This window comes from Miscanthus floridulus, chromosome 8 (genome assembly GCF_019320115.1).
Source record: "Miscanthus floridulus cultivar M001 chromosome 8, ASM1932011v1, whole genome shotgun sequence".
In the NCBI taxonomy this organism is placed as follows: Eukaryota; Viridiplantae; Streptophyta; class Magnoliopsida; order Poales; family Poaceae; genus Miscanthus; species Miscanthus floridulus.
The window spans coordinates 117,020,595-117,088,047 of record NC_089587.1 but is presented as its reverse complement, the minus strand read 5'-3'; the positions used below and the strand labels follow the sequence as shown (position 1 = coordinate 117,088,047).

General features: G+C 47.0%; 1 protein-coding gene across 1 annotated transcript; it reads left to right on the top strand.

Annotated features, from left to right (window-relative positions):
* Nucleotides 1–30,530: 30,530 nt before the first annotated feature.
* LOC136473365 (BRCT domain-containing protein At4g02110-like) lies at nucleotides 30,531–34,633 on the top strand. The gene is made up of 7 exons (XM_066471017.1): nucleotides 30,531–30,755; nucleotides 30,865–30,998; nucleotides 31,364–31,556; nucleotides 32,377–32,511; nucleotides 33,038–33,643; nucleotides 34,120–34,296; nucleotides 34,386–34,633. Exons 1-7 carry the CDS (start codon nucleotides 30,618–30,620, stop codon nucleotides 34,557–34,559), a joined length of 1,557 nt encoding a protein of 518 aa, XP_066327114.1. The 5' UTR covers nucleotides 30,531–30,617; the 3' UTR covers nucleotides 34,560–34,633.
* The last annotated feature ends 32,820 nt before the right edge of the window (nucleotides 34,634–67,453 follow it).

Below are 67,453 nucleotides of genomic sequence, written 5' to 3'. Positions count from 1 at the left end.
AAATACACCCTTTCTAAAATAGTTGCTGCTCCCGACACCCTTCCTCATGTTAAACCTAGCAGCAAGGTCTATGGGAATGAACGCTGAGTAAAATTAGTTGAACTATGAGAGACCTATGACTCGATGGCTATGGCATCTTTGCTCACCAGCATGATTAGAGTTTCCATCCTATACCTCGAGCTCTACGAACTTAACAAATGATAGGGTTAGAATGCATTAACCCCTTTTCACACATAAAAGGGAGGGGGGAAATTCGATTAAACAAAACAAAATGATAAGTTTCTTCAGATAGTACAGAGGGGTCAGAGCTTGTCCGCTTGTTACATGAATGATTGCCCAACCTATCTGACTAACTAACCCCTCCGGGGGAGAACTATGCTCTCTTTTCTATCCACCAGGTCCTGCGAAAGGGGAGCCACCATCGTCTCCATCTCCTCTAGCTCATGGGCTTCATAGCCAGGCACAAAGCCATGGCTCATCGCCTCCAGGTTGATGTTGTCCCCATAATGAGAACGAGCAATCATGAAGGATTGGTTCACCCCGATGCAAAGCACATTCCTCTCGAGATCTCGACGGCCCGAGCCATGAGAGAGCTGGTCCCCTCTGATCACACCACCTCAAGGTCATCGTAGACCACGCGCGAGGGTTGCGCTCAGGATACCAAGCTTGTCGCTCTCCGCCTAAAGATTCCTCCTTGCCTCAGCGAGGTCCATGGCAAGACCGATAGAGATGCTCTCGACCTCCAGCTTCTAGGTCATTACATTTCTGAGCTCGGCCTAGAGGGAGCCAATCTTATGCTGCACGTCATCACGCTCTTGGCAGGCCTGGTCACACTCTCAAAAGGCCTAGTCACGCTCCTCGCGAGGCACTCCACACTCTGAGTGGAGCCTCTCCATGGTCTAGAGTAGCTCATCCCGCTCCTTGCATAGCTGGGCGATCGCCTCGGCATCCAGGTTTGCCCTCTTCTCTAGGGCCACGAGCTTCTCCTCGGCCCCCAGCTTTAGCTCCCTTTCCCGCTCAACCTCGGATAGAAGGTCAAGGATCCACTAGCGGGTCTCGACGTCCTTCTAGAGCAGCTCATCCTACTCCTTCCTAACCTTGGTGGCCTCCTCATCATCCTAGCACGATCTCACCAATAGGGCCTCGAACGCCCTCTCGGCCTCATCAGCATGCCGACGGGCCTCGCCCACCTATGACCAAAGACTGTGTCTGCCTCCTCAGCGAGAGGAGTCAGCTTGGCCACCCTCTGCTGGGCGGCAACAAGCTGAGTGGTCACCTCCCCATGTAGCCATGCCTCCTCGATGAGGTGGTCCTAGGTTTCCTTCTGATCACAAAGGAACCAAGACTTTGCCCGGCTACGAGCTATGAGGGACTGCAGGAAGACGATGGTCAAGATACAAAAAAGCACAGAGAGAAAGAAAAGGGCAAGAAGTAGGGTCAAGCGAATACCTGGCTAGAGGGAACAACAATGTTGCACAAGGCACCTCAGGCATGCTCTAGGGCTTCAAGCACAGACATGACCCCCACGTCAAGGCTCTCCCACTCCATGCTCTCTGTGGTGTCGTCGAGAGTGAAGATCATTGATGTTGGATCCTCTGAACTCGCCCACCAAAGTAGGGGCTCACTTCATGTAGGTGAGTCGCTCCTCACTGATGTTAGGGCTAGGGACGGCTCCCCGCCGGCTCCAAGCGCCACCGAGCCCTCTCGCCATGATGTTCCTACTAGGATGGCCCCTCTGGTGATGGAAGGGGTCAGCGGTATGGGTGCCGACCTCTTTCCTAGCACCACAATGTCCAGGGACCCTCGGCTGCATCCCCCTCTATCCGACCCATGCCAGACTCTATCACCTAGGCTGTTGATCGCACGGGTCGCACTGGTACCTTAGGCGCCACCACGATAGCGCCTGGCTGTAACCCACCTGTCACAGCCATTGCCACCTCTACTTGCATTAGCGGGGTCATGACCAGCTATGTCACACCCACCATGGTCGGTGCCATGAGCATGGTCGGCCGCCCCGTCCACCCCATAGTTGGCAGCGGTGTCGCCGCCATCGCCGGCTACTCGGCGACCTCCGAAGGTGCCCCTTGGGCCCCCACATCCACCCATCCCGCTGAGGGCATGGGCAGCACCTGCCTGGTCGAAGGTGTGGTCACACTGGTGCCGCTTCTGCCTGAAATAGGCATGGCACTAGCCGATGGCTACCACCTCACTTGAAGGGCGACGCTCTTCTTTGGCGCCAGCACCAACGGGTTACGCTGCCTCCTGACATTGCAGGAAATGAAAAACATAAGTCATGATGAAATCCACCCAAAATAGAGGAAGCAGGGGAACTGATAACTTACCTCAGTGTCGTTGGGTGGCATATATGTTTGGGGGGCGAACCCCCCAATCTCTGCTCTACCTCATTGGGGCACGACCGCTTCAAGCCTGCCCCCCTACTCCTGAGCAGAGTAGCTCACTCCCCTTGACTCTTGGGAGGCGACAATGGAGCCACCTACCTCTGCTGGCATCTCCAGCATGGTGGCAGAGCCGCCCACCCCTGTTGACTCCTGAGGGAGGCCGACGGTATGTCTCACCTCCATCGGCTCCCCAGACGTACCCTCCCCTCCGTGGAATAGAAAGGGTCCTGACTCCTACAAGGGCGAACCACTACTTGTCAGTGCATCTTCGTTATCCAGGATGCCCCACTCGACATTGTCGACTACCTTGTCGTCATCGCCATCATCATCATCATCGTCGCTATTGGTGTCTTCCCCCCATTCATGCGCTTGCAGCTTCCGCTGCCTTTCCTCCTTTTGTCCTCCTTCGCCTTCCTTAGCCGCTCACCCTCAGTGTGATTTGCTGCCCTCATAGATGAATCCCTCGGCAATGGAGCCAGGTGATCCATGAAGATGAGGTCCCTTGGCTGGTCCCGTGCCCTCAAAGTTAATATCAAGAGGTTAGGAAATCAACTGAAGAAAAGACACAAAACAGGGAAACTTACAAAGATGACGTAACCAGGTTCTGGCCGCATCGGAGGATGCCCTGACACTAGATAAATGAAGTCGAGGGGGGCACCCGCGTTATCCCACGAAGGCTCCATCGCCTCCTTGATGCGTTGTGCAATCTCAGAGTTGGAGAGTGCCACCTCGGCAAGCATCGTTCCATCGAACGATGCCTCGAGTGCCATCGCGTATAGCAGGAGAGTGCGCGTCATCAATGGCGCCACCCTCCTTGCATGGTAGGCCTCGATGATGCCTGACCCCTTTAGGCCGCTCTCCTTCAGGATGCGGATGGCGGCGATGTGATCCTGGATCTTCTTGTTGTCCTTCTCTAGGATGCCCCACTTCCTCCACGACTCTGGGGCTTCCTCGATCAGGCGCCTAGTGAACTCTAGTAGGGCGGCATTGTCGTTCTTGAGGTAGAACCACTACGAGTGCCACCCCTTGTTTAATGTCGACAGCCGCATCGGTGGGTACTCGCTGACCCGATTGTTCCGGAGCTGGATGCCGATGCACCCCATCGGCATGTTGAAAGCTCTAGTTTGGTTTTGGTAAATTGATGAAACCCTAAATGCTAACCTAGTTTATCAAAGTGATTATGAGATAGGTGGCACTACTCCAAGTGATGAAGAAATTGTGAAGATCATAATGATGGTGATGACATGGTGATGATCAAATGCTTGGACTCGAAAAGAAGAAAGAGAAAAACAAAATGCTCAAGGCAAAGGTATAAGTAGTAGGAGCCATTTTGTTTTAGTGATCAAGACACTTAGAGAGTGTGATCACATTTAGGATCGATAGTCGTACTATTAAGAGGGGTGAAACTCATATCGAAATACGGTTATCAAAGTGCCACTAGATGCTGTAACTCATTGCATATGACTTTAGGATCTAGTGGAGTGCTAACACCCTTGAAAATGTTTGTGAAAATATGCTAACACATATGCACAAGGTGATACACTTGGTGGTTGGCACATTTGAGCAAGGGTGAAGAAGATAGAGGTGAAAAGGAGTTAGTCGCGCTGGTCACAGAGTGACCAGACGCGTCCGGTATGGTGACTGGATACATCTAGTATTAATGACAAACTCAGTGACCGGACGCGTTCGGTCGCCACACCAGACGCGTCCGGTGTGAATCAGCAAAGTTGATGTTCAGTGAACAGTGGACTGGACGCTGGGAGCGTCCGGTCCGAAGTGACCGGACGTGTCCGGTCGGACCTGGGTGCTTACTGGACTCGACCAGACGCTATGTCTTCTGTGTCCAGTCCGAAGTCACCGAACGCGTTCGGTCGGCCTCGGGTACTCTCTGGACTCGACCGGACACTATGGCTCAGTGTCCAGTCATTTCTATTTCAGCGTTCGGTCTAAGCGTCCGGTCATCAACAAGTGTGGGCAGCAATGTCTACTTTGGTTTGAACTAGACACGTGGTGGTCTGGGAGCAACCAGCTATGTCCGGTTGACCGACCAGACGTGTCCGGTATTCACGAACGGTGCGTCTGGTGCACTCGAGCAGCGCATCCGGTCGATGCGCAGTCAGCCCAATAATTGAGCCAACGGCTCTATTTCGTGGGGGCTTCTATTTAAGCCCCATGGCTGGCTCTAGCCCACTCTCTTGGCCATTTGCATTGACATAGGAACCTTGTGAGCTTAGCCAAAGCCCTTCCACTCATCTCCATCTTTGATTCAACATCTTTGTAAGATTGGGAGTGAATCCAAGTGCATTACTTGAGTGTTTGCATCTAGAGGCACTTGGTGTTTGTGTTTTGCTGCGAGATTCGCTTGTTACTCTTGGTGGTTGCTGCCACCAAGATGGCTTAGAGCAGTGAGGATTGTCGAGCGGAGGGTGGTGATTGTGAGGGGTTCTTGACCTTTCCTCGGTGGAGAGCCAAAAGGTACTCTAGTGAATTGATCGTGGCTTGTGTGATCCTCATCTTATGTTGGTTGTGCGGCACCCTATTGAGGGTTTGACGAGTGATGCCAATTAGCGCGTGAACCTCCAAGTGAGTGAATTGCCACAACGAGGACTAGCTTGCCGGCAAGCAAGTGAACCTCGGTAAAAAATCATTGTGTCATCATTTGATTCCGAGGTGATTCATCTTCATTGGTTTTCATTCTTGTGATTGATTGGTTCACTCCTCGACATGGTGGTATAACTGTCTTGCTCTCTCTCTTTACAATACCGCAAACTAGTTATCAAGCTCTTTAGTGTAGCTAGTTGTGAGAGCTTGTTAGTTTGGTTAGTGTCGCTCTTTAGTTAGCATTTGAGAGCGCACTAACTTAGTGTAGGGATATAGCTATTGTGTGAATAGAAACCATATAAACTAGAATTGTGGTAGGTGGCTTGCATTTTTAGTAGGCTAGCGCAACACTTGCTTCGCCTCATAATTGTCTAACTGGTTTGCTAAGTGTTGTTGTAGAAATTTTTAATAGGCTATTCACTCCCCCCCCCTCTAGCCATTAGGACCTTTCACATGTGAAGCTCCTGCTTGCTGCTTTTCTCCTTCTTCTTCTAGAGGGTGATGGCGAAGAAGTACCTCCAGAGATCGAAGTGGGGGCTGATCCCTAGGAATCCCTCGCACAGGTTGATGAACACCGCCATGTGCTAGATCCCATTGGGATTGAGGTGCTGCAACTCGATCTTGTAGTAATGCAATAGCCCCTAAAGAAATTTATGGGTGGGGGTAGTGAACCCGCGCTCATGGAAGTGAGCGAATGACACCACGTAGCCATTGGGAGGCGATGACAGATCCTCCTCACCGGGCAGCAACCACTCCGCGGCCGAGGTCCACGCGTGGAGAAGGTCGCGACAGACGAGGCCCTCCATGCACTGGAAGGTGATGTCAGAGTGGCACCACGGATCCATTGGAAGATGGGGGTGGGTGGATGCGAGCTCGACAGTGGCTGGGACAAGGATGTAGGAAGCCTAGGCGATTGGCGGCGATGGTTGTAGATGCGAAGGCAAGAAGGCAAGGTATGAAACTCGGGGGGCAAACCCATTGGTTTTATAGGGGTGATGGGTGCGAGGAAACCAACTGCCCACCTAGATCTCCATGCCTACCACGATTAATGGGAACGGGGATCCCGATCTTCCGTCAGGTGATGGTAACTATCGTTGTGGTGGAGAATGACACACCGATCCGGCTTCAGATCGAAAGATCGAACCCTGCAATCTTAGCACCACAGCTCCTCTGGTTATCAACCAAGTCATAGACCAGGTTGACCTCACCAAGAAGGCTAATCCCTGCCTGCGCAACAAAGAACACAAGCAAGAACAAGAAAGAACGCAACCAAATTGTAGATGAAAGATTAATCTCATGAGTTGGGGTCTCACAAACCGAAGAACGGCGAAACTGTTTCTTGACAGAATAATCTAAGCAAAACCCAAACCCTAATGGAGGGGTGGCGGCTGTTTATGAAGACTCTAGGGTTGTGCAAGACCTCTGGACGCGCCCCTAATGGGCCCAAACTCGATACATGGTCCAACGGACCAAAAGACGGTGTCGCAGCACCCTAGCAGATTCTGGATACTGACTTGTTTCGACGATTCCCGTTGATTTGGAACAGATTTTGATGTGAAACCACTTGGATTGGCTTCCTTATCAAATTAGCTTTCCATCCATATGTGGATCATCGAAAACGGAGTCTGGATGCGTCCTGGGCGACCAGTTTAAGGCAGACTGGTCCTGGAGGCCGAGGCAGACTTGAATTCGTGTTGGACTGGGCCTCTGGCTTGTGTTGGACGTCCTTGCTGGTCATCATCACCTCCTCCACGTCCTCTTAGTCCCTCTTGACCCTCTCCAATGTTCCTAAGCAAGATAACATCATTAGGTAGTAGTCTATTCTCAAAAGTATGAAAAGGATCGCTTAAGAACGAGCTCACCTGTAAATTAAGTTGACGCATTCGAGCCTGGGTCATTGGACCTTGCATGACGGTTGGAGGATCAGATGGTACATCCAAAGGAGTGATGTCCTCATCAACGATCTACCACAACATCATGCCATGGGATATGCGCACGCAATCTCTATCCGTTCCCTCGAAAAACTCGCCAGACATTTCGCCTGTCCGGACGGGTCACGACTCATCGCAAGTGCGAGGAATACGGATCTATAAACACCTCTACGGCCCGTCTGGGCCTAGGAGCTCAAAGGTTGGCCCATCGATGGGTTTGACAACCACTTTGGGCACCTTCAAGGTAAGGAAGTAGAAAGAGGTGGGGCCGCTAGCGACCAGCACCCAGGCGCACAAGCGCTGTGGGCATCCTGGCCCACATTTGAGCCTCGGTCGGATACGATCCATGATTTCTTCCTAAGGAAGGTAGAGAGCCCTCGGGATCGGTCGAATGGACCCAAGAACTATAAGGATTGACTACTGAGAATCTAGAGTCAGTCACCAGCTGGCCCTAGCTGGATCCACACGAACGGGATACCGAGACCCCAATCAAGAAAGTCCTTTTCCAAACCAACAAATCTCATGGCCATACCCGCGAAGGGTCTGGTCTCGATGAAAGGAAACCACTGTTCCAATTTTACGTCATGGGCTACAGAAAAAAGGCCGAAGCCCTCAGGGTCCCCCATTCAGAAAAGCCTCTGAAGGAGTATTCTACTCCTATGAACACTGGCTCCACCTCGCTCGATATCAGAGGGCTGGCTCCACGTCGCTCAATGTCTGAGGGCTGGCTCCACCTCGCCCAATGTCTGAGGGCGGTCTCTGCCTCACCCGATCCCTCGGGCATGGCTCCTAACGGAAGCTCACGCCGCCGCCAACCACTACGGGCCAGAAACTACAACCCAAGGTCAAACTTCTGGCATCGTGTAGGGAGTGGTCACATCTCAACACGACCCATCCCCGCGACATGTCTTTCTAGAGAACTCACATCGCCCACAGTGATAGACATGTGGTCACTATGCTGCCTACTCCCTGTACAGTCGCTGATCAGCACGCTGGTTCGCTGGGCCGCATGCCGGGATGGAGTGGGACATCATGACCCACTGACAACACTAGGGCATGGCATCATCGGCGGATAGGCACCCGGCGTGGAGCTATCCCTGTCACCGCCTGCCGTGTCAGCGGGACCCACACAAAGAAAGGGAAAGGCCTGGTGACTCTGAAGGACTTCCTCTCCCTCTCGTTCTCTCTTTTTTCTCCTATTGTAACCCGTACTTTCCCTTGGCCTTTAAAAGGGAAAGCCGGGCGTCCTATTAAGGGGCATCGCACTGCATCACATCAAAAACCACTAGCATCGAACCTCGAACACATAGCCGAGCAGCGACTAAGCTCGCAGCACCCATTCATTCTTTCCACCAGAGACTTGTGACATGTCTCTCTCTCACTCGTTTGTAACCCCTACTACGAACTTTTCAGTGCTAGCAACATGAGCAACAGCAACTAACTGGACGTAGGGACATTTTGCCCGAACCAGTATAAACCTCATGTCCTCTTAGCACACCATCCGGGTCAGACGCGCAATATTAGAAATTTACTCGTTGGTGTTTACTCGAAACACCGACATATATTATTCAAATTCTTTTGATAGATTTAATAAAAGTAAATTAATGTTGTAAATGTTAGTGTATTTCATATAAGTTTGATCAAAAGTTTTTCTTTTTTTTCTTGACTGTACCACGAGGTACGTATTTGATCAAGAGAAAGTAGAGCTTTTATAAGGTTCAGTGGCAATCCTAGGATTACCACTAGAAAAAACAAAATAGAAATTACATTGAAGGTACCTGAATCCTGACATATCCCAAGGTTTGATCAAAGTAGAGAGTTTAATTGTTTGACTTTTACAAAACTAAAATGACCAAACAAGCATTCTGCATTAGGGAACCTGCAAATGGCTAGCACCAGTAGCAAACACAAGATGTTAAGGATGTTTCCAAGCTCAATCAATTTAGGCATCGTTTGGAGTTCTGATTCTCAGTGCAATCGGAAGAAACAATGCCAAACGTCCTAACCGTGAGATGATTCTACCTCGGAACGTTTCGCACGGTTCCACGCTTTTTGTCTGGACAAGTGAAACAACTTCCGGCTAGTTTCGTTAGATTTTGTTTCTAGCTAGCTAGTCATTTCCATACACTAGCGACCAATACTTATTATTCTTTTAATTCTAACAAGTTAAAATATGTTATATTCAAGTTATTATTCGCCCACAAAATGTTTTAAATTTTTGTATATTTGTCGCTAGCTGTCCTATGTCCAAACTCCTGATTGAACATCCAACACTTTGCAAGGTGAGAAAAATTGCACTCACAGCATGAGGAGAATGTGTGAAAGACAACAATCAACCTATGCTCTAGCTAGATGCAGGAGTGCAGGCAGACAACTAAGGTGTGTATGTGGTTGTCGGCCATCATGCCATTGGTTTGGTGTGTATGTGATTGTCGGCCATCGTGTCGTTGGTTTGTTGTAGGTTTTGGTTACCTCATCGTGTAGGGGAGTTGCTGCCAAAATTTATAATTGACACTATTATGTTCGTTTGTTGCAAGAGAGACTATTGCAAAGATCATTTCCCACCATCCTCGACTCGTCACTTTACAGGACAGCAAGGTGAGACATCATACACCCCTCTTTCCGTATGATGTTCGTATATCACGTAACCTAGCTAGGCGTCTCCCATTCGAAAGAGACATGGTTGGAAATATGCAGATCTTTGCATATCTATAACTGTATCTATTTCGAATTGTCCATGTTTTTGGATAGCCCGAGGATGTGTAGATGGGGTTAGTTTCCATGCTCTACTCTGATCCAAGACAGAGTTTTGGCAGCATTTCCCTGTTGTTCTCCGGATACACAATCTCCTAGCCAGGACGTGAATTTGGAGAACAATGGGGAGGTGCTACCAAAATGCTGTCTCGGATAGGAGTAGAGCATGGAAACTAACCCCATGTACACATCCTCGGGTGGGATTATGACCTATCTTCACCTATTAGACCACCACATAGGAACCTATAGATGCAATTGATTTTTATATTACTTGTTGATATGTTAGAGGATGGATGACCGTGAGTGGATGTACACGGGCCGCTCTAGTCAGGGTTCGTTCACCAATGAATGGATTGAGAAGACTGATGATTTCTTGGAACTAGCATTTGCAAGGGTTAAAGGAGCGTGTGCCACTTGGTGTCCCTACAACATTTGTGCAAACACACATCGACAAACAAAGGTGGTCATGGGTAAATATCTTTGCAAGAATGGATTTACGGCGGACTATACCCGGTGGATCTACCATGGTGAATCCGATCATGTGAGAGACGAGCTCGTGAGACAACGCATCAAGGATTATGATGCCGATACCGGGGTAGGAGACATGTTAAATGACTATCATGAAGCACACTTCGATGAAGGACGTTGGGAGGAGGAGCCAGAGGCAACCGCAAAGGTGTATTACTATATGTTGTCTGCGGCACAACAACCCCTTCACGGGTATATCAAGGTTTCTCAACTGGATGCCATTGCACGCCTAATGGCTGTAAAGTCCTAATTTAGCTTGAGTCAAGAAGCCTTCAATGTTATGCTGATAGTTTTTGGTAGCCTGCTCCCAGATGGTCACATCCTACCAAAGAGCATGTATGAGGCACAGAAACTCCTTCATGCACTTAAGATGCCATATGAGTAGATACATGCTTATCTGAAGGGATGCATCTTATTTAGGAAAGAACATGCAGAAGCAAAGTACTATGTGAAGTGTAAATCCTCTAGGTTCCTAGAGGTAGACTCTGGTGATGGTCAAAAGAGGCAGCTCGCCATCCCCGTGAAGATCCTACGGTATCTTCCATTCATATCGAGGATCCAACAACTTTATATGACTAAGGAATCCACGAAACAGATGACATGGCACAAATATGAATGTCGATACAATCCTGAGAAGCTAGTGCATCCATCCAATGGTGAAGCATGGACAAGGTTTGATATGATTCATCGTGAGAAAGCTCTAGAGGCTCGTAATGTACGTGTTGCGCTAGCAACAGATAGGTTCAATCCTTATGGAATGGCGGCTGCCTCATACACTTGTTGGCCCATGTTCGTTATCCCTCTCAATCTCCCCCCTAGCGTCGTCTTTCAATGACAGAACATATTCTTATCGTTGATAATTCCTGAACACCCAGGGAATAATATGAGTGTGTACATGGAGCCTTTGTTTGATGATTTGGTTCATGGTTGGGAAGAAGGGGTATGGACATACAATCGAGATACAAAGACAAACTTCAAAATATATGTTTGGTACCAATACTCCCTACATGACTTTTTGGCTTATGGGATATTTTGTGGCTGGTGTGTTCACGGGAAGTTCTCATGCCCAGTATGCAAGGCATCTCTGATGTTCATTTGGTTGACGAAGGGTGGCAAGTATTCTTCGTTTGACAAACATCGATAATTCCTCCCTCTTGACCATCCATTCAGATGAGACATCAAGAACTTTACAAAAGATGTAGTAGTTGAAGGCCCTACACCCCCGATGATGATTGGTGCCGTGGTTCGTGTTTAGTTAGATGCTCTCGAGGTCAATGACCAAGGAGATCATTTTCTAGGATATGGTGAGCAACATGCCTGGACTCACAAGTCGTGCTTATGGAACCTCCCCTATTTGATGACCTTCTACTTCCATATAACATTGATGTAATGCACACTGAAAAGAATGTCGCTGTCAGTGTAGAAAATGACCAACAAGTAAATATTTGTAGTTTTACTGTATGTTGTGATCAGAGGTGGCCTAGCACTCAATGACATAGGGTTTATACTGGTTCAGGCAACGTGCCCTATGTCCAGTTTGAGTCGGTCGGTGACTTTATTCCTAAGCCCAGGTGCTCGAAGTTTGCAGTGGGGTTACAAACGAGAAGGAGAAAGATGGGGGGTATAAGAGGTCCGATCGGACTCCTGTCGGAAGGGCCGAGAGTGACAGGAGCCCCTCTATGAGCTAAGTGTTCGAGCGCATGCTCATGGTTTGAACCTGGTGGTTCTGCTGTTGTGTAGTAGTGAACTTGATCGATCTGAATGAATCTGCCTATTGGGAGAGTGTGCATCCCCTTTTATAGATGAAGGGGATGGAAATACAAGTGAGAGGGAGAGAGTACGTATGCTACTAAGCCTTGTTGCCTATGCCGGTGGGTACAGGATGATGGTAGGCACCCATAATACTATTGAATGTCAAATACACATGGGAGGTTGTGTTGTCTTCTTCGAGTATGGCAGACGTCGGTGCCTACCACACTGTTGATACCTGGAGACATGCAAGGGGTTTTACCATATTCACCTAGTATGGTTAATGCAGGTGCCCACAACACTGTTGATGCCTAGAGGCATGTGGGGGAGCCTTACCATATGGGAGTTAATGGCGCCCACAATACTGTAGGGGAAAATGCCGGCGCCTACAACACTGCTTGGGTTCTGTCGTGCTAGGAGGGTCATAGGGTACTACCTAACAGGTGCATAGGGTATGGTCCCTAGTATTGTGGTTTGACTTGTGTGCCCTGCTTTACTTTCTTCGTCCGTTCCCTAGTCCTTACTGAGCAGGCGTCCCCGGTCGGTTAGTCCTAGTTGGCTCTGAATGCGCCAGTTGGAGAAGAGTAGTAAGCAGGGGTTTGGTGCATCCCTAGTCAGAGACGCAGGTCAGAGTTAGAAGTAGTGCTTTGGCTAGGCCTTCTGGTTAGAGAGACCATCCGAAGGTAGGCTAGAGACCGAAGCGAGCGCTCTGGTCAGAGAGGTGGGTCGGAGTCAGAAACGGGCGCGCGTTCCTCCATGGCCAGACCTTTCGACTGGTGTTCAAATCACCCTTCTGGTCTGTCGTTTAGGTAATTGAGCCGGCCCATGAGTTGCATGTTTGTTTGCAATGTTGCCTACTAGGCCGAGCCTTTGTTGGGAAGCCGGTCCATGAGGGACCCTGGGTTTATGAACCCAACAGGAGCCCTTGAGCCCCCGGGCGATTCGGGTAGAATCATCTCGAGGATTTTTATCTTGACGGTGGGTGCACACGAGCGCACCCGTGGGTGTTGCCCCCGAGCCCTTGGGCGATTCAGGCAGAATTGTCTGGGGGTTTTCATGTTGCCAGCGGGGGAAGTTTCGTTTCATCAGCGGGTGCGTGTGAGCGCACCCACGGGTGTAGCCCCCAAGCCCCCAGGTTATTCGGGCAAAATCGTCTAGGGGGTTTTTGTTAGTGAGCGTGCATGTATGTTCTTCAATCAAGATGGAGTCATCAATCAAGGCATCGGTGCGCGCCGTGGGATCGGGCGAGTTTTGGAGTCATGGATCCTAGCGTCGGTGCGCGTCGTGGGATCGAGGCAGTTAGTTTAGGGATCGGGTGAGACGGAGCTCGGGATCCTGGCATCGGTGCACATCGTGGGATCAGGCAAGGCAGATAGTTGAAGGGATCAGGTGAGACGGAGCTCGTGGATCCTAGCGTCGGTGCGTGCTGTGGGATCAAGCAAGGCAGTTAGTTGAAGGGATCAGGTGAGATGGAGCTCACAGATCCTGGCGTCGGTGTGCGCCGTGGGATCGGACAAGGCAGTTAGTTGAAGGGATCGGGTGAGACGGAGCACGTGGATCCAGATGGGGCAAGTTCAGGGTCATAGACCCAGGCATTTTGGCATGTAGTCAAGGCATAGCCGAGGGATGGGGCGAGTTTGGGGTCACAGACCTAGTCATTTGGTGTGCAGGCCAAGCATAGCCGAGGGATAGGGTGAGTTTCGGGTCGTAGACCTAGGTGTTTTGGTGTCTTGAGCCCCCGAGCCCCATTGGGCCTTGGTAGGGGTCGGTTTGAGTTGTGTGCGTTACCACGTCCTTGGTTTCTCACAACCGGAGGGGCTGAGCTTTGTCGCTTGCCTCGATCACTCGAGCTCGAGTGACGCGCTTGGTGAGCTCGCTAATGGGTATGATCGAGTGGAATCTGGGTCTGTCATTTGTGACAGGGTTGGCATAGCCCTCTTATGACATTCCACTGCTCGCTTACCTACAACCTGGTAGATGCCTAGGTCATTCTGGAGACCAACTCGGGTGGCCTGCTGGCCTCCCCTCGATGGAGATTCTATGGGCTTGGTAGAGGTTTAGGATCGAACGAGAAGGTTGAGATGACCCTGTCTACTTTGGGGCAGACTAGGTGAGGGCCGCATAGGGCTCATCTGCATTTTCTCCCCTGGCTCTATTTGACGTGGGGTGGCCTCAAGCCCTTCATGGGCCAGCCTTCGAACTGCGGTCGGTTGTTGCTCATGTTGAATGAGGCAACTGCCGCTTCGTGATGCAACACGGAGCGTTGTGATGCATTTCACCACATGTGCGATGCTTTAGTTCCTAAGCCCCTAGGCAATTCTAGGCCCAAATCATCCGGGGGGCATAGGCGTATGGAATGAATGCATGTATGAATGTATGAATAATTATATAAAGAAATAGCTGGGGTTGGTAGTGTTACCTTGATAACTCGAGTGACAGGGTCTGAAGAGCTCCAATCAGAAATGTTCGACCGGGACCCGTGCTCGTCATTCATGACGGAGTCAGCATGGCCTACATGGGGCATCCCTTTTCTCCTTACCAGTCTCTCGGTGTTTTCCTGAGCCGTTTGATTGACTTAAGAAGCTCGATGGTCTCTCCTGGCGGAGATTCTGTTTTGGGTTTTTCCATGTCCCGCCTAGGGATGCGGAGAGCTACCTATGTGCGGTGGTGCTTTGGTTCTTGTGCCCGGCGTGCGGTAATGGTGGGCCATGCCCGGGCGACGTCCTGTCTGATCAGGTGTTGTTCCGTCTGGCAGGGCATGTCTCATCGGTTAGGGCGCGTCCCATCGTATCCCATCTGCATTAAATGGGAAAGGGAGAGGTTTTTTTGCTCCATCATCTCGACTTTCCTGATCGGCGCGCTTTCCCCAACTACTGCACCCTTTTCCCTAAGTAGAAGGGAGAAGGTTTTCACCCCATTCCTTCGCCTATTCCCCATCTACTATCTCTTCTCATTTTCCTTTTTGCCGAGAGCGTCTTTGAGAGTCACGGTGGTTCCTAGGAAAGAAAAGGGAGAGAGCGAGAGAGGAGAAAACCTAGGGCGAACCCAGAGCGAAATGTTGGACTAGAGGTCATCCACTGTGAGGGAGTCGGTGCTGGAGGCCATCGCCATGAAGGGGTTTCTACCGCTGAAGGAGGTGACACACTGGATGGCTCTTGGGAGGGAGGATGTTCCACAACCTCAGCCCAGTGAGGTGGTTTCCTTCCTCACCTTCCATGAGCATGGGTTAGGATACCCTACGCACTGGTTCCTGCATGGGCTCCTTAATGAGTGGGGTCTGGAGCTGTAGCACCTCAATCCGACAGGGGTGCTGCATATCACCAGCTTTGTCACCGTCTGTGAGGCCTTCCTCAGGATGGAGCCACACGCGTACTTCTTTCGACGGCTATTCTCCAGGAACACTTTGCCAATGGGGAATCCACCCGAGGCCACGCCGGTGGGGATTTTCACCCTGTAGAGAAAACCGAGCGCGAGAGGCTCGTATCCCATGTACATCCCCTACGACTCCAACCGGGGGTGGCATGGGGAGTGGTTCTATATCAGGAACCTGGTGGAGGCACAGTTCCTAGCATTTACCAGCGGAAGGCTGGAGAGGCAGGAAAGTTGGTCGTGGGGCCCTTCCCATCGGGAGAAGAAGAAGGAGGAGATCATTGAGGTGGAGCTCTAGAAGCTCATGCAGTGTGGCCTTGATGGGGTGCGAGTGTTCCACACCCTTTACCGCCGCTGGGTTGCTGCATTGGCAAAGAGGGTGTGACCGATGTGGAGGTACGGTGGCCCATCGGACCCCGATCACGCATCACCAGAGGAGCTACCGGATGATGAGGTCGAGAGTCGCCTTGACCGGGTGCTGTAGCTAAAGCCAAAAGAGAAGGTCGATGGAAAGCCTAGACCTCTCAATGCCTCGGTGGTGTCCAAACTGGTATGCTCCCCTCTCTTTACTCCATGTTCTTTTCCCCTTTGCTTTCCTACTTTTTGATTATGAGTCGCCTATTCTATAGGGACTTGATGCTTACAAGTCTCGACTGCACCTTCTAAAGGGACCGGAGGGCGTAGCTCGGCAGGCCACTCAGAAGGAGGCGGCGGATGCCAAGAAGAAGAAGAAAGCTAAGGTGGCTCGGTGGAAATATGAGAAGGAGATCACCTGGCATGTGAAGGCCGGGGAATATGAGAAGAAGAAGAAGAAAGCTGAGGTGACATCGAGCCAGAGCTCGAGTCGAAGGATCCCATAGAGGTGGATAACATGATTTTCTTCGAGGAGGAGGAAAGCCAGGAGGTCATTGTGACCTTAGTAGAGTGTCGCGACCCTGTGGCGATGTCTGCTGGCGATGAGTAGGAGGTGGAGAGGTGCGCCATGGTTCCAGTGTTGAGGAACTATGCAGCAAGCACGGACGCCACCGGCAAATAGGAGGCGAAGCGGATGCGGTCATCGCGCCCCTTGGTACCATCACTGGTCTCATCCCCACGTGCCGTGGGTGCGGCCGATCAAGCTAGGCAGTCAGAGGAGCGGGCTTGCACCCGTGCATCGCTGGGACCAGTGCCAGCATGTAACTCACAGCAGGAGGATGCCCCGCCTGCTGCTCTGATCGGTGCATCCCGAGCCAAAGGTCGTAGTGACCCACAGGCCGAGTAGGAGCTGGTTGGGATGACTCCACACCCGACTGAAGTGAGGGGGCACGAGTCGTAGCCCGAGAGTAGTCCTCGCCCTACGGGTCCATCGATGCCGGGTCTTGGTTTTAGAGTCATGCCGCTTACCTCCCGGTATGTTTTTCTTTGTTTCTTTTTTATCTTACTGTTAAGTCTTTTTGGAGTATGACTGACCTATACTTTTTGTCAGCGGCCAGACAATGACGGGGTTAAGCATCGCCCCAATTCCTGTGCAGGAGGTTTGGAGGCCCACCTGCAGCGTGCCATGGTGAGCGGTGGGGGAACAGGGTGGTGGTGGTGAGTCCTTCCCTTCCGAGGGTGGTGCTCCCCGGGCTGGTTGCTAGTATGGCAGTAGCAGTGGTGATCCCGGTGGTGATGGAGGGGGCTTCGCCAGAGGGGTCCCTTGTGGCCCCTCCTCCACCGGCTGTGGTGGAAGAGGAGAGGGAGACCAAGCTCCCTGCCTTGCCAGGCGAAGGGCTACACAACTCACCCTTGCGGTTGGAGCTGAAGGCACCGGAGGGAGACATGGCCGAGACGGAGTCAGAACGCCTGTCAGTGGCCCATGAAACCGAGGTGGTGGAGATCCATTCCGACAATGAAGCGGATGATGTGGTGGAGCTACCAGCGCCGTCGTGGGAACTAGCGGTGGTTTGGTCAGAGGCTGGGCCCTCTGGCAGGCTAGAGAAGGGTGACCTAGAGTGGCCCTGCCCTGAGGACCCATCAAAGGTTTGGTTCATCCTTTGGGATTCCCAGGAGTGTCAGCTCTAGGATACCCTTGGGGGAAAGGACTTGCCATGGAGTCCGATCTCGCCAAGCTATTGGTGAAGCTTGAGGACGCCCAGGAGCGGGTTAAGTCCACCCAGCAGTTGGTCAAGGTCGACCTGTAGCTCACCATGGAGGTGAGTTTCCTGTGTTTATCCTTGACCTCTTAGTCTCTTGTTGGTTGCCTCAGCATGCTTGCTTCTTATTTTTGTAGGGTCTATAGGAGATGTCATCCCGCAAGTCTCATTTCCTCTAGATGGAGCATGCCTAGATGGCCGAGCTTAAGCGTCAGCTAGAGTCCGCCTGCCATGAGTCCCAAGATCGGGCGGCCAAGGTGACCGTGGTGTGGGCGGAGGAGCAGCGTGCGGCAGAGCGGGCGACTATCGCCGAGCGGGGGCTTGAGGCAGCGAAGGCCCGTCAGGCGGAGACTAAGGCGGGGCTACGGAAATCCCTAGCGGACACTGAGGCGGCACTCTAAAAATCCATGGAGACCCTTGAGTTAGAGCAGAACGCCCTAGAATCAAAGCGAAACACCCTAGAGTCGACCCAAAAGGCCCTGGAGTCAGAGCAAAAGGCCCGGTCGGAGGCAGACCAGGAAGTGCTTGCGCTTTGGGGTTGGGTGATGGGGACGGAGGAGGCAAACTCTTAGCTACATGAGCAGGTGGCTCGGCAGGCGGAGGGACTCTCCACCCTTGAGAACTTCCGCCTCGGTACGTACCTTCTCTATTTTTCATCATGTTGGTTTCTTCTTTTAGCTTGTTTCTGAGCTTGTCGCCCTTCTTCCAGAGCTGAGTGGAAAGGTGAAGTCATTGGAGCAGGACCTGGAGACAGTCAAGGCAATGTTTGGCTAGAATGCGGAGGCACTAGCCAAGTTCCTTGAGGAGCGACGTGCTCTCGAGGGGGAGCTTGACCAGATCTGCAATGTTGCCCAGCTCATCATCTCATAGTTCTTTAGGTCAGCGCCAAGTACTAGCACGCCCGCCATCCAGCTAGCGGAGGTCCCAGATGCGGTTCAGGCCCTCATCACACACGAGCTATTCTACGGAGCGTCGGGGGTGTTGACTTCAGTGGCGACGTACCACCCGAACCTGGACTTCGCCACTATCTATAGCAGGTATGCCGACAGCTTGAGCACGGAGGACATCCAATCGTGCAGGGAGAGCTTGCTACCACACGTAAGGTTGGTGGCAGAGCAAGCCTCTGTGTAGTGGGTGATGGATGCCCGCCGTGAGGACATGGCTGAAAGCGTGCGTCAGGGGGATGTTGCCTAGCCTACGGATGGCACGGAGCCTAGGTCGGAAGTGGACATCACCCCGCCTTCAACCAAGTCGAATATCATCCCACCGGGGAGTGAGCAGCCCATGCCTTCGCCTGTCGCACTGACAGTAGATGCCGCTGGGCCACCCCAATAGCTTGTAAAGTATAAGTAGTTTAGTAGATGTAAAAAGTTTAAGTTCATGGGGGAGCCCTGTGTAAACGTTCTTGTGTACTCAATGACTACAACCGGTTTCATTTTTTGTGATGGAGTCACTCCGTTCGGGGAAGCTTGTCCCTTTCGTTCCTTAGTTTTACCTTAGCATAATTTTGTTTTTTATTCTTTCTTTTTCACACTTGCCTGTTCATCCCATAGGCTACAACCTTAGGAGCCCTGGTGTGGCCCGCGAGGCTCAGCTGCTCATAACCGTAGGAAGAGGCGGGGTGCGATCGGTCGGAATATTTTAAAGCAAAGCTACATAAGGCAATTTAAAGGAACGAACTAACCTTTTGTTCGGGCAGGAAGGAGTTTCACCATATGATAGTAAATGAAAAGAGAGGTAGTAGTGCACCCTCGTGGAGCCCCCGAGCAACCCAAGCCAAAAGTGTTTGGGTCGGGGCGCTTTTATAGGAGCAAACGTTAAGTAAACAATGGTAAGACTAAATTTTAGGTGAAGAAATGACATAGCTGTTCCAAGCATGGATAACCTCGACCTTCAGTCATCCATATCCTTGCCCGCTACACCCCCTTTCTTGGCCACTTCTTCTTCGCCTTTTTCTTCCTTTGGCCCGTCGGCCTATCACAAAAGGCGCTTGAGGAGCTCGTAGTCCTTGTAGAGGTGTTTGATGGGGTAGGCGTGGTTGGTGCACGGGCTCTCCATGAGCTCATGGAAGTGGCTGGGACTCCGGTTGCTACTATGAGTGTCTCAGTTTGGCCCGAGCCGCTCGTGTATAGGCGGTCAATGTGGAGCAGTCGCTAAGTCAAGACAAGGCGCATATGTGGCCTCCTATGCCACGCTCGGCGGCTGTAGCGGTGAGCAGGTGGAGCAATTCATTTGGGGTGTCCCCACTCCCCTAGTGGGGAGAGAGGCCATGAGTCGGTGTTGTGATGCGGAGCTCTCCGCCTGTTGAATGGCGGCGATCTCCACTAGTGCTCAGAGGTTCCGATGGATCGCCTGTTCCTAGGGGTCGTTCGGCTTAGGAAGGCCACGCAGAAGCATTGCCATAGCGGCAATGTTCTAATTGGCCCGAGTGAACTTTGGGGGATCATTCCCCCTGTCCATGGTGTTGCGCTGGACCCGACGAGAGCGACTCCGGGTGCGCTCGCCGATCTATGAGCATGGGGCGCAGTGTGGTTCATCGAGCGCGTTAGCGCAGTCGGCGGCTGGTTCAGCCACTATTGTCGTAGCTCCTCGCCATGCTCCCATGTGAGGGGGCAGCGACGACATCCTTTGGAGCGCTTGGGTGTACGCGTCCATGGGAGACACAAGGCCATAGGGGAACTGGTCGCATGGCAGTCGCGGTGGGGACAACAGGGTCCCTCTAGGTAATCGGCGAAAGATAGAGAATATCAAGTAAATAACAGCATGCACATTACTCATAGTGGGGTTTGAGCAGAGAGTTTACTCGGGATGAAGCATAGATGCCTCGTCATTGAAGTCATCATGCGTCCCGAAGCCGATGGAGGGTGCCCCTCTGATGGGCGCCAGAACGAGTACCTCCTCATGGAGGTGTAGTACGCCGAGCCAGACGATGACAAAGTCCAGGCTTCCAAAGACGAAGGCCTAGGATGGCTTGGAGATGGGTGAAACTCACATCCCAATAGGTGGAAGTGTGGGAAACTCCAGTGAGCCAAAGCGAGTCGTATCGCCTGAGCCCGCCATGGTGAAGCTAGCAGAAAAGTGGGCCATCTGATGACCAAAAAGTGTTGAATGTACAACGTCTTTCCCACGGACGGCGCCAACTGTCGGTGCAGAAAGTGACCAATAGGTAAATATTTATAGTTTTGCCGTACGTTGTGATCAGAGGTGGCCTAACACTCAATGACATAGGGTTTATACTGGTTTAGGCAACGTGCCCTACGTCTAGTTTGAGTCGGTCGGTAACTTTATTCCTGAGCCTAGGTGCTCGAAGTTTGCAGTGGGGTTACAAACAAGAAGGAGAAAGATGGGGGGTACAAGAGGTCCGATCAAACTCCGGTCGGAAGGGCCGAGAGTGACAGGAGCCCCACTATGAGCTAAGTGTTCAAGCGTGTGCTCGTGGTTTGAACCTGGTGGTTCTGCTGTTGTGTAGTAGTTAACTTGATCGATCTGAATGAATCTGCCTGTTGGGAGAGAGTGCATCCCCTTTTATAGATGAAGGGGATGGCCTTACAAGTGAGAGGGAGAGAGAGTACATATGCTACTAAGCCTTGTTGCCCCAGCGGGTATAGGACGATGGTAGGCGCCCACAATACTATTGAATATCAGATGCACGTAGGAGGTTGTGTTATCTTCTTTGGGTATGGTAGATGTCGACGCCTGCCACACTGTTGATACCTGAAGACATGCAAGTGGTTTTACCATGTTCACCTAGTATGGTTAATGCCAGCGCCCACAACACTATTGATGTCTAGAGGCATGTGGGGGGAGCCATACTGTATGGGAGTTAATGGCACCCACAATATAGTAGGGAACAATGTCGGCGCATACAACACTGCTTGGGTTCTGTCGTGCTAGGAGGGTCGCAGGGTACTGCCTAGCAGGTGCATAGGGTATGGTCCCTGGTATTACGGTTTGACTTGTGCACCCTGCTTTACTTTCTCCGTCCGTTCCCTGGTCCTTACCGAGCGGGCATCCCCGGTCAGTTAGTCCCAGTTGTCTCTAAATGCGCCAGTTGGAGAAGAGCAGTGAGCAAGGGTTTGGTGCATCCCCAGTTGGAGACACGGGTCAGAGTCAGAAGTAGTGCTTTGGCCAGGGCTTTCGGTCAGAGAGGTCGTCCAAAGGTGGGCTAGAGACTGAAGCGAGCGCTCTAGTCGGAGAGGTGGGCCGGAGTCAGAAAAGGGTGCCGTTCCTCCTCGGCCAGACCTTTCGGTCGGTGATTGGATCGCCCTTCTGGCCTATCGTTTAGGTAATTAGGCCGGCCCATGAGTCGCGTGTTTGTTTGCAACATTGCCTACTGGGCCGAGTCTTTGTTGGGAAGCCGGTCCGTGAGGGACCCCGGGTTTATGAACCCGACAGTCGCCGAGGCAATTTTTGGTACAATCATGGACATTCCTGATAAGACAAAGGATAATGTTAAGGCTAGAGTGGATCAAGCGAGGTTATGTAATAGACCAAAGCTAGACATGGCGCCTCCCGGAGGTGGGAAGTCATGGAGAAAGCCTAAGACCGATTTTGTTCTGACGAGGGCCCAAAGGAGGGAAGTACTAGAATGGTTCCAAATGTTAATGTTCCCTGATGGCTATGCAACGAATCTGAAGAGGGGAGTGAACTTAGCTACTTTGTGAATCAACGGGCTCATGAGTCATGACTACCACATATGGCTTGAGCGGCTACTGCCGGTGATGGTTCGAGGCTATGTCCCTGAGCATATCTGGATAGTGCTGGTGGAGTTGAGCAATTTCTTCCACTAGCTTTGTGCTAAGGAGTTATCTCGTACCATGGTTGCAGATATGGAAAGAATGGCGCCTGTGTTGCTCTACAGGTTGGAGAAGATCTTTCCACCTGGCTTCTTCAATCCGATGCATCATTTGATTTTGCACCTCCTGTATGAGGCACGAATGGGGGGCCTGTGTAGGGCCATTGGTGCTATTCAATTAAGAGAGTTCAAAAGGTTCCTCGAACTAAATGTAAAAATAAATGCAAAATTGAAGCATCTATAGTAGAGGCATATATTCTGGAGGAGGTGTCAAACTTTACAATAAAATACTATGCTGACAACCTTCCTAGCATGCATAATCCACCCCTCGTTACAATGCTGGCGAAGATGAGTCGAACCTTAGTATTTTCTGAGGGCAACTAGGAAGTGCAAGTGGTGCGACTAACAAGTCCTTGAATATATGAAGAGTGGCGCACTATTATGCTATATGTGTTGAGCAACCTATCCAAAGTACATGCTGTAAGTTCTCAACAAACTTTTTCTCAAGTAGTCACAATTCTGTGTTCAACTCCCTTGTTTCTCGTTGGTACAGGGAATTTCATGAACAATTATGGCGTGAATCAAGGGAACCTACCTCACAGGAAACTTCGACCCTTCTTAGAGAGGGTGCGAGAAATGGAATGCCCGATTTCATTTCTTGGTTCAAACAGAAGGTACTGTCCAATTTGGCTCGTACTTAGTTTGACATTACAAGTTGCTCGTACGTGTGACTAATATAACGAACTACCTTGCTTGAACTTGTAGGGACAAACTGATGAGTCTATGAGTGCCGAATTGAGATAGGTTGCCGATGGTTGTGCCTATAGGGTCAGGTCATTTACTGGTTATGATGTGAATGGATATCGCTTTCACACAACAAGCCACGAGCAGAGTCGGCCCAATCGAAGAATCACAAATACCGAAGTTTTTACGCAAGGCTTAGATGGGGTTGAGTATTACGAAAGAATTGAAGAAATATACGAACTCATGTTTCATGGTTGCAAACCTCTTAATCCCGTTATATTCAAATGCCATTGGTTTGATCCAGAAGTAGTGAGACGGACCCCTAATCTTTGGCTAGTTGAAATTCGACAATCATCCATCTTACCAGGAGACAATGTCTATATTGTGGCTCCACAAGCCATGCAAGTTTATTATCTCTCATACCCGTGCCAAACCGTTGATCGTCTTAAGGGTTGGGATGTTGTGTATAAGGTATCGCCACATGGTAAACTACATGTCCCAAACAATCAAGATTACAACATAGACCCCAACACATATGACGGAGAGTTCTTTCAAGAAGATGGGCTTGAAGGGAGTTTTGAGATAGACTTAACTGAAGCTCAGGGGATGGAAGTAGACAATGAAAGTGGTGCTGAAGAGGACGCCAGAGATGAGGTTCAGAATGTGAAGGACTTAGAATTACTTCAGCGATTACATCTAAGCAATGTCAGTGATGATGACATTCCTCCTTCGGAGCACAGGGATGATTATATCGACATGCGTGATAGTGATGATGAGACTTATGATCTAGCTAATCCCAATCATGATAATTATTTCTAATACATGTACGATCCGTGCTAATTGATTTATTATTTGTCATACCATGTTATTTTCTAAGTATGTTTTGTTTATTTTGCATCTATTTCGATGTATTATCTATGCTAATTGGTTTACTCTTTTTAATTGTAGGTGATTGAACAATGGTGGGCGGTATGAGGAGGATAACGCCGCTTTACTCAAAAGCGACAGCGATGCATAAAGGGTTCGATGCAGCTACAGGGTTCGATGCAGCTGAGGGGTCCGTGAAGAGACCTCAGGCTACACTTAGGGGTTGAGGGAAGACGAGGCCACCATCGCCTGTACCTTCATCGCCGTCTGAGGTACCTTTCGCTCACTCATTTTCCTCATCCTTTGAGGAGGAGGAGGCAGGGGTGGGGGAGGAGGAGGAGGCAGGGGTGGAGGAGGAGACAGGAGGTACCTCTTCCTCTACTTCGTCACGTGTGTGGTTGCGAGGTCCCTCAACCCTCCCGAGGCTACCGATACCTCCTTTGAGATGCCCGCTGATTCGACCCAATGGAGACAAGTAAGTAACTTTAGATGTTATCACTAATTTTTCGTTTGATATGTTCAAAATTACAATAGAAACTAATAATTTATCTTAATACTTGGGCAGGGGTTGGACGAAGGTCGGTGGGGGTGATCATGCACTCTATGTGAACGGCATCCTTGGTCTTTTGATCAAGGAAAACTTCCCTGGCCTAGTGCAGTTCGGCGGAACTATCGAGCCAGCCTACATGTGGGCCCACTATGCCGCCGTCCCCGATGCCCCTGATCAGGATGGCAGGGTATTTGCCGACAAGGCGCAGTGTGTCAAGGCTGAACTTTGGGTAAGTCTTTCTCACACTACATTGCTCAATACATCGCATTGATTGGACATTCTTGAAATAATGACTGGATACATCACGTCTATATGTAGGATTTCTTTAGATGCGAGGAGGGATACGAGGCCAAGGCAGATGTTGTGGCTGACAAAGCCACCAAGAAACTTGTCAAGGACATGCACTATGAGGCTCGCATCCAGGCCATGATCCAATACCACGCGGAAATCCTTAGAGTGGGGGTCCCTAAAAGTGCGGCAAGAACCATGAGGCTGACCCCGAAACAATACCTGAAGGTAAACATAGAACAGTAATATTTATTTTTTCTGAGATTAATTACGCTTAATTTGATCTTCTTATGTCATATACTTGATGATGTAGGTGCCTCCGTGGTGGTGCGCCTATAATCTGCAGTGCTGGGCCCGGATGGTGGACAGGTGGTGCGACCCTGCATGGGAGGAGAATCACAACACTTGTCGGGAGCGACGTTTGCTGATGCCGGGTGCACCACACCATCAAGGCAACCTCAACCTCTCAGGATACGCGGCTAGATGGGTACGTGAATTTATTTCTTTATTCTAACGCTCAATTCTGCATAATTTCTAATCATATTGTTTTTTTACAGTCGGCGGCACATGGTGGCAAGCCTTGCTCCTAGTACATGGCATATGCTTTAGCCCACAAGGGCAAGGCAAAGGCCGAGGTCGCCTACAACCCGAAGGACCTGCCCTCGGCGTGCAACAACGAGTCTATCCACAGCCGCCTCGATGGATACATATCAATGGCAAGGGCGGTCCATGGCCCAGAGTATGATCCGAGCGCCCATGACCTTGATGGAGAAGTGGTCATGAGGGCGGGAGGAGGCAAGAAGCATGACCGGTTCTGGATTGGCGATGGCACAATCTACACGGCAAGTACTCCCATTCTCTCCCAGATTTGAGCACGGAGCACGAGGTCCAGCCCAGCATATGCCCACGGCCAAACTCTACATGGTTTTAGATGAACGCACTCTAGGTTATTTCTATTTTATTCATCGTTCATTGATTTTTACATACTTTTGCATTGCATTATAACATTGGGATGAAATATTGTAGGCTCAGCTAGAACAAAAAACGAGGCGTCCGGAGGAGCTAGAGGCGAGGATGGAGGCAGACCGACAAAGGATGGAAGCAGAGCGGCAGAGGATGGAGACAGAGCGGCTACAGATGTTTGAATATATGAGGGGTGTTTACACTGCAATCGGTCAACCTCCGCCACCGATGCTTAAACTGCCCCTCCTCCTTAAACTGCTCCAAATACTGTTTCAGGCACTGTGAGTCACTTCACAACCTTATAATCACCATTTCTAGTTTATGTAGAATCAATCTTACAAGGATGCCCAGACACTAGAAACTAGAAATAAACTAAAAACTAGAAATAAATTAGAAACTAGAAACTAGAATGATTTATAGTCTATAAACTAGAAATAAACTAGAAAGGATTTATCTCTTATCCTTTGTGCAGAATCAATCAGCGGCATCGAATGAGCCTCAAGACTCAGCGTGGTCACAGTGGACACCGTGGCCTCCTCAGTGACTACTTGTGATTTTATTTGCATTTGTATTTGTGGATTACTTGTGACTACTAAATGACTACTCAGTGGACACCGTTGCACTCAGTGAATTTTATTTGCATTTATGGTTGTGAATGAACCTACTTGTGATTCTGAAGTTTATTTGCATTTATGTGTTATTGATGTATCTATATGAACTGTCTGTGATGCTTATTGTGAACTATGTGTGATATCTGTAATATTTATTTTAGTGGGGTACGTTATACGTGCCCGAACCAAAAAACTAGAAATATATGGTAGCTTCGTCGAGTGTTAGGCCTTTGCTAAGTGCCAAGATAAAAACACTCGGCAAAAAGGACACGTGGCCAAAATCTATATATTCTAGGGGTCCGTTTGGTTGGGCTTTTGGCCCCAAAAGCCAAAAGCCCAACCAAAGGGGCTGCTTTTCCTAGCGGCTTTTTCAGAAGCAGCTGCTTTTCCGTAGTACAGTTTTGAAAGCTAGTTTGACCCTGCTTTTGGCTTTTGGCTTTCTACTTTTCGAAATTGGTGGAATAAAAAGCTCTTCTATAGTTGTTTCAAGAGAGATAAAGATAGAAGGTATATTTTATACTTATTTAACCAAACAGCTTTCAGCTTTTCTATAGCTCACAGCCCACAGTAGCTTTCTCACAGCTCACAGCCCACAACAGCTTTTTCCCACAGCCACAGCTCAACCAAACACACCCTAGGTCAGTCTTTGCCGAGTGTCTGGAATTTAACACTCGGCAAATCAGCCATGTTTGCCGAGTGTCCGGGATTTGACACTCGGCAAAGCAGCCATATTTGCCGAGTGTCAGTGCCTGGACAATCGGCAAATAATGACACATTTGCCGAGTGTCAGGGCTGGGGCACTCGGCAAACATGGCTGCTTTGCCAGTGTTAAATCACGGACACTCGGCAAACGCGTCGTGATCGTCTCCGCGCCGTCACGTTACTTTTTTTTGCCGAACGTCGGTTTCAGCTCTCGAAAAAGTATTTGCCGAGTGTCCGATAAAAAAACACTCGGCAAAGAGATATTTGCCGACACTGTAGATGTCATGTGCTGTCTGTCGAGTGTTACAAATCCTTTGCCAAGTGTTTTTTTGGACAGTGGCCCACGGTAAAGTTACTGTTTCCGTTTCCGGTAGTCCATCGCAAGGTAAGCCCGTCCCTCCGATTGGAGGGGACGGACTCAGTCCTCCATCTTCTTCGGAGCCATGGCCATGCGACACGAGAAAGGCTCAATGATAGTGAGCTTTAGCCCGGATGTGCCCGCACCTGCGACGCAAGCTCCGGCCCAGCAACGAATGCTCCTGCGATGGCAAGCTCTGGCCTGGCCGCGCCCACACCTGCGACGGTGAGCTTCGGTTCGGCCGCACCCACGAGCTCTGCCCTAGCCACATCCGCGTCACTAATGTCCTTCCGCGGCCTCGCCCCACACCGGCGAGCTCCTCGATCCCACGGCTCCGCGTCCTCACACCGGCAAGCTTTGTCCTGCCCATGCCTATGCCGGTGAGCTCCTTCCCAGCCGCGCCACGACGTCAGCCCCAGGCATGCCCGCGCCGACGAGCTCCATTGGTCGTGCCCTGCGCTGGTGAGCTCAAGGCCGCTGTGCTTTGTCGATCTAGAAAAGAAAGAACCCTGCAGTGTAGGCTGGGGAGGAAGAAAATGATTATTTTGTAGAGGCTTACGGACAGACCTCACCTGGCACATACCTCGTACAACTATTCGATGACTCCAAACCAAATATAGAACAAGGAACGATTCCGTCCCATCAACCAAACATAAGATGAAATCGTCCCATCTTTCAAAACTGAAATAGAATCTTCCCATCACACTGCTTGCGTGTTTAGTTCGCGAATTTTGGTAATTTGGCTGCGGTAGCATTTTCGTTTTTATTTGGCAATTAGTGTTTAATCATGGACTAATTAGGCTCAAAACGTTCGTCTCGCAATTTCCAACTAAACTGTGCAATTAGTTTTTTTTTCGTCTATATTTAATGCTCCATACACATATCGCAAGATTCGATATGATGACTACTGTAGCACTTTTTGGGAATTTTTTTTGAACTAAACAAGCACTGCATCCGCAAACCAAACACACACTTCCTGATTTAGTAGATTTGGTTGAAAAAAGTATATGAATGAGTGTTGTCCATGGTACGGTGACCTTTCACCTTTCATCCTTTAATTTCAGCTCTATTCTAATTGTGTGTAACTTGGACACTTATATGATCGGTGTTCATTTCATAAGCTTGGGGCCTGTTTTGTTTGAGTTGTAGCTTTTTAGCCTTTGGTTTTAAGGCCGCGTTTAGTTGGCCACCGGATTCGGCGCCGGCAGAATTTGCGCTACTGTAGTTACACTGTAGCGTTTTGTTTTTATTTGATAATAATTGTCCAATCGTTGACTAATTAGGCTCAAAATGTTCGTCTCGCAAAGTACAACCAAACTGTGCAATTAGTTTTTTATTTCGTCAACATTTAGTACTCCATGCATGTACCGCAAGTTTGATGTGACGGGAAATTTTCTTTTTGTATAATGCCAAATTCTGGAAAATGGGGAACTAAACATGGCCTAAAACTGGCTTTCTTGTGTTTTTGGTTGTTGACTTTTTGCTATTGACTCTTATAATAAATTTTTAGCTTCTTAGCACACCACAGGCCAGCAAAAGCTTCTTAGAACGTGCTCTTCGGAGCTAAGCTGTCAGCAAAAAGCTAAAACAAACAGACCCTTAGTCTTCAGTGTGAAATCTATGCCCACTATGAGCATGGCGCTATTGTTGACTATTGAGTTCAGCTGTTGTTATTATTTTTGTTGCAATATGCTTTGCTGAATGAGTTGCAGGCTATCATTTTGCAATTGACAAAGCAGGACTAAGAGGTCTTAGGTTGCAGACTAAAAGAGATAAGGAAAATTTGTCTTATAAAACCATGTAAGGCCGGGAAACTATAGGTGTGTAGAGATCATTGAGACAAATTTGTTTCAGTACTGAGATCATTTATCACCAATTTTGTTTAATATTGTCAAAGACATGCTTGCTATACTTATTAATAGAGAAAAAGAAGAGAGCTAGTTTAATGGCATTATACCCAATCTGATGGATGGTGGTCTTCTGATTTTACAGTATGCAGATGATACTGATTTATTCATGGATCATGATCTAGAGAAGGCAAAAATTTGAAACTCTTGCTATGCGCTTTTGAGCAACTATCTGGACTGAAGATTAACTTTCACATGAGTTAATTTTTTACGACCTAATTGTGACTTGTTCATAATCATCATCATCGTTAGCATCATTTACATGTTAAATTCAAATTTGGAAAACTAGTTGTAAGGAAACTGCATATTTCTAGGCACTGCTTGTTCCAGCAGACCATCCGACACACCACACGAACATTCCGCCTCAGCATTTACATAGACTTAGAACTTTTCAGGCTGTTCGTGTTCCCACGGACCATCCCCAGAACAGTTCATGCATAGATTTGAGCTATCACCTTTGGAGCACTTGTGGCCCCACCAATCATTCCACCTGTCCCATTTCGTGGAGGAGGCAACAGTAGCACCAACACATTTTCTCGCACTCCCTCTCCTCACTCTCACTCACACACTCTCTCTAGTTCATCTCTCCACTCTCACACACATAGATCAAGGGTTGGAGATTGCCACTAACTACAAGAAGACATATATGGAGCCATGGAGGTCACCTAGGTGCTGCTATCCACACGGGCTAGGGATAGAAGAGGAAGGCCCTCTCTTCCTAACCATTTGGAGCTAGGATGAGGAGAAACCAAGGAGGAGCAAGGGAGAAATGGAGGTGAACCAGCTTCTTCATCTTGTTGAGAAGCTCAACCAACACCCCTGGTATCCTTTGTAAGCTAGAATCAAGTTTAAGGCTTTGGATGTACGTGTATTCACTTCAATCTACATGTGTTGGAGTGGGATGGAATGTAAATTAGTTTAATTCCACTCTAATCCACTTCAACACATGTAGATTGAGATGAATACATACGCATCCAAGCCAGGCCTAAATCACCATTCTCATGAATCACATGTTCATCACCTAAAAAATGTCCCCCAATGCTTGAAATTGTTCGAGAAACGAAATTTTGTTCTTTTTGAGGCGGAGTACTCCGTATGGACTCGAGGCCCGTTATCGTTACGTCATGCTCCGGAGGTCCGGCCTGCCTGTAAATCCAACAGCGGCCCATCAAATGTTTATTTCAGCAACCGCGGGACCCTGAAATTTTTTGAACAAATGGGAGGGAAACACAAAAGGTAGGGGTTTTCAAATCAAAGCCTCGAAAAACTGCTTGCTTCCCCACTCCTGTAGCGCCGCCGCCGTGATCCGCCATCCGCCTCCGTTCGCCGTCCCCCGCTTCCCCCGGTAGTGGTTGTCGTCCTTCTGGTTCACTCCCCGGCGGATCCCATGCCGATCGATGGGATGGGTTCCGTGGTCGCGACGGTGAGCGGCTACCACGGCGAGGAGCGGCACAGGCTCGTGAACCTCATTGCGGAGACCGGCGCCAGCTACGTAGGATCCATGAGCAGGTCCATCACCCACCTGGTAAGACACTACGCATCGCCTCGCCTGCTGGCTGGGCATCGATTTTTAGTTGGGTGATTTGATTCCACGCGATGAGAAACTGGATCTGGTGCGCGCTACTTGCGGGCAGGTGTGCTGGAGGCTCGAGGGGAAGAAGTACGACATCGCGAGGAAGCTGGGGACTCGCGTCGTGAGCCACCGGTGGTTCACGGAGTGTCTCAGGGAGGGGAGGCGCCTCCCAGAGGACCCCTACTTGATGGTAAGGTAGGGGCAATTTTTCTTCAACTGTTTTGAAATTGTGATATGATTAGACAAGCACTCTGTTGCTGTTTCACTTGTGCGAATCCATATACAAATGTGAAACTGGAAAGAGCAATTATATTTCCACAGATGTGCTGCCTTGATAGAACGAAATTGCTGTGGACAGTTCTAATCCATCTCACGTTTTGTTCTTAGATTTGTGTCAACATGCTGACGGTATTTCTCAGATAAAACCTCATCTTTCCTTTGGATTAATAGTTGCGAAGAAGCAGGGACAGTCCCTTTAAATACAAGTCACAGATACCATCTTATTCTGTAAAATTGTTGGCTACTTACTCAGAAAACCTTCATTTCTGCCTGGTACACAGTGGTGAAGAAGCAGGGCCAGTCCCAGAGCTGCCTGCTCGTTCCCGTACACAAGGCAAGAAAAAGGCCATCATGGAGGACAGGGTTTTCCAAGAGTTACCTGATGATTTCTGGGACACTCCTCCCGCCAGAGCCAGCTATAAAGTTAAGCTTGATGATTCTGATTCTGATTTTGAGTCTGCCCTACTAAAAGAAGTAAGAATCATAACCTTCATTTCATTTTGTTCCTGCATGCAGACCCATGATCATGATGTTGTATTGTCTAATACAATGTGCAATTCATCATGTTTCTTATATCTCCATTCTACTGCTTTGATGCTATGTCAAGCATATGTGTAATATTGCCCAATCATGGTTCAGCTGGAATCTGTTGCGGTAGAAATGATTCTGTGGGTATATGAGGGCGACAGTTGTTGTGTATTAGAATATGACCTTCCATCTATTCATAAAACATGGCTGCTGGTTGGTAGAGCTGATAAGTCTGATTATATCTGATAATTGGTAATTTATTAGCTGATAAGTTCAAATTTATGGATGGAATTTGACTGAAAATGGGGAAAAACATGAGTTTGACCATTTTTTTTTCGATTTAAGTCTGATATATTGGCATGTACTAGTTTATAGGACCTCACTGATAACACCAACACTCAGCAACATATTGCTGAGATGCTGATAGAACTAACGACACACATATCTAAGCTGAATATAAAGATACGTAGCTCTCCAGCGTATCTGATAAAAGTATGTATTTGTTCGATTGAATTGTCAAACTTTTACCTTATATGTACCCCTCCCTACATACCTATGGCCTAAGCATAAAATTAGTTTTCCAAAAATTCTCGAAAGTGCACTGGAACTGTGTTTATTCTTCATTTTAAAATTATGGCATTCATAGTGTCAAGTAGCAGTTGATAATCAAATGTGTGTTTCACCATGAACTTACTTTTTCCAAAAATAACAATGTGTATTGCGCTATATGTTTTCTGATGGAGTTTGGTTGACCTGCTGACTTCAGAATTCTGTTGGTGATGGGAATTCTAAGAAAAATCTTTCATCAGTCGTTAAGAAAAGAAGAAAGCGTATGAAGCATGTCAATACATCAGCGGACAGAGATGTCTTAAACCTGCAGGACGATGTGTCATGTGTCATGGTAATATTTATATGCAAGTTCATATTTATCAATCCCTTCTTTTGTTGTGCTGTAGCCTAGAAAGTTTAGGTGTCCTCTGCTTACTCTCCTGAAATATCTTAATTTGTTTATGAACATCAGTATTCTTATCCTGAATCCTGATCAAGCACCCTTCAAAAGGTTTATATTTTTGGTGCTCGGTTTGTTTAACAATTATATTGGATGAACACACAATCTGGTAGGCGGTAGCTTAGTCACATGAAGAAAAGGGCTCAGTACCTTCTGTACAGTTGCTTAAGGACTCGAGGCACCGCCCCTTTATGGTGATAAGTACTGTTTTCTTTATGGAGGTGACATTGATTATTTTTTTGCATGTTGTCCATGTTGGAGATTACAAAATCAATGTTGCGACCGCCGCATCTCATAGCTTACACCTGTTTGGGTAATATAGGTTTTGATGAATAAATGTGCACAGCTTGCTTTTTAACTTTCACTTGCCATCACATTTTTATTTGCAATCTTATGCACATATCAAATGACAATGCAGGCAAGACAGTGCCTTCATGTGTCAAGTCATACAACGTCCCAGAGCACATCAAAGCAGAAGGGAAACTTGTCACGGTTGCTTCACAATGAAGTTCCTATCAGGATGGGAGAAAGGAACAATCTTACTGAAAACTTTGAAAATGATAGTTTGTCTGACAGCTTCAGTGAACCTCAAACTTCAGATATTCTGTGTATAGAAGCTCAAAGAAAGTTTACCAAGACAAGTGCGCCATCATCATCACTTCGACAAAGTACCCTGGATTCTCTATATGAATTTGGTGAAACTAGTAGGCATGAACCAGCAGGAAGAAAAGAACTAGACAACGTTGAATTAAAGGAGACTTCAAGAAGCTTACTTCCATTTGATTTGTCAGGACAGGAACCAGCTTTCTGTACTCAGGAGCAAGTAGATAAATGTAGCCTTGGCATTCTAGCTGATGATGAAATGGGATATGATAACAAACCCATGGAAAAATCAACTAATTCAGAAACGCAAGCAGAATTATCATGTGTCATATGCTGGACAGATTTTTGTTCAACAAGGGGCATCTTACCATGTGGACATCGATTCTGTTATTCATGCATTCAAGAATGGGTGGATTGTCTGGTATGTATCAGTTTGATTCTTGTTTCTTGACCTTTGCTTATATTAGATTCTTGATGTCCTCAATGTTTTGGAGATGTATCTGTTTCCCTACTAGAACCCACTTGCCTTCTTGAGGGGTTTGGTTCAGACTAACGGGCGAAACAGCCGCTGAAGCTGCGGCTGTGGCTTTTATTGTCTCAGGCAAATACTGTACCAGCAGTGATAGCTTTCAGCAGCAGCTGCTTTTTTACTGATGCAGATTCAAGATAGCTTTATACCATAACTGAAAGCAAATGATACCAACTCATAACATGTAGGAAACATAAGTACAAAATAAAAAAGAAACACAACTAATACATTCCATCCAATTAATGGCAAGTCTTGTGCCAAAGGGATTAGCAATAACCTCACTCTGCTATAGGTTATTTAGTTTTTTCCCATCACCATTAATGTTCAACTAGAAATGGTTATTCTTAGTGCTGCATCCTGCATTTCAGGCTTCTAAGGGTAAAGTCTCAACATGTCCACTTTGCAAAGCCAGTTTCACATGGATCAGTAAGGTGGACGAGGCAGGCACCTCAGATCAGAAGATATACTCGCAGACCATTCCTTGTGAAGCTTCTACTGATGTTTTTGTGTTGGGCAATGAAGGCTATGATTTCTCTCGATCAACGGTGAGATCTTATTATTCCATGTATCCTTACTGCTTAAATCATCTGGATCTGCAATGCTTACCCCTCTGCACATTGAATCTATTGTCTAGGCTGGGCAAGGAGCATGCTACCAGTGCCACTTCCGTGAACCTGAGGAACTTCTTCAAAGCTGCCAGGTCTGCAGATCACAGTGGGTACACTCGTACTGCCTTGATCCTCCGATGAACCGTTGGACATGCATGCACTGCAGAGATCCGCGGATGCTGTTTCACCGGTATCGTTAGCCCCAATTAGGATACTCATGTCAAATTTTGCCAGAGGCCCGATTGAGATTGTTGAAGGAAATTACTGTATATCAGAAGGCATGAACGCCATATCGGCTTGTCTCACTGAATAACCAATAAGTTTGCAATGTAATTGCCAAAGTCCATTTGATGTCTATACTCTAATATTGATTGCTGAGGGTGGATGCGAGCTTATTGAACTCCAAACAGTATCTTCTTTGCATAAAGAAGTGGAACCTAGTGTCAAATGTAGTCTCCCAAACATGATACTGATTACTCCCACAAATATGACCTATCAATTCCTTCTATACAGGTAAACATTCCTATTGATACTCACATTTATATCCATATCTTAATGACGTAATCTATATTTGATATAGGTCACATTTATATTTTAGAAAAATACTTTAACCTAGCTGGCTGGGTTTCCATTTTTGTTCGATAAAAGTGACTTCCGACGCATATTCGTATCCATATTTGGGAAACGAATTTGAATGTATCCATATTGGTATGTACATAAAATATTTGTCAACTGAAAAATATCTCTTAGTACCACCACATATTCGCATTTGAATATGAATATCAAGTTATATGGATATATATGCTATCGATTTTAATTCCACCCCTAGTTTTTTTTTGGAGGGGAAATTCCACCCCTAGCTGGAGTGCTCGTATATGCCACACGGAAAAGAACTAAGCAACAACCTAAGCAACACGCAAATACCGAAATATGGAACTGGTTGATCTAGGCAGGAGCTGCAAAACTAATAATCACGTTGTCAGGCAACAATCCGGCTCGGCTCTGCATTGCGCATTTGGGGTAGCGTGATGCGAGCATGCATGCGCTAGCTAAATTGCATCCATTCCAATCTGTTCGGGACTCTTCGCGCATCTCGATTTTCATCCCGTCAGACAAGGAAAATGGCAAGATGCGTGCTGATTTTATGCCCATTTGTGAGTCTTGCGTGTGAAGGTAGCTTTACAGATTATATGGAAGTTTTCTAGTTGTAATGATCGATAGGGACTTTTGCAAAGCCGTACTGTAACGCCTAAGAGCAGGTACAATGATCGGCGAAACGAACACCATGTCATAACCGTGCATGTGATGGAGGAGATAGAGTGCGTAGCTTGGCGTTGCTTCTGTCGCCGAGCTCGTCACGGAAACCAATACTCTTCTTCCACTCTTGGAGAGTGGAGACTATAGGAATTGATGTATGACACTAGCAAGTGGTCCCAGTATAACCATAAAATACTATTTAGACTAAAAGAAGAGACTAATTATTATATGAATTAGTCTGTAAACTTGTCCGATGATGACTTGTCTTAGTTTATAGCCAAGTTTTATTAGACTTGCTCTAAGGGGAATGGGGGATACGGAGTATAACATTTCCCAAAGTGCCACGTAGAAAACGGCAAGATTTGTGGATATTTATCAAATTCACCGTGCTAGTTTTGAGTGTATAGTTGCAAGTGTTTCTTGCCAAGTTTTATTACACACGAAAATGAGGGTAACCATGATAGGTGAGGATTTACGTATCTAGTTTTGATACATAACGCTTGAATGAAGCCATATTATAAAACCTAGGGGCGGTCTATATCCTAAGGACGTGGAGGCCCTTAGCTATTTGTTGAGGGCTAGGCATGGTATTTTTATGGGAGCTGCTAGCGCTCGGACGTTTGATTAGATATCGATCCGTCGGATGGTTCTGTGGCCGCGCCCATGCGGGGGCCTGTGCCGCCTGACGCATGCGAGGACTGCTCACACCCCTCCGCTTCCCATGTGCATGCACGTGGGACCGTTTGTGCCCACTCAGTGGCACCCTAGCAGCTGCAGTAGGCAGCTTTGTAGGTGGGTCACATTGCAACATGTGCAACACCAAATTTATTTTTGTAACATCTAGATGAAACACTTACAACATACGTCCGAAACAGCTAAACACTTGCAAACACCAGAAAAAACTTGAAAACACGTGTGTAGCCATTGCAAACATATGCAACATAGATGAAACACTTACAACATATATATGAAACATATGAAACACTTGAAACATACGCTTGCAACATGCATGTATATGCAACATCCATATCTACTTTTGCAACAACCACATAAAATACTTGCAACATTTGTCTGAAACAGATGTTTGGAACATACACTTGAAACATACGTGTATAGCCATTGCAACATGTGCAACATCCCGATCTAGTTTTTGCAACATCCCGGTCTACTTTTACGACATCGATATAAAATACTTGCAACATACCTCTGAAACACTTGAAATATACATTTGCAACATGCACTTTCAGCGTAACATCTCGTTGCTGCTTCGGCGAATGGAGGCTCATCGGCACGTGGAGGTCACCAGTGTAGAGCTCGCTAGCAACGGGGAGTTGGGCGACAGAGCATAGAGGGCGGGGTGGGGGCGGCACGGGCGGCAGCGATGAGGGTAGGTGGGCACGACAATGGTGGCACAGAGGACAGGTGTGGACGCGGCGGCAACGTAGAGGGAGGGTGGGGCGACAGCTGCAGTGCAGAGGGTGGGGTGGGCACGGAGCAGGGTGGCAGCGACGACGCAGAGTGTGGGTGGAGGTAGTGGTGACAACCCACAAAGGAGTGGAGCGCATGCACCAATTTTTTATGCGTTCAAGTAAACTCTAATGGACATTTTTGTCTTTTTTTTGGTCCACAAGCTAGAGAAGACTTGTTGATTGCAACATATTGTAATAAAAGGCTTCACTAAAAAAATATAATCAAAGTTAAGTCCGAAAGCCCGATTAATTTGTTCTAATGGACGCTGTATGTAAAGTGTCAACGGATAAGTACACGAGTTAACTACGATAGTTTTGTGCCTATAGTTCTGCCTTTAGTTTCGTGCCTTTAAGGGAGTGTTTGATTCTCGTGACTAAACTTTAGTCTCTGTCATGTCAGATGTTTAGATGCCAATTAGGAGGATTAAATATGAGCTAATTATAAAACTAATAACGAGACGAATCTATTAAACCTAATTAATCCATGATTAGTCCATGTAATGCTACAATAAACATGTGCTAATCATGAGTTAATTTGGCTTATTAGCCATAACTTATGCATTAGTTTTATAATTAGCTCATATTTTAGTCTATTTAGCATCAAATATCTGACGTAACAGGGACTAAAGTTTAGTCCTGAATCCAAATACCTCCTAACCTGCTACTAACTCCAAATTCAGTGTTGTGCCATTAGTCTTATCTGCTACTCCTGCTTACCTACGTCTAAGGCTGGATAACGAGCCGGCTCGGCTCGTTTCGGCTCGACTCGTTCTGGCTCGTTAAGATAACGAGCTAGCTCGGCTCAACTCGTTATCCTAACGAGTCAGAAAGCCAGCTCGGCTCGGCTCGGCTTGGCTCGTTAAAAGCTCGAGCTGGCTCGTTAAGCTTGCGAGCCAGGTATAAAAAATACACAAAAATATAATATTTGCATTTATCTAAAGTTTGAGAATAATAATAATACAAAAGAAATGAATCTAACAACCTTAAATCGAATAAAAAAATTAATATGCGCTAATATATATACAAGTATAATAAAATACTATAGTATTCATGCATCTAACTACCTTAATTGATACTTTTTTTCTCTGAAAGCTTGGCTCGTTTAACTCGCAAGCGGCTCGCGAGCTGGCTCGAGTTGGCTCGTTATAGCTAACGAGCTAAAATCTTGGCTCGGCTCGTTATCTTAACGAGCCGAGCCGAGCCGAGTCGAGCCAGCCACGAGCCGAGCGAGCTAACAAGCTTCGAGTTTTGTGTCCAGCCTTACCTACGTCCCGATTGGGAAGTGGCAAGTGGAACATCTGGTTAGGAGAGTGCGTGTGCATTGAATTCACTGGCTTTAGTTCTCGAACTATTTTTCAGTCATGGAACAATATCTTTCTCTCACAATATTTTAATGTAAAAATCAGCATAAGTCAAATTTCAGCATAAATGAACAGGGTGCTAGACTGCACGCTAGGTCTGACCTTACCTAAGCCTCATTATTCAGCTTTGTGTGTGGTTTGAAGTCTGAACATGGTGCATGCCTGCAGTCATCGCTTCACTAGCTGCCTCAGCTCTGAGATCGAAACCTTCCTTGCTCAGCGCCATCTCCCCTCCACTCCAGCACGCACGTACGGCCACCAAAGGATGGAGCTCCACAGCCACAGGGTCGACCTGCGCGGGCCGGAGCCCAGCACGCCGGGCTAGGAGGACGGGCGCGCTGCACGCGGTGGCGGCATCCATGACGGCACACGGCTGCGTGGTCGCCGTGGCCGGCGGACTGGCGCCCGCTTTACGGGATACACTGTTCGGCCGCGTCCTCTCCGGGACCTCTTCGCATTCCCGCGCGACGTCAAGCTGCGGAACACGCCCGGAGCTCCCCCGCACACCGGGTACTTCGTGCAGGAGTCCGTCCACATCGACAAGGCAGACCATCCCGGCTGTCGGAAATGCCTAGTCACATAATCTTGCGGGAATCTCTCCCTCACTCTACATGTGTTTATCACAAACACTCTTTTAGTTTCTCATGAATGAACACACAGAAATGATAAAAGTAGACAACTTTATTGACGCAAGCCACACAACTCCCGTGTTTTTTTATTCATTTATAGACTTACATACATGCAGAGGATAATAATCGATCAATTCCACTTAGCCGTAACTCACGCCATGCAAGCCTCTAGGATAGACCTTTTCACATGCTATTAATGGCCTAGCAGCACATCTCGTGTATGCATCTATCTATCCACACCTGACCGATTTAGGTCACTTCTTCCTTGCATCACGCATGACCGATTCACTCGGCTTTCTTGACCTTTTTTTGCCTAGCAATTCACATGCAACACCACTTCATATGGCAACACCCGCATCACACGGCACGTCAACATCTTCGTCGTGAGCCACCGACACTTATTTTCTATTTTCTATGTGCAACTAACAACGTAAACATATAATGCTCTAATGACAAGATTAAATACTAACACCGGCGTCATTAGCGCCTTCGCTGACCTCCTCTGGCCCAACGGCGGCAACCCTCTCTTCTGGTAACCAATCCATCGTCCACCGAACATATCAAAGCCGTGGAATGTTCGTAACTTGATCCGTCGTGTCCATGTGATGCATATGCATGGATGCATGTCTTTAATTCGCATTGAGTGTATGCGTGAGCAGTGATGCCGTGTGGGCGCTGGCGAGGGAGATGCACAGGCTGGAAAAGCACGGTGGTGAGCATGATCCTTGAGAGCATGGGCGTGCCGGAGCGCGTGGCGACGTTGCCCCTCGCTGTCACGAACCTCGTCGTCCGGCTGAACCACTACGGCGCGCGGCCGGACCCAGTGCCAGTGGCGAACGGCGGCCAGTCCATGGCGCCCCACTACGATTACTGTCTGGCAACCGTGGTGGTGCAGCACGACGCGGAAGGGCCTGGAAGTGCAGGCCAAGGACGGCCGGTGGCTCGCCGTGGCCCCCGAGAGCGATACCTACGTCGTCATGGCCGACGAGCTCCTCAAGGTACGGTTGTGAAGTGTGAACGATTCATGCCTAGGCTGTATCTGAACTCACTCGCCCACCCGCGCGCGCGCGTGCAGTGCAGGTGATGACGAACGGGAGGGTGCCCGCGTGCATGCACCGGGTGAGGACGCCGAGTGGCCGGGAGTGGTTCTTGGCGCTGGTGAGCCCCTTGCCGGCAGGGACCGGGACCGGCGCCGTGGTGTGCGTGCTGGACGAGCTGGTTGATGCCGACCACTGTCGACTAAATGTGTTTGGCAGTCCATCGAGGGGTATACCCACGATGGTAGATTTGTCGTAGAAGTGAGCGAGATCAGGAGCAAGATGGCGATAAGACAAAGATTTAGACAGGTTCAGACCGTCAGCTAGATATAATACCCTAATCCTGTGTCCCGTCGGTTATATTGGCTATCGTATATGATTGCGTATGTTTTGAGGGGGTCTCATACCTGCCTTATATAGCCCAGGGTAGGGTTATATGCCGATCAGGTCTACAACTACCCAGATAACAAATAAGATATACATAGAATATTACATTCGGCATATCCTAACAAATTCTATGTGATCTTCAGGATCTTGCCGAGGTGCCTTGCGGCGTGCACTGAGCTGTGCTGTGAGCCGCAAGCCATCATCTTGTGGGCTAGACCGTCCCTTGTGGTGCGGCCCATATAGTCCGCCATGGGTACCTGAGGTCAGACCCCCCACAACTAGTCCCGAGCGCCTTATATCCACTTGGTGGCGTCATCTTGATCAAGTCCAAGTAGTTTGCCATGAAGACGATCAGCTCCACTGATGATCCAAACGGCGAAAAAGGAAGCCGACCAGGTTAACTGGTGACTTGGGCAGTGAAAAAGTATGACGACCAGTTTGACCGCCCTGCCGACCAGCTAGGACGGATGCCGACCAGTGCAACCAGCCAACGGACCTTGGACTTAGCCAAGTTAGGCTCACCAATAGGATGTAAGGAGCTTAACAGAAATAATTTGAGAAATTTTGGTCGGTGAAGTGTACACACTTAAGTGCCAATTGCTCAGGATATGACGACGTGGTCATCAGAACAAAGCAGAGGCATTAAGCGATAGACCTGACATAGTCAAAACACCGTGAAGAAGAAATAGTACGTGGACCGCAAGGTGCATTGTACATAATGTAGTCCCCGAGCTTGTTGGAAGATGAGGAATGAATCTTGTAGCAGGGTCAAAGAAAAACATACAGTCCTTAGCGTGGCTAAGAAAGCAACCAGTACCTAGCGTTGCCGAAGAATCCTGTGATCAAAAAATCTGTACATTCACCATAAGGTGAAGTGTACACACTTAGTCTCCGAGCCTGCAGGTATATGAGGAATGAATTTTGTAGCAGGGTCAAAGAAAAACCTTGAAAGCTTGCCAACGTCATCTGTCATGTGCGTATCAAGACCCCGACGTGCCGCCCAAGATCAGCACCCTTATCCGAACAGTATGGAGCAACTTGATAGCACACCGATAAGACGTTGCAAAATCCGACCACCAAGTAGAAGTGAGCGTCGAACAGTCCAACCAACTGGTTGGCGACGAAGTCCATGAACCTTGTAGTCCGACTAGTTGATCGGCGGAGAAGTCTGAGTGCCTGGTGGTGCTTGCGTCCTTCACCGAGGGGATCAACATGCACACCCCTACCTGGCGCGCCAACTGTCGACTAAAGATGCTCAACAGTCCACCGAGGGGGCTACCCGTGATGGTAGATTGATCGATAGAGGTGCACGTGATCAGAAACCGGATGGTAACAAAGACATAAGACACAAGCTTTATACAGGTTTAGGCTATCAAGATGACGTAAAACCCTGCGTCCTATACTCTGTTGGTTTGTATTGATTGTGTATGAGATTGGATCGGCCGACTAGGGGACCCCTACCCCTCCTTATATACTCTGGAGGAGTAGGGTTACAAAAAAAGTATCCTAGTCGGTTATATGGTAGGATTACAATATCTATAAGAGTCCTAATAAATCATATCTTCTAGATGCCTTGCGGTGTATGCCGACCAGAGCCATGCGCTGCAAGTCTCGATGTCATGGGCTGGACCGTCCCTGATGGTGCGGCCCATATCTTGCGCCGTGGGTACCTAGGGTCGTATCCCCACAACCACCCACGGTTGTACCGCCCGATCGACCTCAAGGCGTATGTGTGGTTCAAGTACTTTGACGATGGTCGTGAGCTCGGGAACCGTACTTTGGAGGCGTTCTGCGGCGACAGCGGCGCGAAGCACGGTGGCAACGGCGTGGAACCATGGACAGCCGCCGGTTGATCAAGCAAGGCCACTGTCTTTTGGGAATATTTCAAGAATTCAAGACTAGCTATTACCACACATATATTTAGCATACAAAAGACATACAATAGTACAAGTTTAAGGAAATGTCTTTGATTCAATAATCAATTGGGCGTCCGGACGCCCGCGCCTGCTCCGCCCATCTAATCGGATTCACGTGCCGCCCACGCTAGCTCCGTTTCACGCCACCTGGATCACTCACCCTCGCCTCTTCCACACTGGCGCCATGCCCGCCACTTCTGCACCGTCCGTGCCCATCTCTTCCACGGCGCCCTGAGTGACTCGCCCCGGTCTCTTCCACACCGGCTGCAGTCTATGCTCCTCCCCGCGTCGGTGGCCGCGGCATGGCCCTACCACCCTCGTCGACACCAACGCTGGCGGTACAAACTTGCAACATGAAACACTTGCTGAAACAGATGAAACATTTAGAACATACACTTGCCACATATGTGTGAAACATATGCAACATCTAGATAAACACTTGCAACATACATCTAAAACCGATGAAACATTTGAACAAATGCTTGCAACGTACCTCTAAAACACTTGCAACATATGCAAGATCTCGATCTACTTTGCAACATCCATATGAAACACTTGCAACATATCTCTGAAACACTTGAAACATACATTTGCAACATATAGGAGGGGAGCCGACTACGTATCGTGCTGCCATTTGTCATCTGGAGTGATAGTTTGCGATAGCCGAAGAGATTGCTGCTCTCTTGAGTGCATTGGCACATGGGATCTTGTTCCACTTCCTTCTCATGTTTGTCCCATTACATACAAGTGGGTTTATAAGATCAAGACTCACTGTGATGGCTCTCATGGCTCGTGTTTTCCAGTAGGAGCATGGTCGTGACTATGTTGAGTCTGGCTCACATGATCACGTCCACACACTTCTTGCCATGGCCTCTCTTTGTGAGTGGTCGATTTCCTAACCTGATGTGAAAATTGCCTTCCTTAATGGTAACCCGCAGGTTGTGTATACGCGGCCACCTCCTAGGTATTATGTTTCTGAGGGCATGGTTTTCACCTTCGTCCATCTCTTTATGTCCTAAAGCAAGCCCCTCGTGCTGCTTGGTTCCAACGTTTTGCCTCTATTGTCATTGTTGCTGGTTTCTCTCCTAGTGCTCATGATCTTGCTATGTTTATCCATAGATCATCTCGTGGTCAGACGCGGAAAGGATAGCCAACGAGTAATGGTTATGTGAAGATAACACAAGAGACGAAGGAGATGACTATAGTGGAGCTGACTTTGAGCAGAAACAAATTGACTCAGGATGTGCGCAGCATATGAAATGTCAGGTCAAGTGACGCTTAGATAGACAAGACTCCCTACAATGTGGCAGTATCGTGTTGGATCAGCAAGAGCATCACCATCAGTGGCACTAAGATGAAGATTGAGCTCCATGGGTGTCTCAACAAGCGATGATCAGTGAGAGAAGCACAATCAAGAAGATCATGAATGTACTTTTCTTGACAGGTAAAGACCCTCAAACGTGGAAGAAATTTCGATCCCAAGAAAGTAACAAAGGGGATCCTAATTAGACATGAGAAATTGTTTACTGTGGCATGCCTGCACAAAAGCAATGTATTCAGAATCATCACTGATGATGATTCTCTTTTTAGCTCCAAGTTTACTTCTACTTAGGCTAGTGACTGCTTCGATCGCCGCTCTCTTTCTGCCTACTGTGTTTTTCTTGGTGATGTTTCCTCAATGCATGGAATACTAAGAAGCACACAACAATTTCTCATTCAAGTTCAGAGGCTGAGTATGAGCTATGGCTCTTGTGACAGCATAGGTTACTTGAGGACTTTGGTGTATCTGTTCTTGTGCCAATTCCTTTTTTTGTCTGACAATGAATGCTATCAGCATAGCTCATGATCCATTGAAGGATGAGCTCACATAGCATATTGGCGTTGATGTCTCTTACACCCGGACACAAGTGCAAGATAATGTTATTATTACTGTTTGCTATGTGCCTGCAAAGCTTCAATTGGCAGACTTCTTCACAATGGCACAAACAATAACTCAACATCGATTTTATCTTTCTAAACTTAGTTTCATGATCCACCTTGAGTTTGGAAGGGGATGCTAGGTGCACATATGTTGTATATCCTTCATTGTACGGGCCTCCATGCATATGTGCCCATAATGTATACGTTAGGGCCTCCGGCCGCATCAGCAATTCATTCAGTATTCCAAACAGTAAACACGTGTCCTTAACAAGAGCCAATGTAAGAAACACGGGACGGTAAACTGACCACATACCAGAACAATTCATTACTCCTAACTTACAAGTGACTTTGGCAGACAACGTAGCAAGTCAATGGACCATTAACTTTTTTTTTGAGAGTAATGGTCCATCAAAATTGCTGTGCCCGTTGATTAATGACTAAAGATAATGATACGACAGAGGGAACCAGCGAATCAGGCAACCAATTCCTTGAAGTCCACTTGACCACCTCGTAGTTCTCTAGTACATGTAAACATTGAGCCTGTTCCGATAAAACACTTGTGCAGCTCAGCAAACCACGACAGAAGTTTTTTGAGTACCTGTGTAGAAAATAAAGTAATAAACCCATCAGTCAAATCACTTTGCACTACTGACTGGTGCAAAATAAAAAAAAAAGTTATAGTTACCACTAACAGATTGCCCCTTGCTTAAAAAATGAACATTAGATTCAGACTCTACAAAACTAACCTTCGACATTGAATCATCTCAAGCGTTATCAGATGAAAGCAACCAGATCAACAAAATACCAGCAATACACAAAAAGTCCAATTGTAGTGCCTGTGTCTGATCTCAGTGGCAACTGACAAGTTTACCAATTCAACGCCCTTATCAAACATATTGAGCAATTCAGTTCCTCAAATCATAGTTTCAAATTTGCATCATATAACTCATTTAGAAATGGAAGAAAAAAAAACAGTTATCAAACAAGTTGACATGACAGGTCGCACAAAATAGAAGCACTCTACTTGATCTTACATATAGCATTTGGATATTCTCATAGACAATTTGTATCAATGACACTTTATCCTCTGCAATTGATACTTCCTTTTGTCTAGAAAAAGGTCTTGTTTCCTTTTGTCTACAAAACTTTTGCGTCATATATCAATAATAAATTCAAAATATCATATACTAAACTTACCCAAATTATGATATGGCCGAAAGCATTTTTTTTCCTTTAAGAGAAACCATGTCATTTGGACCACATTAAGCATACCATGGTCAGAATACTCCCAATATTCTTTGTATTAAGCTAACAAATAAATCTCTGTTTCAGCAGCAGGACTCAACCGTAAGAGATGAATCATGTTAACCCTATCAAGTCAGAATTAGATATATATAACCAAACTGATGCAAAGAGCTCTACGATTAGCAAGAATCAACAATAATTTCAAGGGATCCACAACCCAAAGAGGCCCTTGAATATGTTAAGTTCAGTTCCTTGTACTATCAAGCATCAATCAAATGCACAATCTGTTTTATGCATTCATCAAAAGAACCTTTTATTAAATAGTGTAGTGTAGGACATCTTCAAAAACAACTATTGGACTATGTTCACCATATGAGAATACAAGTCGACCAGAAATGAACAGATATATTATAATACTTACCAATTTTTACTCCCAGCGATTTTTGGTTAGTTGTCTTTTAAGCCACATAGTTCGAAGAATTCCATCAAGGGAGAGGAAGATCTCTCGGTTCGCAGCATCTCTGAAGAGATCACAGGACAGCAATTTGCAATTCAAAATTCTTGTGTTGGTTCAGGCTGCAGCTTCCTAACAACAGTACTGTTGTTAATCTTGGCTCCTTGAGTTGGGGGCATGGTAGAGGAACTTGAATTACCTTTTACAGCAAGTATTTCGGATCTTGATATCTCACTGCGTGCTCCTTGCTCTCCCTCCATGCTTGTTGGTACTTCTGACTCAAACATGCGAGGAATGAAGTTTTCAGAAGCATCTCCTTCACTACTAGAGAGAAGACTTTCAGTTCAATACATTAGTCTCAATTAGAATTGGACCCAGGACTAATGTGAGCATTAGTCCCGGGTCCAAGTTTCTTAGGTGTCAGAGGACTTTTAGTCTCGGTTGGTAACACAAACTCGGACTAAAGGGTCTACTTTAATGCCGGTTGATGTTACCAACCCAGACTAAAGAGCCTTGACCCTTTAGTCCCGGTTTATAACATCAACCCGGACTAAAAGTAGACCCTTTAGTCTCAGTTGGTATTATTATCCCAGACTAAAGGTCCTTTTAGTCCCGGTTAGTGTTACCCACCCGGACTAAAAGTCCTCCGATAGATTAGTTCAAAAGGAAAGCATTCATCTAAAGTCACATGTGCTGTGTAGGAAGGGTTGGAAAGGTACGCGCGAGGCAATGCATGAGGTCTTGGGTTCGAATACCATGCGATCGAGCCACAGAGATGAGAGGCATTATTTTTTTATTCACGGAGGACCTTTAGTCCAGGTTCAAGGCAACCGGGACTAAAGACCGGACTGGTAGTCGACCAACTGGGACTTAAGCCTGTCCCCAACCAGGACTAAAGTCCATGTGTCTACTAGTGCTTCAATGTTTAATTGAATCTGTTCTGTACTCTGTTCACCAGAAAGACTTCTATGCCCCTCCACCATGCTTGGACCTGCCCTCTTCCGAATTTGATTCTTTGAATTTGTTCCTACTACGCTAGCAGCCCTTTACGATCTTATCACACTACTAATGGTTCTTTTCGTTGATCCAGTAGCATTGAGAGTACTAAGGGGGTGTGCCCCTTCAGCAATATGGCCTATAGTACAATACAAATTAAGTTAGCAGTATAGCTCTGGAAGAGATTTTATCAACACATAAGGAAAATATCAACTACTTTAAGGGACCCCCAGTTCATTGGCGGTACAGCTCAACAACATGACCTTTGTATGGCAGATCTGGTTTACTGGTTACATCTATGACATAACCTATGTATAGCGGAGAAAAAAAAAGGAAAACATATTTTTACACAATTTTAAACGGGATAACTGGTCAATCTCACATGTTAATAACACCAAGCCAAGGTGCTGTGCATATGTATTTGAGTCTTTCAAGCTCATATGCTCAATTTCTCCATGTTATCTCCTCTTCTATTAGTTGATAATTTCCATTGGTCCGAATAGGAGTTGTTTCTCTTTATCTCACAAAAGATTACAAAGACAACTTTTTTCCTTATATTTTCATTCATAGTATGACACTAAAATTGCCAAAATTAGGATATGAAAGCATGTTTCTGTGACAAACAGCCTTTTGCTAGTACGATTTCTTACTTATCAGTTGTCTTGGGTGTGAGTGTGTGTTTGTAATGGTTCATTCCCCTTTATTTGTTCTTCTTAATATAACGATAGGTAGATCTCCTGCTTGTTTGAGAAAAAAATCTTAAATATACTTAGTGGTTAAAATTGAAAAATGGAATGCAGAAAAAAACATAAAACGTCTGGTTCGAAGCAAACAAAAGATAAGGCTAATGGGTGTACTGATTAGTTAATGATCAGTAACAATCTTACTGATGAAAGCTAGACGCAACTGATAAAATTAAAGGCACGCTGAAAAAATGCTCAAGCAAAATTGTTCATGTTATAATTTATACCAAGAAATCTATGGAACTACAATCACTTATAGATAATTAGTATGTTCCCATCAGATAAGGACATGCTCATCTAGGTAATTAGTAGGTATCATCAGTGCACAAGGTATCATAAAATATACAAAATGAGCTGAAGTGTAGATTGGCAAGGTATGATAGTTTATAAACAAATTAAAATTGAAGTTTTTATTACTTGCATAAAACACTGGGCAAACAAACAAACTATTTATCACAATTCACAGTAGAACTTAAGACATCCTTAAGCACAAAAGGCAGGCCAAATGATTGACTGGGCATGGTTAGAATCCATGAAATGCAAGAAAGGGAAGTCACCCTGCAAATAAAGGCATGGGACAGAGATAATTTGACAAAATAATTCACTTCTACTGTAATATCAGGAACTCATCTGTTGTAGAATGCAAAAAATATTGCTTAAAGCACTGTCTCATCTATAAGATAGTGAAGAATCAACCTCCTTCCAAATAAGCAAGGCTCAGAATCAACCTCCTTGCAAAATTCCCTTTTCCAGACCCCATCTTATGTGGTAGCTTCCAGCCTTGGTCTGCTTTATTTTCCTTCAGAAAGACTACAGCGCACTCGGTCGCTCCGAGTGAAGTGTGCGACCATAGTGCACCACAACCTGGGACCCATATGTAGACTAGCAAGGAACCATGGAGAGATTTTCTTGATTTAGGCCAAGAAGCTGAGGACAGGTGGCTTGCCAGGATGGTTAGTTAAGCAGACAGAATGATTAAGCCTGTTGAACTAGCTTTTGTCGATTGCTTTAAATGATGATAGTTCTTACATCATGCTTTTTTTTCTTCCATTTCCTTTTGCACCATTATGTTACTTACGAGTCCAATGAAATGGGATTCATATTACATTATAGGAAGATATTCTATATGCAGCAGTAGTTTACATGTAACAACACTAGCAGGTCATATATCTGCTAATTGATTCTACGCATATGTTGCTATCAAAATAATCACTGGAGTTTATTTCCTTGTCTGAAATTGTAGTCTCCATATAAGTTATCACAAAATATTCACTAAAGTTGGTACATCTGTGGAAGCTGCAGCAAAAGGCACTCACTGAGGTTGTAAAATTGTTTCCACATAAGTTGTTACCCAACATTTACTAAAGTTGATATCACTAGACAACAAACTCAATAAGGTTGCTCCACGGTCTCCAAATACTACAGATCATTCATTCAAGTTGGTTGAGGTCGTATTTTATTTCAGTCTTGTAATAGGTGCAAATGTAATGTAAGGGGTTGGGTCATTGAGAGGCCTCTTGATCTCTCCTTGTACAATCTTTCTTCCTAAATGAAATGATATGCAACTTCCTGCATTGTTCAAGAAAAAAAAAGGTCCTATGGGTGTACATGTGCGTGCTGCAGCCTGCAGGGGCAGGGAGGCCAATGCAGTGTACCATGGTGCAAGAGGCACGGAAGAGGCAGAGGTGTGGAGGGGAGGCTTAAGGGAGGAGCAGCAGCTACCCACAATTCCATTGAAATCAGTGGACTTATCTTGGCAGGGGGACCTGCATCGGTGACTTGAAACAGGAAAGGAAAGAGGCACGGGTCACACAATCAGTCGAACTGACCGATTGTGCATTGACCATGTCCTGTTTTCATGCCATGGTAAAGAATACGCAGATAGAAGCCATTTGGTTGAAAAGGCAAAAGAATACCTTATCCAACAAAAAAGGTATTGTTAAGCGAGCTCATCCCATGTGATCCTAAGAGGATATAAAATATACCAAACTAAATAAATTATAGCGACAAATGTGACGGCTGTAAATTTGATTATAAAGTATCAAATAATCTAACTTCATTCTTTTCCTCTAGCACAAAAAGATTTGCCACTTGCAGCAGTACCCTTCATCCAGTGAAAAGATGGACTATAACTTTATAAAGGTCAAGCCAAGAAGTTACTATGGATTATGGGCCTGTTTGGATGGAGCCCTGGTCTGGGACTCTCTCTCTCTTTTTGAACGAATGGCCTGGGGAGTCTAGCCCAGGCAAAGGCACCCAACCCAGGCATGTTTGGATTGAAGCCTGCCAGCCATTGCCTGACCAGGTAAACAATCCTGGCCCCAGGCGTTCAAAATCAGACGCCTGGGAGCCATGCATGGCCCAGGCAAGTTTTTGAAGCATCGAACCAAAGACGCCTGCCTAAGATTGATGCCTGGGCCAGGCAAGATTCTCAGGTCTGCATCCAAACAGCCCCTGTGTTCCTAAGAAAGGATGTTATTTTGGATTCAAATATTTGAGATGGAAATCATCAATCGAAAAAAGTAATTAGCTATAGGCATCCAACTGTGCAAACTGAGAAGCTCATTTAAGCAATTCAGTTGAAACTTAGTACTATTTCTGTTGCATCTGTTGTGTTTCATGCTGAAAAGGAAAGTGTAAGAGCTACGTGCATCAAAAATGCAATTTGTGCTAGCATACAACAATTCCACGGCAACATTCTTATTATTAAGAGAGTTTCCCAATCTTTGTATCTACAATTTTGATCCATGGACATGTATTTACTAAACTGATCAAAATTGTTTGGTACCAATGAATCAAGCGCATTGTTGCATAATCATATTACAATATAAATAAAAGAAAGCATAGGTATATGTTAGAGACTACAAGCAGCCAAATAAACAGCTAAATGAACTCAATTCAAGTCAGTCCAATTCCAAAAAGAAAGGCATCGCATTAATCAATTCTTGAAAAAAGAACTTCAAATTATTACAACTGAAATGTAAAGGCAATAATATTCACCTGTAGAATAGAAACTTGTAAATGGATAATGGATGACATCGTTGTGGCTCACTCTCACTGGAAGATTCTTAAATTGCATTGACTCAAGATGTAGCATGAAGTCACCAACATTTGTAGAAAGAAACATTGTATTATCGTCTTCAATCCTCAGTATCTTTGGGGCATCGGTACCCACCCCTGCCTTTAGAGAAAGAAGGTTATTAAGATTAAAATTACTTCCAAGCATCCATCCAGCACCACCATCACAATTGGCCTTCCACTTCCATACTTGGGCACTGAAGCCTGATAGATGGAGGAAGTTGAGCCCACCATCATCTGCAGGTGTGATCAAGAATTGGGACCACCGCCCGGAAATCGCATCAAGGTGAAGAGCATCCGGTGGCAACTCAATAGCCTCTAGGCTTTGCCTACACAAGTCAAACTTAAGGATGCCACCCCTTCTCCCATAAAGCAACCAGTAAATGGAATTCCCAGCCAGGGTATTTGGACAATCGTGAGCAACACCAGTGATATTCCACGGCCACAATAGTGAAACGGCATTGCCCCATGAGGTTTCTGATGAGTAAACGCAGGCGAAAATTGCATCCCTGTTGTGGTGGTGGCCAAGCAAGACGACTTGGAAGGGACTCGAGTGGCAACTACCGTGCACGTGGCCTTGCTCACCGGCAGCACAGACTGCTGCTCCTTTCGTGACAAGCTTATGGTCCTTGCTCCATATCGAGAACACGGGTGGGAAGTACACCTGGCGCTGCTTGCCGGTGACGGGATCGCACACCAGGAAATAGTCCAGCGTCGTGTCGAGAAAAAGGACCCGGCCGTGGCGGCAGTCCGAGATTCTGCTGTACATGCTATCCAGCCGAAGAGAGAAGCGCGCCGCAGGGATGTGTGAGCGATAGCAGTAGGAGACGGGAGGATCTGGGAAGGAGAAGGCAGTCAGAGGAATAAGAAGGAGCAAGAGAGAAGCTCGGAGGAGTTCTTAGTTTAGGAATCTGGTTCAATGTTTACAAAAATGCATGTTCTCTCTCTTCCTCTTATGTTCATTACAGAGGCTATGCCTCGATCACGCATGCAAGCGTTTAGGCCCATTACTCGTCGAAGACTCGCGGGTTTGGCTTCCTGGGCCTTCGTTCTCTAGGCCAGCTCCTAGGTACTCCATCTTCCTCCTAGGCCGTGTTACGATGGTGGCTGACATCCCCTCCCCCTTGGAATACTGCTTGCTCCCAAGCAGTGGCGCGAGAAAACTCCTGGCGAACAGCTTCAAAGTCCTCCCAGGTGGCCAACGACGACGACAGATTGTTCCATTTCACAAGCACCTAGGGGATAGTAGAAGGACCACGGGCCACCATACGAGTCTGCAGAATCTGTTCTGGAGCCAAATGGATGGCAAAGTCAGAAGGTAGGGTGGGGGTTACTTGATGATCGGCACCAACTGCTTTCTTCAGTTGTGAAACATGAAAAACCGGATGAATGGCCGAGTGAGCAGGTAATTCCATCTTGTAAGCCACTGAACCGACACGAGCCAGGATACGGAAGGGGCCGAAGAAGCGAAAAGCGAGTTTCTGATGGGAGCGAGGTGCCAGGGAAGTTTGGACATACGGTTGCAGTTTGAGGTAGACGAGATCACCCTCTTCAAAGCTACGCTCCGATCTATGTTGATCAGACTGTTTCTTCATCTGATGCTTGGCCCGGTTCAGGTGATGTTGGAGAAGCCGGTCCATCCACTGACGGTCTGAAGCCCAGACGGTGACCTCTGGATGAGAAACAGCCGAGGGGTCAACAGCCAGGAGACGAGGAGGATATCCATATAACGCCTCAAAGGGTGAACGATCGATGGCCGAATGGAAGCAGGAATTGTACCAAAATTCTGCAGATGGCAACCACTGACTCCACTTGTTGGGGCATGCATGGACAAAGCACCACAAATATGTTTCTAGGCACTGGTTGAGCCGCTCCGTCTGACCATCGGATTGGGGGTGGTAGACGGTGCTGCGGCAGAGGGACACATCGGCCAGCTTGAAAAGCTCAGACCAAAAGTGACTGGTAAATATGCGGTCACGATCTGAAATGATAGAGCTGGGAAGGCCATGTAAGTGATAAACCTGCTGGAAGAATGACTTGGCAATGGTGACAAGCAGTAAAAGGTTGACAGAGGGGAATGAAATGTCCATACTTGGTCAGCAGATCAACTATTACTAGCACACAGTTGAAGGTCTGAGACAATGGAAGGCCCTCGATGAAATCCATCGATATCACTTGCCATGCCGAATCAGGAACCGACAAGGGCTGCAATAGGCCTGGGGATTTGGATCTATCATACTTGGATTACTGACAGACGACACAGGATTGCACAAACTGCTTGACTGCAAGTTTTCATACCCTTCCATGCAAAGCATTGCTTCAGCCTCATATAAGTCACTGGTATGCCAGAATGTCCGCCCCACGAGCTAGAGTGAAATTGGGCAATAAGCTACTGATGAAATGCCGGGTCATCGCCAATTCCAGACACGGCCATTATAACGGAGTAAACCAGACTGGAGGGTATAATGAGGTATGGCCGCCGGGTCAACAACCAACTTGGTCAGCAAGGTAGTAGCAAAAGGGTCCTCAGCGATAACTTGCAAGCACTGCAGAGATCCAGGAGGGTACCATAGAGGTTACTGCCGTACACATAGCTGGAGGGGAGGGGTGACGAGACAATGCATCAACTGCCCTATTATCAGAACCTGAACGGTAGACAATCCGGTATTGCAATCCCAGCAGTTTGGTGAACACTCTTTGCTGCCAGTGAGTATGCAATCTTTGATCAGTGAGCTGTGACATGCTTTTCTGATCAGTGAGGATCATAAACTCCTGAAACTGCAGGTAAGGACGCCACAGTTGCACAGCAAGCAAGATCACCATGAATTCTTTCTCATATGTTGATAAGCCACGAGACTTGGATCCCAATGCTTTACTGAGGAACGCCAGGGGGTAACCGTCTTGCATGAGGACTGCACCGACACCCAACTCAGATGCATCAGTTTCAATTGAGAAGGGCTTGGCAAAATTGGGAAGAGCCAGCACCAGAGCTTCACAGAGGGCAGCTTTCAATGTCTGAAAGGCATGGTCATGATCAGGAGTCCAAATGAACAGGCCATGCTTCTTCAAGAGATTTGTGATGGGTTTTGAAATGATGCCAATGTGGCGAACAAAGCGTCGGTAATAACCGGCAAGCCCCAAAAAGGAACAGAGTTCCTTAACTGAGCTCGGAGTGGGCAAAGAAGTAATAGACTCTAGCTTGGAAGGATCAGTACCCACACCGGCCTGACTGATCACATGGCCGAGATAAGGAATCTTGGTTTGGGCGAAGGATTATTTTGACATCTTCAGCTTCTAGTGATCCTTAGACAACAACTCAAACACAGCTCGTAAATGCATGAGGTGATCCTCCCATGTTTGGCTATAGACTAGGATATCGTCAAAGAAAACCAAGATGAACTTCTAAAGACAAGGAGCAAGAGTTGTATTCATAGCATCCTGGAAGGTGCCCAGAGCTCCTATGAGTCCGAAGGACATAACCCGAAATTCAAACTGCCCAAAGTGGGTTTGGAAGGTGGTTTTGAATTCCTCGCCGGATTTCATACAAATTTGGTGGAAGCCGGACTATAAATCCAATGTTGTGAAATAAGCTGCCCCGGACAACTCATCCAACAATTCTTCGATGATAGGAACATGATATTTGCCTTTAACTGTGATGGCATTCAATTGACGGTAATCGACACAAAACCTCCTAGGTCTGATCTTTTTTCTTCACCAAGATAACCGGAGAGGCAAAAGCACTTGGTACTTTTCTGAATGATGCCCCGCTGAAGCATTTCATTGACTTGCCGCTCAATTTCTGTTTTCAAAAGAGGGCATAACGGTAAGGCCGTACAAAAACTGATTGAGCCCCTGAAGATCAAGGGAATGGAAGTGGTCACAATGTCCGACTGGGAGGTAACCCTGAAACTGACTAAAATAGATGGGCATATTCATCGAGCAAGGCCGACACAGCCGGGTTCAGAGAAGAGACTGACTGTGAGGACTCAGGAAGCTGAACCAAGCAAAGTTGAATTACAGAGCCCACCGGAAGGTCTGCAGTATCCCCAATCAATATAGCAGTAGCATCTTCATAAGGAATGGAGATCCATTTTTGAGCCCAGTGGACTTGCATCGGGCTAAAACTGGCCAGCCAATCTAAACCAAGGATCATATCATATGATGAGAGAGGCAACAGCTTGAGATCAATTGAAAAGGAATAGCCTTGTACTGACCAACGAGCACTAGGGTAAAAATGATGTGCATTGTAAAATGGCACCATTAGCTACTTGGACTTGGACTGGGGACGGAAGTTCCTTGATCCCTGAGAGCGATTGAGCCAATGTAGAATTCAAGAAAGTATGAGAGGAACCGGAATCCACCAAAATAGACAGAGGGTGACCTTGGATGTCTCCAGACAGGCTAAATGTCTTAGGGGAAGCTGAGCCCACTGCCGCTGCCACCAGAGAGGTGCATCATAATCTGAATTTCAGGTGAGGAATCCTCAGAACACTCGGCTGCATCTGACTCTGGGAAGATATCCATCAATTCCTGCACCAAATGCAACTGCACCATTTCTGAACATTTGTGTTCACGGCTCCACTTTGCGCCACACCAGATGCATAGACCCTAGCACGGAGAGGCCCGTAAGGCTTTGAACTTGTCTTCAGCCGAGGTTGGAAGGGCATTGGGTAGCCGCTTACTATCGCCATCAGCAGGCTTGGGTGGCGGTTGAGGCAGAGCCATGGCACTAGGCCACGCCGGCTTATAGGCAGGTGATGCATCAAAACACTGAATAGGCTTCTTGTGGAGTCCCAGCACCTCTTCCTGTAATTGAGCAAGAACACAAGCAGTATCCAAAGTGGAAGGACGTTGAACAAGAAGAACAACTTTGATTTCATCACGCAGACCATCAAGAAAACACTGAGTATAATAGAGTGGGTCTGGGTGTTTGGTATAGGCTTTCAGGTCATCTACGAGAGCAACAAACTAATCTATGTATTCATTGACAGGGCCAGTTTGCCTAAATCTGAAACAAGCGACGAAGCAAGAGCTCATGCTCATCTCTGGCAAAGCGCAATAGCAACTGTGAACAAAATTCGGACCAAGTGATGGTCGCAAAGCTGATCCTCAATAGAAGAGAGCCAACATTTGGCGGCACCATGAAAGTGCATAGTGGCAGCCTACACCCAAACCACGGACTCAACACGATAGAGTTCAAAGTAGTGAATGGCTTGCTTGATCCACAGCTTAGGATGATCCCCCTCGAACCTAGGAAAAATCAAACTTGGGAAGCTTGCCGGTATGACCGCCCCTAGAACCCCCCTGATAGCTGGACTCGTAACAACCTCCTGGGTGTGGCTGAGGTGGACGTGGTGGTGATGGGCGTGGAGGAGGACTTGGTAACGGATGCGGGGAAAGAGGATGGCAAGGAAACGTACCCTTGCCGAAAGGTGGAATCAGAGTGGTAACCACTCCGAATGCACCTTCCCTGGTTCATGAGTTCGACAGCGGTGCCCACTGGGCCGAGGGGCTACAGATCCCACAGACGGGCATGGGGCAGCCAGGAAGTCACCGAAGTCGGCGGACTTGAAGTACGGAGTGACGACGGGCTTGGCGTCGTGGAGCGACGCACAGGGCGACGTCAGAGCTGAAGCGGACTTGGGGGCGGGCGCGGACGCGATCACCCTAGGAGTCAGCTGACGGGCCATCCACCATCGAGCATTCCATGTACTTGGAGATCTTCCCCACTTCAAGCTTCAGTGTTGCGAGCTTGTTGACTTCGATGCGAAGGTCGTCGATGACGCCGTCGACCCCTGGGCGCCATTCATCGAACACCTTGGCTGCAGACTCCAAGGCATCTAGACGGGTGGAAGATGACGCCTGCGGTTGAATCGAGCTTCCGCTCCAGACCATCGAATCGCTTCTCCTATGCGGCGAAACTGCTTATCGAGCTCTGCCAGCAGCGCCTTCTGGTCGGGGCCCATGGCACCACGGTTGCGTTGAAGACGGGTGTAGTGCTCGTGGGTAGGGATGAAGGCAGGACATAGATCAGCGACGCACACCACAAATTGCAACTGCCGGGATTGGAATTACGGAATCCCCAAATTGAACTGCAGCTCACAGCTCCGATTCAGGGTTAGACCAACCAAATCCTGTGGAGTGTGAGCATTCGATGGAGAAGGTGCGCGGAGAAATCGATTGGTGCCGAGAACCGGTGTCTGTGATACCACTTGTGAGCGATAGCAGTAGGAGACGGGAGGAATCTGGGAAGGAGAAGGACAGTCGGAGGAAGAAGATGGAGCAAGAGATAGCTCGGAGGAGTTCTTAGTTTAGCAATCTGGTTCAATGTTTACAAAAATGCATGTTCTCTTTCTTCCTCACGCCGATCTCTTATGTTCATTACAGAGGCTTTGCCTCGATCATGCATGCGCGTTTAGGCCCATTGCTCGCTGAAGACTCGCGGATTTGGCTTCCTTGGCCTTCGTTCTCCTGGCCACTCCATCTTCCTCCTGGGCCGTGTTAGGATGGTGGCTGACAGGATGCTGTCCGGTGAATCCAGCACGGAGGTGAACACAACTCTGGTCCATGTCCATTGGTTGAAGAAGCCAAGGAGGGGCGGCTTACGATGGTGGCCGCGGAAGCGATGGAGGAAATGGGGGTCAGGCGACGAGGTCGGCGCCACCGCTTGCAGACGAGCGAGGCGCGGGGGAGGGAGGACGACAGCAGGAGGAATGCGAAGGAGAATCTCGGACAGGATGTCGTCGTCCAGTGCGGGCGCCGACTAGCGCCGAGCTCACGAGACGGCGGCGCCAGCGGCTCATCGCGCTGTCCTCGCCAGCTATTCACTCATTCTCGCGCTCAATGGAAGCCCCACTAGTCAGGCTACGCCGGTGCCGAATCCACGCTGAGGGAGACGCGCCACCGGGGACTGAAGGGGGACCAGAGACAGAGTCATCCACGGCCAGCAGAGGTAGCCTCCGTCCTCCCCGCCGGATCTCATGCGCTGGAGTCTTGGGGTTGGGGGAGCGAAGGGGCTGGGCGAAGGGGACTTTTGCAGCGACGAGCTTTTAAGGGCCTGCTGGGTTCACTTGTAAGCCAAAGATTTGATAAGTTATGATTTTGATTATACTATTTAATTTATATTGTTAAAAGTTATGAACCACTCATATTTGACTTGTCAAATTAAGGATAAGTTTTTTGTCTAACTTTTGCTTGTCAAATCTTTGACATGGTTCGTTTCGCTGAAAAGCCGAGCTAAAAAGTATCGTTCGTTGATTTATTATGAGAGAAAACACTATACCATGGCTAATAAGCCAAGCTGATAAGTTCAAGCGAACATTCATATAAACAAATAGACCCTAAATTCTACTTTCGCCGTCTTAAAAAAGAGTCGCTATGGGAATCGTGTTGGTTCAAACTTTCTCAACTTTGACAGGAAATACTTGCAACATTTATATCTCCAAATAAGTTTATTATGAAAGTATATTCAATAATCTACCTAATGATACTAATTATGTACAATAAAAAATAATATTTTGTTAAATATATTTGGTCAAAGTTAAAAGTTGTTGACTTTTTGAATGCGAGAATGATTTTTTTAGGAACCGAGGAAGTAATACTCAAAATTCTAGTAGTATGATTCGCGGCCGCACCCTGCTATATATGCTCTATGCAGATGATTAAAAAAAATCTTAGGATCTGTTTGGATCATGCGGTTTTTGAAAACTGTAGTATTACAAAACTATGGTTTTATAAACCAAAGAGATACAAAACCGTGGTTTAGAAAAAAACTCTAAAAAAACTATAGTTTTAACAAAACCATGATTTGGTTTTAGATACTACAAAATTTGTTGTGCCCAAACACCTAGTACTTAGCATCCGGGGTCTTACGTCCTGTTCGTTTGACTTATAAGCCGTACTTTTTTAAGCCAACGAACAATATTTTTCCTTCACAACAAATCAACCAACGTTACTTTCAGCCATGGCTTCAGCCAAGGGAACAAGCCATTAGTGTTTCTGTGTAGTTTATTGCATCACCAGCCTCCTCCAAGTTGATTTGTGCACGGGTATATAGTCCTACGAAGCCAGATTAATCGCTCTGAGCTTGATCGACTGTCCCTACTATGGCTGCGGTTGTGTCACGATCTAGAGGTAACAGGAAGGTGTTGCCGGCGTATTCGCACGACAAGGAGCATGGCGACGACGCCTCTGAAGCAGAAAGCACAAGGAGGAAGAAGAGTTGGGAAATTTAGGTTTACTGTTCGCTGTCCACCCATCCTCCCACACAGCGGGTTTAAGTTTGGAATCACGAAATAAATGGGCCAAGCCCAGTAGATACACCCTTGTGGCTCACAGGCCGGTATAGCTAGTGTAGCCCATACCAAAGCGCAGCCGGAGGCCTGTTCGTGACATCTCCCCCCAGTGGCGGAGCGTGAAGTAACACGTAGAGGGGGCCAATTTGTATGAACTAGCGACCATCTCAAAAGTAATAACATATCTTGATTGACAACAAATTACTTGGGATAAAAAATAGAAGAAGAGAAGCCGTATCTGGCTATCTGCATGCATGCAGCAGATGCAGAGGCGAGAGCACGGGGCTACGGAGGCTGGACTGCCTGAGTATGGAAGCGCGGACTCGCCACAGAGGCTAGAGAGAACTGAGAGCGTGCGCGTGGCAGCCATGCATCAACTATTGAAGTAGCAACACACCAAATCCACGTATGGTAATTTGTATGCTCAACTGTGATCTTCAGAAAACTGGCCGTGGCAAGGGGGGGCCGGAGCCCTCTATGGCCCTAACGACGCTCCGCCAATGTCTCCCCCTCCTTAAGTTGCAGCGCATCCTCGCGATGTAGAAGAAGAAGATTGAAGCATCGACGCCGGTATAGAAGGGGCGTGCTCCCAGGTAGCCCAATGCTCTAGACAGGATTCACGCTGCAACAAAACCACCGGCACCACCCGGTGACCCACCAGATGAAGACGCTCATCCAGTACCTGGGACGATGGAAGCCCTTCTAGCATGTAGAGAAGTTGAAGCTCATCATCAGTCGACAGAGTAGTGTGTGGGGGTAGAGCCTTCTTTAACTGTAAAACATGCAAAACTGGATGAATTTGACTAGTAGTAGGTAACTGAAGCTTGTAGGCTACTTTACCCACGGTTTGGAGCACCAGATATGGTCCGAAATACTTGTAACTCAGTTTCTGGTTGGTACGATGGGCAACAGATTGTTGGATGTAGGGTTGCAGCTTGACATACACCCAATCACCAACAGCGAAGGTTCTTTCTTGACGATTCTTGTTAGCTTGATGTTTCATGCATTGTTGGGCTCGAGCCAGATTGTTTTGAATATGCTGCAACATGGTATTACGGGACTAGAGCCAGTCCTCCAAATCAAGAGTTGAACAAGCATATGTAAAGGTAATGCAAAAGTGCTTGGGCGGGTACCCGTATAAAGCCTCAAAGGGAGTGTGACCATGGGCAAAGTGGTATGTGGTATTATACCAAAACTCGGCTAAAGGAACCCATTGAGCCCATTTGTGAGGACAGGAGTGCACCATGCAACGAAGATAGGTTTCTAGGCACTGGTTCAAGCGTTCTGTTTGACCGTCGGTCTGTAGATGATAGGCCGAGCTCATGTTGAGTGTAGTGTCAGTGAGTTTGAAGAGCTCTTGCCAGAGGGCACTGGTGAAGATGCGATCTCTATCGGAGATGATCACAGATGGCATGCCGTATAATTTATAGACATTGGAAATGAAGGTTTGAGCAACAGAGAGGGCAATATATGGATGGCTGAGACATATAAAATGGGCATATTTGGTCAGTTTGTCGACAACCACCAAGATAGTATCAAAGTGCTTGGACTTAGGTAGACCTTCTATGAAATCAAGGCTGACAGTGTGCCAGGCGTGTTGGGGAACAGTCAATGGTTGCAATAAACTCGGCAAACGACAATGTTCAGGTTTAGCCTGGGCACATACCTCGCAAGTGTTGACGTAGTCAGTGACAGACTGCTTCAAATTAGGCCAGGCAAACAGGGCCCGAACCTTGTGATAAGTGGCAGTAATACCACTATGTCCTCCTAGACCACTAGAATGGAGTGCCAGTAACACTGCCCGGTGTGCTTCTGTGTGATTGCCGAGCCAAATTCTGTTTTTATACTTGATGAGACCATCAAATAGTGAGAAGCCTTTATCATTTGACCTAGTAATGCTGAGTTCTGAGAGCAGTTGCTTGGTTTGATCATCCTTGGTATAACCTTCCACTATGATCTCTAACCATCTGGGTGTACTGGTAGATATGGCTGCAACTGTGCTATGTTCAGCTTGTCGGGATAAGGCATCAACAACCTTATTTTCTAACCCTTTTTTGTACAATATCTTGTATTGCAGACCCAGAAGCTTAAGGAAGGCTTTGTGCTGCATCCCTTCTTGTAGCTTTTGTTCTCCCAAGTGGATCAGACTTTTATGATCAGTGGCTATAGTGAACTCTTGTTGTTGTAGATAAGATTTCCATTTGGTAACTGCCAATATTACTGCCATGCATTCTTTTTCGTATGTAGATAGTCCTTGAGCTTTGGGTCCAAGTGCCTTGCTAATATAAGCCACAGGGTGGTTTTCCTGGGAAAGCACCGCACCAATGCCTGTGGACGTCTCGATTGTAAATGGCTTGTTGAAATTTGGTAGCACCAGGACAGGGCAGAGATCAGGGCCCGCTTGAGTGCATCAAAACTCGCTTGCAGTTGAGGGGTCCAGTGAAAGAGAACATCCTTCTTGAGAAGATAAGTTAATGGTCTACTAATCAAGCCTTAATTCTTGATAAATTTGCGGTAGTAACCCGATAACCTGAGGAAACCCCGTAGTTGCTTGAGATCTGTTGGAGTGGGCCAAGTGGCCACTGCTTCAATTTTCTTGGGGTGTGTGGCCACTCCTTGGGCACTGATGATGTGTCCCAAATACTCCAAATGTTGTTGGGCAAATGAGCACTTGGATCTCTTGAGTAACAACTGGTGCTACTATAGGATATTGAAAACCTCTTGCAAATGTTCCAAGTGGGCTTCGAGCGTTGGACTATAGATCAAGATGTCATCCACAAATACTAGCACACACTTGTGAAGAAAGGCTTGAAAATGATGTTCATTAGAGCTTGAAATGTTGTAGGAGCGTTGGTGAGCCCAAAGGGCATCACTTGAAATTCCTAATGCCCACTATGGGTTTTAAATGTTGTTTTCTCTTCATCAGCTGGTTGCAGTCTGATTTGATGATAGCCAGAGCGGATATCCAGTTTTGTGAACTAGGCTGCTCCATGAGTTCATCCAAGAGTTCATCAACAACTGGGAGGGGATACTTGTCGTTCACAGTGATATTGTTCAACTGCCTGTGATCCACACAGAAACGCCAGCTGCCATCTTTCTTCTTCACCAAAAGAACTAGGGAGGCAAAGGGGCTATGACTGGGTTTGATAATTCCATTGGTTAGCATTTCCTGTATTTGGCGCTCAATTTCATATTTCTGGGAAGGTGAATGTCTATAAGGTTTGATATTGATAGGTTTGACACCTGGAAGTAATGGAATGTGGTGATCAAACGTTCGTGGTAGTGGAAGGGAATCAGGTGCTTTGAAAAGGTGGGCATGACTGTCAACTAGAGTCTGGATTGGTGTAGGAATGGATTCAGTGGATGGGTTGGGTTGGGTTTGACATAGATGAATCATTTGAGCTACTCCCCCTTTCCTGAGTAGACCCTTAAGTTTCCTGGCTTTCAGCTTGTGACAGCTAGACAGGTTGTCCTTCACTCCCTTTAGACTGATTCTCTACCCAGTATAAGTGAACCACAACAATTTTCTCTTCTAGTGGATCCACATGGGACTAAATCTCTCTAGCCAATCCATACCTAACACCATGTCATAGTAAGGTAATGGAAGAATTCTGACATTGGTGGAGAAAGTATGACCCTGTGTCCACCAAGTGAAGTTGAGAACCTACTGCTGACTAAGAAGCTTTTCACCATTGACCATTGTGACATATATAGGAGAAGCTGATGTAAGAGCACACTATAAGGTGTCAGCAGTCTTCTCATTGAGGAAAGAGCTAGGAACTGCCCTGAGTCAATCAGAATAAGAATTTCTTAACTATTAACTATCCCAGTGATTTTGATTGTTTTCCTGCCCTGCACACCCACTGTTGCCGCTTGAGACAAGGAAAATACCTCATCATCGCTGGATTCATCAGAGGTAGGCTCAGATTTGATGGCTTCTGGAAAAATTTCCATGACTTCCTCTAAGACATGTAATGACACCTTGTCGGGACATTTATGATTCCTGCCCCATTTCTCTCCACACTTCATGCATAAGCCTTGGGCACGGCGCTGGGCCTCTGAGTGTAGTCCATTGGTCTTCCCACTTGGGTTTAGCTTCTTCAGCTGGTGGGGCGCCCAGAACACCAGGTAGTGCTGCTTGAGGTGGCTTGCCTTGATACTTGTTGTAGTCGCGATAATGGCGCTTGCCAAAATACTTGGGTTGAGATTCCAACACGTCAGCCTATATTAGAGCGAGTGACAAAGCCACATCAACTGTTCTTGGCTTATGTAAAACAATAGCAGCTCTTATGTCAGGATGCAACCCTTGGAGAAATTTGCTAACAAAGAAAACATCATCTAAATGATTGTTATGCACTAGCACTTTATGCATGATAGTTTGGAATCTATCATAATAATCCTAAACATAAGAGGTTTGCTTAATGCTCAATAGTTCCAGCATAGAGTTGTGATAGAGATCTTTCCCAAATTTAGACTCAATAGCAATACAGAGTTCAACCCAGTTATCCACCCCATGCTGTGCTTCATAGGTTTGTAACCATAAAGCAGCATGCCCTTTGAAATGAAGGGTGCCATCTGAGCCCAGCGATGCACTGGAACATTGAACATGTCAAAATATTTTTCTGCTTTTTCTTTCCAAACTTTGGGATGAGACCCATCAAATTTGGGAAACTAGGCCTTAGGCAAACAACCTTCATGGTGTGTAGGCGCAGTATGATAATGAACTGGGGAATTGGGGGTGGATGACTGACCATTGGCCAGGGGATGAGCGAGGATTAGAGTCCCCCCATCATTCCCCTGTGGTGATGTTATAGCGCCGTGGCCCATGGCCCGCCCCTCTTCCTCACTCTTCAGGGCCGATGGCAGAGCGTTGTTAGCTTCCGACGCCTCCACGCGCGACGTGAGAGTCTTGATCTCCTTAGTGAGCTCGGTGGAGAAGTGATTGACCTCAGGACACCAACGATTGAAGGTCTCCATGAGCAGGAGCATGGACTTCATCTGCGCACCGAGCGCGTCGAGCTTGTCCTCTACGGTCGCCATTCGGGCGGTGAGGGTTGGTGGTTTGGGTTTACGCGCCAGCGAGTGGGGTAACTAGGATGGAGGTGGTGGCGGATCGACCGAAAGTTGGGAATCGATCGGAGGCGGTGGTGGCAAAGTGGTTGGGGTGGAAGGAAAATGGATCGGTAGGGTGGAAAACTTGCTGGCGCTGTGAAATTGGTTACGGTGGAGGTAGGGGAAGGGGGTGGTGGATGAATTGAACGGCGGCGAGGACGGATTGGGCGACGGCGGAGGTGGGGGATTCAGTGTATTGACCGTGCGATGGCTCTGGATTCAACCGTCGGTGATGAGATTTTACGAACCCAGTATCAGTGACGGATCAGAAGGCTCTAGTACCAAATGTCACGATCTAGAGGTAACAGGAAGGTGTTGCCGGCGTATTCGCACGGCGAGGAGCACGGCGCCGCCGCCTCTGAAGCAGAAAGCACAAGGAGGAAGAAGAGTTGGGAAATTTAGGTTTACTGTTCGCTGTCCACCCATCCTCCCACATAGCGAGTTTAAGTTCGGAATCACGAAATAAATGGGCCAAGCCTAGTAGGTACACCCTTGTGGCTCACAGGCCGACTTACAGGCCGGTACAGCTAGTGTAGCCCATACCAAAGTGTAGTCGGAGGCCTGTTCGTGACAGGTTGTGGCTATTGCTGCATACATGTACTGTTGCTTCTAGCCCATTCTATTGTTACTAATGTTATTTTTGTATTACACGTCCGCATCACATTCTACTTTTTGTGGTTCGGACAAAAAAAACTTAGGTCCTGTTCGCTTGAACTTATCAGCCATAGTAGTGTTTTTCCCTCACAACAAATCAGCAAACAGTACTTTTTAACCTAGCTTTTCAGCGAAGCTAACAGGGCATTAATCTAATAAGATCTCAACTTAAATTCTTACTTTATGGAGGCCACAAATTATTCTTTAGTTTCATCTTCCATGAGTACATAGGAAGTTTCCTATTCTTATTTTCCATGGTTTTTTCTAGCGACAACTTCGTCCCATGCGTACTCCATAGTTCTGATTTTCTCACGTCACCACTTGTCCCATCCTAACTCACTGGAGGAAATCAACCCTATTGCTACTCCCCTTCTCGTGCTGTCTACCATGTTCCTCCTTCTCATCCCTTGGGTCCTATAGCTCAAATGATTGCAACGGATATATGCTCATCCCTTGGGTCCCTATAGCTCAGCCTGTTCGCTTGCTCGTAAACGATCGTAAATTTCCAGCCGGGAACATTATTTTTCTCACACACCAAACCAGCCAGCAGTAAATAATCCACGATACGATACGGCCTCCCGAACAGGCCGGTGAGCTGAATATGCTGCTCTTTCTTCATTGATGACTACTAGTAGTACTTACTAGGTGTAGTGCAGACTTCAGAGTAACTGAGTAGGTAGATAGACAGTAATAAGTACTAATTAATTACAGTACATAGCTAAACCTATTTGTTTAGCCTGTTAAACTGATGCCCTAAATTGGAAAGTTTCTAGTTATCAGCCGTTGAATACTTATGCCAATATTGTCTAGGCATAGTATAAATGTACAATCTACTGTATGAGGCAACAACAGTACAATGAGTAGCTGAAGTTTTAGTGCAGGTGAAACACTTGCATTACTGAGAGAAGAAAAAGAACAGCAAGAGTTGTAATCTTGGGTGTCTGGCCTATCAGCATTTAAGTTTCCAATAGCTTGTACTGTCAGCATTGAAGTTTGCTATGGTTGTATACTGTCGGTAGTCATAGCACAACTTACCATGGCTAATTAAGGTTACCATATGAGAATATGAGATGAGTAGGACACAGCTGTACTTACATGCTTGTTTCCTCTTCTTTTGCTATGCTGCCGTAGTGCCATGATCATTCATGCATGTCGTTTACCCAAAAACTATCACATTAGTAGTATCCCTCACTTTTTGTATATCGTGTGGTGTTTTGGTTAGTGATGCTGTGAATCAAGTTAATTGCTGAGTTTGCTCAGAAACCTCTAATGAATGTGTCATACTCATCAGTTTTTCTATTGTAGTCGTAAATTTATCAGACACCTTGAACCCACCAAATAATTGGTCAGCCAGTACATACACATACGGCACTGCTGTTTTTGTTCTTGGAGATGTGCCCTGTCGGCTAGTTTCTGTTAATTTTGCGTCTAGTTTCTAAATTTGGATAGCTTCAATATTGCAAAGCACTGAGCTTGGTCCTGCCATACATATTAGTTGTGGCCCATTATTGCTTGCTAGTCTGAGCTTTGGTCCTACACATCCACTCTTTTCGCGTCTTCTCAAATACATATCTTACTATTACCATTGAAAAGTCTAAGATGTGAGGCATCTACTATAAAATAAAAATGAATGCTCCCTATATGTCATTGGGTTTTAGAACGTTGCCCTTTGTGCCATTGTTGATCATTAGTGGGGAGTCAGACGGGGAAAAGTTTCATTTTGTTCTCCATCTTGCTTTGCACCCCCCCCCCCCCCCCCCCCCCCCCCCTCCCCCCGCACCCTCTCTTCTGTCTTTATCAGCTCACCTGCAGTTGCAGTCAGGACAAACTTTGAATTCAATCTTAGCATCCCATCTCTAATCATTGTATTGTTCTTTGCATCAATTGAGACACATAGAAATGGTTTTGTGTTAATCCTCCCTAGAAATGTATATGTATTGATAATTTTCTCACTCCTTTATCGATTCTATATTCATTTATTCATTTGGCTTATCAGATTTTCTGAATTTGACCTAGTTAGTAATCACCTGGACTTTTGTTTTTGTTTATTTACAACTGAAAAACATGCTCTCTGCCTGAACCACAATTATGTACCATTTTTATTGTGCTATTCTACCATTTTAATATCAATATCCTAATATATATATTATAACAAATATTGTTGTCTATGCTTCAATCAAGCTTATATGTCCTAATATAGTTATGGCTTTTGATCATTTATGTTTTTGTTATTCTTATTGTGAGCAAAATTACTGCCTCCGATGTAATCCTTCTGATGTTTGTCGCTTGTCTCTATTTTGTAGATAACAAGAATTTTGTGGAGCAATGGGTGTCTTCCCTACAGAACTGATTTCTCCAGTTCCATTCTTAGCTGGCTTCAATGTATATACAGTATTGTTACATTCAATCTGTCATATTCCTCGTGTGAGACATATAGATGAAGGAAGAGAGGAAAGCCAAAAGGGAAAGGAAGAGGACAGAATCACAGAACAGAACAATAGCAGTGGAATTTTATTAAAGAAAAGCAATGGATGGGTGCATC

What these genes read in the sequence shown, in the direction of transcription:
- LOC136473365 (XM_066471017.1), top strand. Translation starts at nt 30,618, where the DNA reads ATGCCGATCGATGGGATGGGTTCCGTGGTCGCGACGGTGAGCGGCTAC. An exon ending in GACCCCTACTTGATGGTAAG is followed by an intron (nt 30,999 to 31,363) that starts GTAGGGGCAATT and finishes CCTGGTACACAG; the next exon opens with TGGTGAAGAAGCAGGGCCAG. An exon ending in AAGAATGGGTGGATTGTCTG is followed by an intron (nt 33,644 to 34,119) that starts GTATGTATCAGT and finishes CCTGCATTTCAG; the next exon opens with GCTTCTAAGGGTAAAGTCTC.